At 34.6% G+C, this 72,089-nt stretch overlaps 1 protein-coding gene, 1 long non-coding RNA gene and 1 pseudogene across 2 annotated transcripts in view; all 3 read left to right on the top strand.

The window, feature by feature from the left end:
- Positions 1-3,054, top strand: part of LOC145806443 (uncharacterized) — a 6,884-nt gene extending 3,830 nt beyond the window's left edge. The window contains exon 2 of the long non-coding RNA XR_014349585.1: positions 523-3,054. This is a non-coding gene — a long non-coding RNA (uncharacterized LOC145806443). The remainder of the gene's footprint in view (positions 1-522) is intronic.
- A 24,154-nt stretch (positions 3,055-27,208) lies between these two features.
- LOC114282980 (putative glycosyltransferase At3g42180) lies at positions 27,209-34,925 on the top strand. The gene is made up of 4 exons (XM_028225771.2): positions 27,209-27,485; positions 27,608-27,756; positions 32,991-33,345; positions 34,118-34,925. Exons 1-4 carry the CDS (start codon positions 27,321-27,323, stop codon positions 34,778-34,780), a joined length of 1,332 nt encoding a protein of 443 aa, XP_028081572.2. The 5' UTR covers positions 27,209-27,320; the 3' UTR covers positions 34,781-34,925.
- Positions 34,926-41,128: 6,203 nt separating this feature from the next.
- Positions 41,129-42,547, top strand: LOC114283034 (putative glycosyltransferase At3g42180; annotated as a pseudogene).
- The last annotated feature ends 29,542 nt before the right edge of the window (positions 42,548-72,089 follow it).

The raw sequence follows: 72,089 nt of genomic DNA, 5'->3' as shown, positions 1-72,089 counted from the left end.
TCTGAACATAGCAGTGATGACAAAACCTCTACAGACACTAAATCAATCTTAGCACAAATTGTAGTTTTAAAGGCATAATACTCAGTAGGTAGGCCATTAAGAGTAAAGAGAGCAAGATCCTCATCATCGATTAAAGATCCAACCAGAGCAAGTTGATCTATAATTTCCTTGATTTGCAATAAATACTCCCCCATTGAAGATGAAGCTTTAACAATACTGTGAAGTTTGTTTTTGAGCTGATGAATATGCGATCTAGAGAGTGATGTAAATCTCTTCTCAAGTGTATACCATACTTCATGACTAGTTTTGCAGTGAAATTCAAAAGTAAAGATAGCAGAAGAAAGAGTTGTAGTAAGACAACTCAACAGATGTGCATCAATAACCTGCCGTTGAGTAAATTCTAAATTAAGAATGCTAGCATTAGAAGAATCTTTCATGAACTCTAATGGAGTAACAATTGATCCATCAACATATGCAATAAAGCTTGTTGCTCATAATATATTGGACCACTGATTTTTCCAGATGATGAAGTTGTTAGCCTCAAGTTTGACAGTGACAAGTGAGGCTTAGATTCGAGATCAATAGTGAAAGGTTTGAGGAAGTTGAAACGAAGAAGAAGAAGAAAATGAAGAAGAAGGACCTTCAAGCTCGTTGGAGCAAGGTAGTTCTGATACCATAAGAAAATATCTATTTATTCAACTTGAATTACAAAGATATAATACATCACTATATAAGATTCTAATCTAACTGTTAACTAAATATGGTTAACACTAACTATAGAAGTTACAATCCTAACTCTAACCAACTTCAGTTGATGACTTAGTCATTACATTGCAGTTGTAACTACTTGCAATTATGATTGAGTTATGAGCTAGAGCTGCAGCTGTAGCCTGAGTCACATCATTATCTATCTTTGCTTGTGTTGCAACCTTGTCTGAGCTCGTTTTGTCTTGAGCCATAACTGAATTATCTTGAGTTGAAGTTATATCTCCATTAAAATTCTATAGCTAACTAAACCAACCAACTAACTTTTCTGCATTTCCATTCATATCAACTAACCACCACCAGCTAACCATTTCATGTTGAAACTCCATTCACCTTTCTATTTTTCCTCTTCTCTGTCAGCAAAAATTGACAATTACAAGTCAATCACAAACTCGCCACTGTCGAAATCACCACCCCATGAAACATCACCCAATTTTTTTTTATTTTTTTTTCCAAAATACCAATCAATTCCAACAATCAAGATGAATATTGAGCCATATTTGCAGAGGGGCTTACAGTTGTAGATTACTGCAACCTATTATAGTCAATTACAGATTCATCAACACTTCTACTCCCCTCTTTCTCTCTCCCTTTCTAAATGTATTATTTATACATATATATTGTTGGAAAAATTTGAATTTAAATTTACTCCAATGGTTGTGTCTCATGAGATGGAAGGGTGTGTCCTTTTGAAAGATCACAAGCTTTCTGAAGAGTCACGTAGAAGTCTATATATTCCATCTCCCTCCCTTCAATTTGGTTAGTGAATTGTCATTTCTTTTTCACTTTGCATTATTCTTCATATTTTATGAGTCTAATTTTCCTATTAAGAGAGTACATGCACAACGAAGTTCGCTAGGCTTGCAATAGTAGTGCTGCTAGTGCAAGACATTGATCGTTGTATCCTGGGAGATAGATGTCCATTGAATCCTAAGCACCGGTGGGAGGACGAATCTGTCTTAAGAAAAGAGTGTCACACACTTAACTCGATCAGGTTTTATCCTTTTATGTACTGTAAGTTTTATCACGTAATTATGTTGATATATTTCCGTTTTTGGTTTTGCTCAAAAAGCATTTATATATTTTTAAATTATATTTTCCTTATAGTTTGGTACTATTTTTTCTAACAATCTTAAGACAGAATCTTCCATGTTTATGGTTTTTGGGAAAATATAGTTTTGTGTATCAGGAACTGTTGTTAAATAGATCTAAGTTCTTTGAATGCTGGTAAAAAAAAAAAAAAAAAAAAAAATTAGACTGGAATTTTTGTTTAACAACCAATCACAATTTTCAAATTATAATAACTGTTTTATGGTTTCAAGAGTTGTGACTTTTGTGGAGTACTTTTGTTTTCTTATAACCAGATCTATTTTGATAGATTTGTTTGATTGGCTTTTGGTTGTAAGTTTATACAGCTTTTTCCAATTCTATGTTATATCAAAATTTGATAGTGTAATTATTAATAGATTTTTAGGCTTCCATTTCTGTTAGCGTTTGATTTTAGTTTTTTGTTACATGTTTACGTGTTTCGAATTTAATAATTAGAACCACACGTGATATTCTAATTTGAATAAGTTAAGACAAATTTATTTTTGCTTTTTGTTTTTTCTGGTTTTGGTTTAAATCAAATTGTTAGTATACGTTTGATAAACATTCTTGCTTTTCTGAAACTTTTGTTTGAAATAAAATTTTGTTTAAACAGAATCAGTTTTGTTATTTATTGATTTCATTCTAGAGTCAATAAAGAAATAGATTCAACCTTGTATATCTGTAAATATATGCAGTATATTCTTGTTATTAGAGTTCTTTTTTTTACAAAGAAATATAAGAAATTATGTTTAAGAAGTTTCTACAATTAACTGGTTTGTATTGTTCAGGCATAATAGTTGTGCAAACCTTTTATTTTTAAAATAAAAAAAAAAAAAAAATGGCATTGTTTGATTTGTGCACAGCAAATGGTGTAAATAAATTATATGGTTTATACATGCTGATTTGGATTTGATTTGTTTTTTCAGATTTATGGTACATAACATAAATATGTTTATGTTTTGTGAGGAAATTTTACTCCATATATGCGTAAAGTTGGTAGGTTTGGTTTGCAGTGTTTTGTCGGCCAAACGGTTCCCTTGTCGTCGGAGAAGACATTTGGAACGTTGTCTTTGTGTGGGTTTGTTCTATTTTCTATTTATGATACTTGGGTCTACTAATTTGGTCTATTAATGGGCTTTTAATATGTTTGACTTGAACTGATTTAAAAGGCCCAAATTTTTATTGGGGTCACTTGTTTCATTCATTGATTTATGTCTTTTGACAAGCCCAGTGATTTTAACCCAACATCTATTTTTACTTATTTGAGTTGGGCTTTTACATTTTATAATAATATGGTTTACGGATAATGGCCAAGTTTTTGTTCTTTAATAAAGGGCTAAATCGTATTCGGAATCTAACAAATCCATTTAATGAATAAAGGATGAGACAATTGAAAAAAAAAAAAAATTGAAGTCAATTGCCCCCACAGTGATGATATACACCTCTTCTTTGTTTCATCATATGTTGCTGACATTTTTGGATCAATCATATAGCACAAATCAATGGAAAATTTAATCATGGTGCTGAGGTTTCAACAAGAGGAACAGTTTATTTACGGTGCATTCGAGTTTTGAAATATAGTTTTGACCATTTGGTTTTTGGTTTTTTAAATTTAAAACCAAGTGCGTGGTTTATTGATGTCATTTAGGTGAGGGTGTGTTAATTTGGAATGAACTTTATGACATCATGTTGCCATATTTTATTTTATTTTATTTTTAAATATTGTGTGATATGTGTTATTTTTTGATTGATTTAGTTTCAGCGCTATATATGGGATTTAATTAGAGTTTATTTAAAAGTTTGTGAACTTTTAGTTAAATTGTGGTGGTGCTACTACCAATGGATTTCTTTTGAAATATTATATAAGCAATCATTAGCATTGAAAAATTTAAACATACTATTTTAAATAATGGTTTTGTTTCATTTAAATTGAAAATAGATTGAGGAATCTTTTGTATTGATTATTATTTGTTAATAATCAATTGAAAGTTATTTTAATAGTAACTTTGAATTTTTGTGAGATAGGATGTCTTCAGTCTGTATTTCACTTGTGTGGAAGACTTGGTTTAACCATGAATCATATTCTTAATGTGGAAGTTTATCTTTTGAATTAGAAGAGATAATTCCATTTTTGTCCCAAATATTTTTGAATGAGTTATTATTTGTGACAGTAACACTTGTCTAGAATAAATCATGTTGTTTGTGCTAATTTATGTATTATCACAAATGGAGGGGAGAGAGATTAATTAGACAATTATGATTATGTTTGATTTGTTAATCTTGTCTACGTCTACATATGTTGTAGAGTCGACAATTTATGATGTCATTAATATCAATTTGGTATGTGGTGTATTATATATGGATGTCAATTATTTATCAAAGTATTGATAAAAATGTGAACTTATGTGTTTTGACATGAGAGGAATTCTAATTATTCTTTGGAATAATGACTAAAATTGGTATGGTGACTGATAACTCTATAATGAAATATTATATGAGTTGAAAATATATATATATATATATATATATTTCATGGGTGAAAGTCACTTTGGTAATTGTCGACATAGTTAACAATACTGGATAAGACAAATAAGATGTAAATGTATTTATACAGTGATATTTATATTCCATGTTGAGATTGGAATTAAGGGTTGTAGTAAACAAAAAGAAATTAATCATGGCTAAAGAAATATCATTTGACAAAGTGTTGTGGCCACAACTAGAATTAGTCATTTCTTCTTTGTACTGCAAAAGCAAGTTATAAAGTCTAATTGTATTTTAGACAAATTAGTATTGTGATTATATTTACAAAGCAATTTATATCTTGTTATTTAGTTCAAGTACATCAATTAATGATATATTCTAATTTATCTCAGAATTGTGGGGGTGTATTAATATTTGTGTGTAATTATACACCAACAAGAGAAATTAAGTTTCCTTGGAATGCTTAAAATGTGGGGGTGCTTGGACAATTTTACAAAAGTAACGGTTCCGATTGTAGGTTCATAAAGAATTTCAATTCTTTTTATAGGTCAAAGCTAGAGTAGAAGCAAATATGGTTTTATTTACTCCTAAGGAACACCTCCATATTTAATATTTAAATTTGAAAATAGGAATGACATAGAGTAACGGTAAGTCTTGATATAATCAAAGACTTGATACCGTAAGACATTTGCTTTCAGTTGTGCATATTGTCTAAGGATAATATAGTGGATCCACGAACTACTCAATGATATATAACTGAGAAGGTCAAATGGAAAAATAGCGACCGCTAAACAAAAGTTTGACTAGAAAGCAAATGAGGGAAAGTTCATCGAGAGGAATGTGATTAAAGCCTATTACATTAGAGTCATCATAATGGTAACCCTACTTAGATGACTGGAGATCCCAAGAACTAACTTCAAAGGAATAACTAAGTTATGTGTGGCTTGCCAGAAATCACTAAAGGAGTCTAACTTCTATCCATTTCTATGATGAGAGTGATATCTGCAACATGTGTTATATGTAGAGGACTTAGGGTAAGCTATGCTTTTAATGATCACTTATATCTTGAAAACCCTAGAGAGGTCTCTTTAAAGAGGAGTATTTAAGAGACTCGAAAAAAGGATCACTAATATGAGTGTGAAGGGGCCGCTTCTATGAAAATTGATAAGGCTAAATTTTCTAAAGCACTCATGAAACACCAGGACTTGTCCAAGGCCAAAACGGGCACAACTGTGAGAACTAAACTGTGTTTGGAGATATTCTGTGTGAATTCTATTGTCTTGGCTTACACAAACGGCTGAACAGTTCAAGGCATCACGTCCACTGATTAGCTAGTAAGTCCGATAGGCTTTCACTAGGGAATGTTCAAATCTGAAAACTACCTATCCCGATGCAGGGTATTTCCTTAATGTACTCTCTCTTTGTCTGCATGTTGTTGCATGTCCTTTCCATAAATTTCATTCATGTGGGGGATTGTTGAAAAAATTTGAATTTAAATTTACTCCAATGGTTGTGTCTCTTGAGATGGAAGGGTGTGTCCTTTTGAAGAATCACAACCTTTCTGAAGAGTCACATAAAAGTCTATATATTCCATCTCCCTTACTTCAATTTGGTTAGTGAATTGTCATTTTCTTCTTCACTTTGCATTATTCTTCATATTTTTTGAGTCTAATTTTCCTATTAAGAGAGTACATGCACAATGAAGTTCGCTAGGCCTGCAATAATAGTGCTGCTAGTGCAAGACATTGATCGTTGTATCTTAGGAGATAGATGTCCATTGAATCCTAAGCATCGGTGGGAGGGCGAATCTGTCTTAAGGAAAGAGTGTCACACACTCGACTCAATCAGGTTTTATCCTTTTATGTACTGTAAGTTTTATCACGTAATTATGTTGATATATTTCAGTTTTTGGTTTTGCTCAAAAAGCATTTATATATTTTTAAATTATATTTTTCTTATAGTTTGGTACTATTTTTTCTAATATATATATATATATATATATGGTTATTATTTCAGTGAGTTAACCCACTTAATTATCAAAAATGGGAAAATTAATGTGTTAACACACTCACTCATATGAATTTGTAGGTGAATTATAATCTTAACCTTACAAACATGGCACATGTTCTGAACGTGAGCTATTTCCGTCAACAATCGACCTTATTAATTGAAATGGAATGGAATGAAATAAAATTTAAAAATTAAAATTAAGCTATTTAAAAGTATAAAAACTAAAATAATACGGATAATAAAATATAAAGACTATTGACGTAATTTGTTCTAATTTTTTTAGACCGTGAGGAGATTAGTATCTTTTTCCGTATTTCCATTGCCATAAAGCATATTTATCTATATATTATATAAGTAAAATGAAGTTTTTAACCAATGAGGTCTATAAGATATCCAAGTTTCCAATCTAAATTTTTTAATTTTTTAATTTTTAAAATTTTAAGAAATCTTCTATTGACTACCTCTTATCAAGCGAATAATAATAATAATAATAATAATAATAATAATAATAATAATAATAATAATAATAATAATATCTCTTAATTTATGACTTTTAAATGTTAAGTATATCAAGTCTATAAATATATATATATATATATATATATATATATATATGTAAAGAGTATTAATTCATTTCAAAATTCAAATTAGAAAGCCACTAAATATAAAAAGTAATCTATTAATTTAAATTTAAAATTGGCACAATATAAATTTAAAATTATAATGATATATTCCATGATTTGTAAGTTTTAAATAAAATTTTAAAATTATCATAACTAGCTCATAATTTTTGTATTAAGGAACAACAAGAGTGACGTTGAGATTATTATATATTTTACGAAAGAATATTTTTAAAAACAAATATTATAGGAGTTTCAAAATCTCATACAAAATCTATATATTATTATAATTGCAAAACGTTGTCATCTTATAAAAGGTGAAAGTTGCAATTCTTTTTTTAATTTTATTTTTTTGATTTTGTTTAATTTTTGTTAATATGTGTCACAATATGATTGGTCTATAAATTAATTTTATATTCTTAAAATAAAATTTTAAATTTAGATTATTCCGTAAATTATGTAACCAGAATAAGATTAATATTCATTCCTTAATTTATGTATCTTTGATTAAAGGGTAAATTATACTGACAGTCCTTGAGGTTTATGTTTATTACAATTTCTCCCTCACGTTTTATAAATTACATCTCCTTCCTTAAGGTTTAAAGTTTCATTACAGATTCTCCCCTCAGCAATTTAATTTTTTTAAATACCAATTTTGCCATCACCAGGTAAATTGCATTAACACCCCTCACATTTTAGAAATTACAATCTCCTCCCTAAGGTTTAAAGTAGCATTGCCAATTGCCCCCTTGATTAGTATTAGCTGGAAAAAAAATTCATTGGAAAAAAAAATATTTGATAAAAAAAATTATTTGAAAAAAAATTAATTGAAAAAAAAAATTGTTAGTAAAATTTTTAAATTTTTGTTTAAAAACCAACGTAAACTCATTTTTTGAATTTACGTTTTTTGCTCAAATTTACAAACTGAGACCATCATTTATAAACCAAAAAAATTATCAATCAAGTTTTTATAACAGTTTTTAAAATTTTTGTAAATATAATTGAAAAATGAAAATGAAATGGTTACCAAACAGACTTTAGTTGGTAAAATGTCATAAAATTAACAAATAATTAAATAAGTTATCAACGTAAAAAAGACTAATCAAAAGATTCTTAGGATATATATGGTTTGATTTTTAGAAAAAAAATTTAAAAATTAAAAATTAATTTGTTTAAAAAATAAAAAATAATAATCGTTTTAACTTTTGGGCAAGTTATATGCATACGTATGGTTGTTTCAATTTAATTTGTAAAAAATTATTTCTAACCACTCGAAAGATAAAAATTATATAAAAATGATAATTATTTTTCATTTTTTATTTCTTAACCAAATTAATTTTTAATTTTTTTAAAAAAATTATAAAAATCAAACCATATGTAACCTAAGAATCTGTTGATAAATCATTTCTTACGTTAGTAACTTACTTAATTGTTTATTAATTTTACGATATTTTTACCATCTGAAACATGTTTGGTAACCATTTCATTTCTAGTTTTCAATTTATATTTACAAAAATTTTAAAAACCGTCATAAAAACTTGTTTGATAATTTTTTTGGTTTATAAATGGTTGTCTCCGTTTGTAAATTTGAGAAAAAAACTTAAATTTAAAAAATGAGTTTACGTTGGTTTTTAATCATAAATTTAAAAATTTTACTAACAAATTTTTTTTTCAAGTAATTTTTTTTCCAGTTAATTTTTTTTTCAATGAATTTTTTTTTGCAACTAATACTAACCAAGGGGGCAATTGGTAATGCTACTTTAAACCTTGGGGAGGGGATTGTAATTTCTAAAATGTGAGGGGTATCAATGTAATTTACCTAGTGAGGGCAAAATTGGTATTTAAAAAAATTAAATTGCTGAGGGAAAAATCTGTAATGAAACTTTAAATCTCAGAGAGGAAAATGTAATTTCTAAAATGTGAGGGGGAAACTGTAATAAACATAAACCTCAAGGGGTGTCAATGTAATTTATCCTTTATTAAATTATAAAATACAATTTTAAATTTAAAGTTTCTAAATTATGTTACTATGATTAGAATGAGATCAATATTCACATATGTCACGATAATGTTTCATAATATTATTGGTCTAAATATAATGTTATTAAATACACGTATTCAAATTACTAATCACTATTAAAAGTTTATATTTTTATTTTTTGTCATTTTTTGTTTTAAATTTTATATAAAAAAAATTATATCCTTCTAAACTATAAAGACTTGAACAATAATTTTTTTTAATACAAATATTTTTTTAACAAATGTTTTTTTAATATAAATTTTTTTTTAACAAAAGACAAAAATATTAAGAAAATGAATTATTTTTTTAGCAATTTCCAAACATAATGGATTCTATTTTTTTTTTCTTTTATCTCAATTGTCAATTAAACAAATTAAAATAAAAAATAATTTTTTTTGGATTAAATAGTTAAAAAGTGACTTTTGCAAAAATCAAATAGAAATAAAAATAATAATTAAAAGTGATAGTTGGTGAAACTTATTTTTTTATATAATAAAAAAATAAAATAAGAGTTACACGTGATAATTTATTATTACAGCAATATTACAGATCTAAACTTTCACCCACAATAATATAGTAAGTGAGTTGGACCCCAAGTCTTTGACTATATATCAAATCAAGAGTTGACATATATGATATAACATAATGTGAACACAATTATGGGTATTTTTGTGCGTCTCAAACAATTATGGGTATTTTTGTGGATCTTGTTATTATTATTATTTTTTAATCTCAACAGCCAATTAAACAAACTAAGATAAAAAATGAAAAAATTTTGGTTCAAATTGCTAAAAAGTGACTTTTTTAAAACAAATAGAAATAAATTTTATTTTTTTAATAAAAGTGATGGTTTGGGAAATATTTTTTTTATTTAAAAAAAATGAGGGTTATCATCTAGAATTATTTTCAGATCAAATGAAACATTCTAAATTTTCTTCTTACCTTTTTTTTATCCAGATACTTTTATTTTGTTAGAAATTTAATTTTATTATATTTAAATATTTTATTTTAATTTTTAAATTAAAAATAATTTTTCAAAAATCATATTTAAATTTTATGCTATTATAAAATGTAATTTTTTTTATACCAACTTATTCGATAATCCCTTTCTAAATTATGTATTTACTTTTGTTCATTAATATTAAATTTTTAATTAATCTTATTTATATTAAAAAAAATAAATTAGCAAATAATTTTATGTATATATATATTTGTTTTTATTGCTCAGGTTATTTGGTGTATCTACTCAAGTCTATTTAAATTTATTTGAATTTTTAAATTTTATATAAATTCTCACCAAATTAAAAATCATGTTGCCTAATTTTTTAAAATTTGCAACCTTGATTCGAGTTGCTTAGGTTAAACTCATCCAAATTTACAATTTTAGTATGAGGGTTAAAAGTTTCATGATTGAAATTGTGACAAATTAAAAATTGATACAGAAATTGTGATAAAAGTATGAAACTTAAATTGTAAATTTCAATAATTTTTTTTTTTATTTTCATAATTTACATATAAAAATTTAACTATTTATACCATTTTATATAAATATACTTTATTAATTTTTTCACATCTTTTTTCACTAGTATAGACATATATAGATATAGATATGTTTAGTGCTGGAATTTCCAATAGCAGGTAGTTTTGGGGCGACCGTTGAATAAAGCTACACTAGGTGTACCCTAATTAATAATAATATATTTTTTCATAAATTAAGAAAATCACAACCAGCGAAAGAGACGGCATTCTCAACACCTGGCTACCATTGGGGACATGCCTTGAATTAATTAAATACCATTATTTTTCTATCCATTGAAATTGCATGTATTTGTGTGTTTAGATGATTGGTCACATATTTATTTATAATCATATACATATATATATATATATATATAAATTATATGATAAGTAATACAAATATATATATATATATTGGTGGTCATAGATATATAAAAATATAGGGTGTGCATTATCTGTATTCTACTGTGTGAATCGAAAGGTGTTGTTGGATCGCGTGAAACTTATCACGGTACCTGTTTTAAGAGTAATATTGGGGATCATGAAAAAAATATCATGAAAATGATTATGAAAGTTTATCTACCTTTAGATTATACAGATAATAAAATATTACACACTAATCAAAGGATGAAAAGTCTTCACGATGCATTTCATGATATTTTTTTTATGATCTCTAATATTATTCATGTTTTAATTATCTAAAACGTTTACTTTGTCACATTTTATGTATAAATCATTCACAAAAAACTTAAATTGATTTGACAATCATAGATATAAAATAAAATTTTATTATATTTATTTTTTGAAAAAATAAATGATATATTTTTAGAATTATAATTATAATTCATTTTTTTAAGATAAATATAACAAAATTATATAATTATATTTATCATATCAATATGATTTTTGTGTGTGAATAATCTATCCATAAAGCTCAACTAAATAAACAACTCAAATCATCAAAATAAATTCCGTAAACCCGCTAAGACCCAGTAGCATCCTCTGATGTACACAGATTAACCAGACCCAAAAATCTGTATCTAATACCACAAAGTCAGGCCTTTTTAAGGGTTTAATACGTGAATCAACCGGTGAAGTTTAGTGAGTAGAAAGGGGCTCAAGGTCAAGATATTGATAATCAATGCAAGACAGATTCTCTCTCTTGGCTACTCTTTAGATATGCTTTAATGTACCGTTGATTTCTCCTATAAAACCGCTTTAAGGAACTCTATGCCAATGCCATACCTTGAAATAATAATAATAATGTTGGAAATATTAATCTATATCAAAAAAAATTATAAAATTATTATTATTGTTATTTTTATTATTATCGGAATTGCAAGCTTACTTAAGACACAAAACTTGAATCGGGCGTCACCTAATAATATGTATACTTGATATATTTGTGTTAACACGTTTGTTAGGGCTAAAGATATTTTGTCCCTAAGGCATCTATAATGAAATAGTTAAAAAAGTATATTAAAGTGTGTTATATGATAAAAAGTGATAAAAGTATGACTAAAAAATATGTGTTAAGGTATGTTAAGAGTTTGTTAATTGAGTAATGCTAGAGACCCCAAGTATTCTACCAAAAGTTTTACCAAATGTCTCACTGGTATGTGGGTCCCACACCCATGTGAGAAATTTGGTAAAACTTTTGGTAGAATTTTTGGGGCCTCTAACATTTTTGTTGTTAATTTTAGAGAGTGAGTGGTGGTGCAATGAATGTGTTAAAGGGTGTGTTAAGATGTGTGTTAAATATATATATATATATATATATGTGTGTGTGTACATAATAAATAAAATAAATAAATAATTTAGTTTAATCAAAAATTTCAAGCCCAAAATTAAATTTCAAGTTCAAAAAAAAATCCCAACAAGTTTAAAAAAAAAAATTGTCGTTGACCGATCAACCGTAAGAACACAAACACACTCCCCTCCGCTTGTAAGATTTAATAATACATGTAACCATAATAATAATGCGGAATTAAACTTTACAGGATCTTGAATTCAATACAACTCAAGATTAAAACGAATATACCTTTGTCAGTCATTGAATTAGAGAAGTTGAGAAAATACCCCTTAGAGTTGAACCTTTAATTTTGGCTCACCTTCTTCTCTCTGTCTCTCTTAATTAGGATGACTATAAAACTTAAAGTGATGGAAAAATACTCATAATATGAAAGGGGAGTCACCCATCCTATCACGACCCAAACCCGGCCCTATGGGTTTAGTACCGTAACCGGCCAGTAATCCGAGATTACCGAAGGCCTGCAGAACAGTAATACAGTAAAACAGAGTACAGGGCCTGGCGGAAGCTAATACAGTAATTAAACAATGTCCAATGAGATGTGACAGTCAGTATGCCAAAAAGATTTTTCATGCATTCATACATACACAAACAGTACAGTCTATACAGAATTCACAGTCACACAGTACAGGAACCTAATCCCTTGATAACAGTACAGTTAGTAACTGACAGTCTATACAGTAATCCAAACAGTATGGAGACAGACGGAGGAAACAAACAAAACACCCCAAAGCCATAGCATGGCAACTCGGAACCTCGCAGTGAGGCGCAAAGGCTGGCTTGACAAAACTGGAGTCTAACCCACGCTCCTAGCTCCAATCTGGTGGCTGAGCACCTACATATATATATAAACAGTGAGCTAAAGCCCAGTGAATAACATAAAGCGTAAAGAGGTTTAGAATGAATGTCCTTACAGTAATGAAAACAGTTCAATTCAATCAGTATTTCAGTTGTTCAGTACAGTAAACAGTCATATGTGGTACATCCATTAGCATAACAGTAACAGTAGGTCTTGAAAGACCGAACAGTAATGATGGCCATCAGTCAGTAAACAGTAGTGGTTCCACGAGGGAACCGACAGAGATCTCTGTAACAGTAACAGTAACAGTAAACAGTAGGTACTAAGGATGCCACAGTACAGTTCAGAAATAAAGGACATACATTCCTTCAGTAATACCAGTTCAGTAAACAGTTCAGTTCAGTATTCAAAAGATATCAGTTGAACATATCTTTACACAATTGTTACTCACAGAGTTCTGGGCTACAGTATGCTAGGGCGTGTCTCCCCAGTTGCCAACCCTACACAGTTCACAGGTTGAACACACACTAAGCTACACAGTTGGGAAATATCATAACTTAATCCCTAATTTGCCTTGGTGTGTTCTACAACGATATCCTCATCTAAATGTCTTAAACTAGGCCTAAAAATGCCTAGGATGGGATGAGGATGCAACGATACACTTAGAAAACATTTTGCAAAGTTTGCTGAAACTAGGAGCCTCGCTCGAGCGGGACTTTCTCCGCTCGAGCGTAAGTCCAAAATCAAAGGCTTCGCTCGAGCGAGGAATCCTTCGCTCGAGCGGTCTGCAAAACAGTAAAAATACTGGATGCTGTGATTTTACGTGCGATGGTCGCTCGATGGTCGCTCGAGCGGAGCCCTGGACAAAGGTTCTCGCTCGAGCGGGGAACCCTTCGCTCGAGCGAGGAAGCCAAATCTGGAATTTCCAGATCTGCCTCCCAAGCTCAAACCAAGCATTCTACCACTCCAAACTCGACCTCTTGGGCCCAAATTCTGGAAAACATAACTAAATTCAATGTATAACAAGTTTCAAAGCTCAATTTATGAATTCAAGCCCCAAAGGTGAGTCAATTAAAACCATATTCAAACCCATTTTCAAGAATATGAAGAACATACAAACATGCATGGATTCAAATCAATCCAAAGCTTCAATTTGATGCTCTAAGGAGCCAAATCTTTCAAAACATGATGAGTTCATGGTCTCTTGTAAAAATATGAGCATGCATGTACAATTTATGAAAGACAACTTCAAAACTTCAAAATAAAGGCATGCATGCATGAACTAGGCTCCAATTCAAGGCTCAAATCACTAGAGGCTCAAGAACTAAGCATGAACAAGTTCAAATACATTACTAGAAGGTTAAATCTCTTACCTAAGTCTAGAATTATAGGCAAGGAAGCTCAATTATGCAATCTATACTTCAATTCCTTCAATTTCCAAGCAAAACCAAGCCAAAAGAGGTGAAATCTAACTCTCTCTCCCTTAACTCTCTCCCTCTAGTCGGCAAAAGCAAGAAATGAGCTGAGCAAAATGTTTGATTCAAGCATACCAAGGCTCTAACATGTTATAATAAGGGCCCACTAACAATGGCAAAAGTGTAATTACGTCAAACTCTTTAATTAGCTTATTTTAATCTAATTTAATCATACCCAATCAATTTTCGGATAAATATACCATAAAATCACATTAATTCTGAGGATCATGGAACATCAATCGGTTTCTAATTCGGCCGCCGATATGGCCTTCAATTAGCAGTTTAAACATATAAGCATGAACAGATAATCATACAGTCAAACAGATAGAATGCAATTTAACTAACATATACTCAATCAATTCGGTTTCCAATTTCAGTCAGTCAGTTCAGTACTTTTAATCAGTTCAATTATCAGTCAGTTATCAGTCATTATCAGTTCCGTTTAACAGTAATCGGTGATTATCGGTAATCAATCGGTCATTAATCAGTAAACAGTAAGGGGGTTGTTACAGTCTCCCCTCCTTATAAAGAGTTTAGTCCTCTAAACTCGAGTTACCTTCATTCTAGAAGAAAACAGGATTCAGTGGAAACAGTTCAGGATATCGTTTGGCCATGTCATCTTCCCTTTCCCAAGTGGCATACACGCCACCGTGGTTTTGCCAGTCAACTTTCACTAACGGGATCTCTTTGTTCCTCAGTTTCTTGATTCGTCTGTTTACAATCTGTATAGGCCGTTCCTCGTAAGTGTAGTCATCACTCAACACTACACGAGTAGGCTCTATTATATGGAAAGGATCCCGAAGGTAGTCTCTTAACATAGAGATGTGGAAGACATTATGCATGTGCTCCATTTCAGGAGGAAGCGCAACTTGATACGCCACCGGATTGATTTTCTCAATAATCTCATACGGTCCGACATATCTCGGCGCTAACTTGCCTTTGACTCCAAAACGAGTCTGGCCCTTCATTGGTGTGACTTTCACGAAAACGTGATCACCCACTTCGTATTCTCTGTCTCGTCTTCTGATATCAGCATAACTCTTCTGTCTACTCTGTGCAGTTTTCAGTCTCTGTTGTATCAGTTTCACCTTCTCAGTTGTTTCATAAACAATCTCGGGCCCAAGCAAAGGCCCATCTCCAACTTCTGCCCAGCAAATCGGAGATCTACATCTTCTGCCATACAATGCCTCGAAGGGCGCCATACCAATACTCGAATGGTAGCTGTTATTGTAGGCGAATTCAACTAATGGCAGATGACTTTCCCAGTCTCCCTGAAAATCAAGGACACACATTCTCAGTAAATCCTCCAGAGTTTGGATGGTCCTTTCTGATTGGCCATCTGTCTGAGGATGATAGGCACTACTCAGCCTCAAATCAGTACCCAATGCAGTCTGTAGACTTTGCCAAAACCTCGATGTAAACTTCGAATCCCTGTCAGAAACAATAGACACAGGCACTCCATGCAGTCTCACAATCTCATCAATATAAATCACGGCCAATTTATCCGCATTATAAATTGTTTTGACAGGTAAGAAGTGAGCAGATTTAGTCAGTCTATCAACAATAACCCAAATTGAATCCATACCTTTTCTGGAGCGAGGTAACCCAACGATAAAATCCATCGTGATATGCTCCCATTTCCACTCTGGTATGGGTAAAGGTTGCAATAGTCCGGCAGGTCGTTGATGTTCAGCTTTGACCTGTTGGCAGTGAAGACATTTGGATACAAAATCAGCAATTTCTTTCTTCATTCCCGGCCACCAGAAACTTTGTTTCAGATCTTGGTACATTTTCGTATTTCCCGGGTGAATAGAAAATCTTGAGTTGTGGCCCTCTTGCAGAACTCTTCTTTTCAGTTCAGTATCATTCGGTACACACAGTCTTTCATGAAATTTCAGTACATTGTTCTCAAATTTGAATCCCGGTCTCGGTTTAGATTCTCTTTATTCGATGATCTTTTTCAAGAAGTCATCCAGTTACTGTTTCTCTTTAATCTCCTCAATCAGCGCCGGTTGAGCAGCAATAGCCGCTGGGATTCCACCTTGTTCTCGTAAAACAATTTCGATTTCAGATTTTTCAAGGTCACAAAACAACTCTTTCTGTCCTGTAAGCAAACAGGCTAAGTTTCCAATCGATTTCCGGCTCAATGCATCGGCAACGGTATTGGCTTTTCCCGGATGGTACAATATCTGTAGGTCATAGTCTTTGATCAGTTCCAGCCATCTCCGCTGTCTCATGTTCAGTTCTTTCTGTGTGAAGAAATACTTTAAGCTCTTGTGGTCGGTGTATACTTCACATGTCGCCCCATACAGATAGTGACGCCAGATTTTCAGTGCAAACACCACTGCAGCAAGTTCCAAGTCATGGGTCGGGTAGTTCTTTTCATGTGGTCTCAACTGTCGGGAAGCATAAGCAATAACTCTCCCATTCTGCATTAAAACACACCCCAAACCCTTATGAGAAGCATCACTAAATACAGTATAGCCATCCGTACCTGAAGGTAAGGTAAGAACTGGTGCAGTCACTAATCGAGTTTTCAGCTCCTGGAAAGCAGATTCTCTTTGGTCAGTCCAGTCAAATGATGTCCCCTTCTGAGTTAGTTGAGTCAATGGTAAAGCAATTTTGGAGAAATCTTTGACAAATCTTCTGTAATATCCAGCCAATCCCAAAAAGCTTCGGACTTCAGTCACATTTGTTGGTCTAGGCCAGTTCACTACAGCTTCAATTTTCTGCGGGTCAACAGAAATTCCATTTTTGCTAACAACATGCCCCAAAAACATAACATGGTCAAGCCAAAATTCACATTTAGACAGTTTAGCATACAGTTTCTGTTCTCTTAAGGTTTGTAGGGCAAGTCTCAGATGATGTTCATGCTGTTCTATACTTTTGGAGTAAATCAATATATCATCAATAAATACAACAATAAAGTCATCAAGGTATGGTTTGAAAATTCTGTTCATGAGGTCCATAAATGCAGCTGGGGCATTCGTGACTCCGAATGGCATAACTAAAAATTCATAATGTCCATACCTCGTTCTAAAAGCAGTTTTATCAATGTCTTCCGATTTAACCTTCAGTTGATGATACCCTGATCTGAGATCAATCTTAGAAAACACTTGTGCACCCTGTAACTGGTCAAATAAATCATCAATGCGCGGTAATGGGTATTTATTTTTCACGGTTACCTTGTTCAATTCACGGTAATCAATGCATAGTTTCAGCGAGCCATCTTTCTTCTTTACAAACAAAACAGGTGCACCCCATGGCGAAGTGCTAGGCCTGATAAACTTCTTATCCAGTAGTTCCTGTAGTTGCACTTTCAACTCCTTCAGTTCAGTTGGAGCCATTCTGTAAGGAGCTTTAGATATCGGCTGTGTACCCGGAATTACATCAATGGTAAATTCAATCTCTCTGTCAGTCAAATCCCCTGGAAGATCATCTGGAAAAACATCTGGAAATTCCCTGACTATAGGAACACAATTCACATCAATCTTAACACTATCATCAGTAGACACAGTCAATACAGAACACAGATACCCTTTACACCCCTTTCTAATCAGTTTAACAACTTTCACAGATGAAATCAGATACGGGGGAGGTACTACTCCAACCCCATTAAACACAAATTCAGGTAGACCAGGTGGGCGGAAAACTACTTGTTTCGTTACACAGTCTATGGTGGCATGATATTTTTGTAACCAATCCATCCCCAATATTACGTCAAAATGATCAATGTTCAATGGCAGTAAATCAATAAACAGATGCATATCCCCAACAATAATTTCACATGCGGGGTACATATAAGCACATGTCATGGATCCCCCTACGGGTGATGATACGGCTAGCAGATAGTTCATGGGTTCTAAGGGTCTATTCAATTTCCGTGAGAAAGCATGCGATACATAAGAATGTGTAGACCCCGGATCAATCAATACATATGCATTTTGCGTACAGATAGAGAGGATACCTGACACTACGGTCTCAGTATTCTGCACGTCTCCCGGTACTAGGGCGAACACTCGGTCCTGCCTCACGGGCTCTTTCCCGGTAGCTCTGGGGTTAGGCTTCGGTGCTACAGTTGATGCTGCCACGCTTGGTGCAGCTTTACTACCAGTTTGTGGAGCAGAAGGGCAGTCTTTAACCATGTGGCCCACCTTGCCACACCGGTAACAGGCTCCAGATATTCTGTAGCAGACCCCCTTGTGCTTCTTGCCACACTCAGGACAGGGTGGTATGAACCCACTTCCTTGGCTGGGGCTAGTTGTCGACCCCGTATTCTGTTTCTTGTTGGCTGGGTTGTGCTTTCCTTTCTTGAATTTGAAACCCTGCCTTTTACCATGCCATTCAGTTGTTGGTGTTTCAGATTGTTTCACCGCTGCAATGTTCGACTCGGCCATCAATGCCCGGTCGAGAACACCCACAAAAGTCGGTAGTTTCAACACATTTATTCGGTCAAGAATTGCAACATTAAGGCCACCTTCAAATTTTCTGGCCTTCTTATATTCAGTATCCACCATATGCGGTGCATATCTAGCAAGCTCGGTGAATTTCGTCTCATATTCCGCAACAGTCATTGTGCCCTGCTTCAGCTGTTCAAATTCAGTCACTTTTCTATCCCTAACACACTGAGGGAAATACTTTTCAAAGAAGGACTCCTTGAACTGAGCCCAAGTCATAACAGTATTTGTATCACGGATCAACATCCACCACGTTCTAGCCTCTTCTTGTAGGGTGAAGGTAGCTAACAATACTTTGTTCGCTTCTGAGCACGGAAACACTTCGAATAATTTTTTTGTTTCTAGAACCCAAGCTTCAGCTTTTAACGGTTCAAGGCCTCCTTGAAAGGATGGCGGTTTCATTTTGCTGAACTTCTGGGTCAGAGTAATTATATCCCCATCATTCACATTCACATTAGGTTCCGGCTGAACCGGAGGAGGAGGAGGTGGGGGCTGTTGGTTCTGTTGCTCAAGTCTAGCAGTTATCAGTTCCATCATTCTTTCCATTCTTTCCATTCTTGCCCCAGTAGATGAGGACTCAGGTTCATTTGCATTGTCCATTTCACTATAAGCAGTTATAACAGTTTTATACATAAGCAGTCATTTGTTTCATAGTTTAACACATTAACAGATGTTCAGTCATAACATAGCCACACACTTTTCAAGTTCATGAAATGTCCTAATCACTTTTCTAGGACACCCTATAGCTCATTTGGACACGTGTGTGCGGTATAACTCGTGGTTAGTATCGCTCTGATACCACTCTGTCACGACCCAAACCCGGCCCTATGGGTTTAGTACCGTAACCGGCCAGTAATCCGAGATTACCGAAGGCCTGCAGAACAGTAATACAGTAAAACAGAGTACAGGGCCTGGCGGAAGCCAATACAGTAATTAAACAATGTCCAATGAGCTGTGACAGTCTGTATGCCAAAAATATTTTTCATGCATTCATACATACACAAACAGTACAGTCTATACAGAATTCACAGTCACACAGTACAGGGACCTAATCCTTTGATAACAGTACAGTTAGTAACTGACAGTCTATACAGTAATCCAAACAGTATGGAGACAGACGGGGGAAACAAACAAAACACCCCAAAGCCATAGCATGGCAACTCGGAACCTTGCAGTGAGGCGCAAAGGCTGGCTTGACAAAACTGGAGTCTAACCCACGCTCCTAGCTCCAATCTGGTGGCTGAGCACCTACATATATATATAAACAGTGAGCTAAAGCCCAGTGAATAACATAAAGCGTAAAGAGGTTTAGAATGAATGTCCTTACAGTAATGAAAACAGTTCAATTCAATCAGTATTTCAGTTGTTCAGTACAGTAAACAGTCATATGTGGTACATCCATTAGCATAACAGTAACAGTAGGTCTTGAAAGACCGAACAGTAATGATGGCCATCAGTCAGTAAACAGTAGTGGTTCCACGAGGGAACCGACAGAGATCTCTGTAACAGTAACAGTAACAGTAAACAGTAGGTACTAAGGATGCCACAGTACAGTTCAGAAATAAAGGACATACATTCCTTCAGTAATACCAGTTCAGTAAACAGTTCAGTTCAGTATTCAAAAGATATCAGTTGAACATATCTTTACACAATTGTTACTCACAGAGTTCTGGGCTACAGTATGCTAGGGCGTGTCTCCCCAGTTGCCAACCCTACACAGTTCACAGGTTGAACACACACTAAGCTACACAGTTGGGAAATATCATAACTTAATCCCTAATTTGCCTTGGTGTGTTCTACAACGATATCCTCATCTAAATGTCTTAAACTAGGCCTAAAAATGCCTAGGATGGGATGAGGATGCAACGATACACTTAGAAAACATTTTGCAAAGTTTGCTGAAACTAGGAGCCTCGCTCGAGCGGGACTTTCTCCGCTCGAGCGTAAGTCCAAAATCAAAGGCTTCGCTCGAGCGAGGAATCCTTCGCTCGAGCGGTCTGCAAAACAGTAAAAATACTGGATGCTGTGATTTTACGCGCGATGGTCGCTCGATGGTCGCTCGAGCGGAGCCCTGGACAAAGGTTCTCGCTCGAGCGGGGAACCCTTCGCTCGAGCGAGGAAGCCAAATCTGGAATTTCCAGATCTGCCTCCCAAGCTCAAACCAAGCATTCTACCACTCCAAACTCGACCTCTTGGGCCCAAATTCTGGAAAACATAACTAAATTCAATGTATAACAAGTTTCAAAGCTCAATTTATGAATTCAAGCCCCAAAGGTGAGTCAATTAAAACCATATTCAAACCCATTTTCAAGAATATGAAGAACATACAAACATGCATGGATTCAAATCAATCCAAAGCTTCAATTTGATGCTCTAAGGAGCCAAATCTTTCAAAACATGATGAGTTCATGGTCTCTTGTAAAAATATGAGCATGCATGTACAATTTATGAAAGACAACTTCAAAACTTCAAAATAAAGGCATGCATGCATGAACTAGGCTCCAATTCAAGGCTCAAATCACTAGAGGCTCAAGAACTAAGCATGAACAAGTTCAAATACATTACTAGAAGGTTAAATCTCTTACCTAAGTCTAGAATTATAGGCAAGGAAGCTCAATTATGCAATCTATACTTCAATTCCTTCAATTTCCAAGCAAAACCAAGCCAAAAGAGGTGAAATCTAACTCTCTCTCCCTTAACTCTCTCCCTCTAGTCGGCAAAAGCAAGAAATGAGCTGAGCAAAATGTTTGATTCAAGCATACCAAGGCTCTAACATGTTATAATAAGGGCCCACTAACAATGGCAAAAGTGTAATTACGTCAAACTCTTTAATTAGCTTATTTTAATCTAATTTAATCGTACCCAATCAATTTTCGGATAAATATACCATAAAATCACATTAATTCTGAGGATCATAGAACATCAATCGGTTTCTAATTCGGCCGCCGATATGGCCTTCAATTAGCAGTTTAAACATATAAGCATGAACAGATAATCATACAGTCAAACAGATAGAATGCAATTTAACTAACATATACTCAATCAATTCGGTTTCCAATTTCAGTCAGTCAGTTCAGTACTTTTAATCAGTTCAATTATCAGTCAGTTATCAGTCATTATCAGTTCCGTTTAACAGTAATCGGTGATTATCGGTAATCAATCGGTCATTAATCAGTAAATAGTATGGGGGTTGTTACACATTCTTATATAGAGGAGAGAAGATGGTCAGATAAACTCTATCAGAAGAATTCCTAATCCATCAAGGTTTTCTTCTTATCTTAGAAGAGTGATTATATTAAAATTCTATTTACTGAACTTGATCTCAAATATTGATTTTATCTATTTGTGGAGTCCAAATAAATTAAAACATGTGGAAAATATGTAGGCTATTGGGCCACACTAGAAAAATAAATCCAACACCGCTAGCTAAAACTATCGCTGCAGATAACAAACGTTTTAACACACACCACTAACACACCTACTAATAACTCCATTGTGAGACTAAAACAAAAAATGACTTGCTAAAAATTAACAATTGACACTAACACAGTGTTTAGTTACTCCATTGCTGATGCTAATCTCACCTTTTGTTTGAAAATATTTACAATCATTAGATGGTATAATGTGTGAATCTCAAAATTTCATTCAATAATTGTAAATATTTTAAAATAGTGTCTTATGACATTTAAAGAGAAAAAATTTGTATTTATAATTTATTCAACATTTAAAAAAAAAAAAAAAAATGGAAGCCAGCCAATATGCTTCCCTTTGAAAGTCTTGCAAAACTTTGAATTGGTTACACTTGGTGCATCCATCATGATGTGCCATTCTTTTCACACTAGGGATGGCAATGGATAACCTATTCTGTGAGTATTTATAGAGATCCAACCCAAATATATGAATTTTTCTCTTTTTTTCTTATCTATTGGGTAGGGTAAGTGATATTTTTTAAATATTCACAGGGGATGGGTTAGGGATGGGTACTCACTAATTTCCCCATATTTTTAAATTTTTTTTTTTAAGATTTACCACCAAAACTAAATATACATTCAATCTTTTTTATTTTTTTTATTTATTTATTTTTTCAGGTTCACAACCAATATTTTTTTTTTAAGATCCCCAACCAAAGCTAAATATACCTCCAATCATTTTTATTTTTATTTTTAAGGTTCACAACCATTTTTTTTTTTTAATTTTTAAGATTCACAACCAAAGCTAAATAAACATTCAATCTTTTTTCTTTTGTTTTTTGTTTTTTGTTTTTTTTTTTAAGATTCACAACCAAAGCTAAATATACATTCAATCTTATTTTATTTTATTTGGCTCAACAATAAAATCAAATACACATTAATTAATATTGTCACATTATTCTTGTCAAATTTTATGCATATCTAGAATTTTTTAAATTTATTTAAAAAAAATTAAGATCATTGTCTAGTGTAGGTTTCGGTTTGCTTTTCTATGTTATTTTATTTTGTTATGTATTGTAATTTTCAGAATGGTTTGCTTGTTCTGAAATTTCAATTAACGAGTATGAATCTATTTGTTTTATGTTATCACACAATTTATACAACATATATATATATATATATATATATATATATATATATGAATGTATTTGAAAATAAGAAAATTGTAGAGAATTAAAACAAGCATGAGTCGTGATTGGTTAGAAATGATGGGTACACAGATTTATTTGCTAGAAAAACAAAAAGGGGATACAAAGTCTTACTAAATAATTTTTTTTAAAATTAAAAGAATTTTTCTTAGTTATGAACAGATTTAACTGAAATCAGCTTGTTTCTCAATGTTATGCTTCATTAATTTAAATAGAAAATATTTTTTAATGAAAAATATTTTTTATAAAAAAAATTAAAAATATATTTTTTTATATTTGGTGGTGGTGGTGATGGAACAAAAGTGAAAGTAGAGATTGTTACATAGTGGTGGGGTGATGGCGGCAGTGATGATAGTAGTGGCTATGGTGATGGTAGTGTGACAATGAAAGTGAGAATAGTGGTGATGGTGTGTGAAATTAGCAAAATTTTAATTGAAAAAACATTTTTTGTTTTTTAAAAGTAACAAACAACAAAAATCGTGGGGGACTAAAGGAAGAAGATGGACGATAGATTGGGTGTGGTAATGCATAGATATCTTAAAATGAGTGGTTCAAATTTGTTAAAGGTATAATTAGATTTTTGATAAATTAAAATGAATGGTTCAAATTTGCTAAGAGAAAGATGATTTAATGTCTAAAATATTCGTGGCTAAAAGATCAACAAACAATTCCTTATTTATGCCCTGATGCAATTTAATATGGGTCTTATAACACTTTTTTAAAACAGGTTCTTTCACATTTTATTTCTTCAAACAGGCTCTTATAACATTGTAATCAAGTTCTTGTAACATGTAGGGGAGAGAGTGAGAGTGAGAGAGAGAGAGATGGTTGTAATTTTTTTTTAATCTTCTACGTTCTTCCACATTTTTTTTTAATTACTAAAACTTATTTGATTGTCTCAAAATTATATATTTGATTATTATAAAACAAACTTTTTAATTAATTAATTAATGTGTATTTGATTTTGTTGTTGAACCAAATAAAATAAAATAAGATTGAATGTATATTTAGCTTTTGTTGTGAACCTTAAAAAAAATAAAAAAATAAATAAATAAGTTGTTAACATTAAATATATTAAAAAAGAAAGAAAAAAGATTGAAGGTATATTTAGCTAAAACCTTTATAAAAAAAAAAAAAAAAAGAGAGAGAGAAGGTTGTTAACATTAAATATATTAAAAAAGAAAGAAAAAAGATTGAAGTTATATTTAACTTTTGTTGTGAACCTTGAAAAAAAAAAAAAAATTGTTAACATTAAATATATTAAAAAAGAAAGAAAAAAAAATTGAAGTTATATTTAACTTTTGTTGTGAACCTTAAATAAAAAAAAAAAAAAGTGTTTGTTAACATTAAATATAAAAAATAAAAATGGGGATTAAAGTGGGTGGGGGAAAATCCATAACCATTAAGAAATGGGAAGGGTGGTACCCATGGGAAATGGAGAATGGAGAATGAGAAAAATTTATTATAGAGAAATGAGAATGAAGAACTAATATCCACCCCATTGCCATCCCTATTTGATACGGGTTTGCTCTAGTTTATTGTTGAGCAATATTAGTATAAAAATTATAGTCTGACTTTAAAAATTATAGTCTGACTTTGATACACTGATCATAGTAAATTTGGACCGCATATTTTTAATTATTTTTTTTAGAAGTACTAAGTGTTGAAAGTTTACGAGATTTATTTTAGTTTTTTATTTTACTTTATATGCGTATTTATCCATCTTATATTAGGAAATATTATGGTGTGCACATTTTTAGAGGTGCGTATCACATGCACATTAATACAAAAATTTATAATTTTGGCAAAGAGGTTAAAAGAAACAATTTTTTTTAAAATTTTTTTTAATTTCTTTAGGTCATATTAACTCATTATTTTTTTTATACATTTTTTCAAAAAAAGTCAAAAAAAAAAAAACGCCAAAAAGTTAGTTTTAACTTACTATTCAAAATCATTACAAAATTTCGTAACATCAATTACAAAATATGTAATCTCGATATAAATTAGCATAACAAAAAAATTCGTAACCAACCCATAAACTTTTACAACATTTTGTTAAATCAAATTGTACTAAGATTACGTATTTTATTGTTAATACTACGAAATTTTGTAATAAATGTACACAATTTAATAATAGAATACATATCCAAAAAGGCACACCATAGAATTTCCTCCTTTATATTGTGCATGTGTGAGGGTGTGAGACCATTTGTCATTGTACCTGACAATATGCATCCTTCACAAGCATTTCTTTTCGCTGTTAATTTTAAGAATAAAGTCATACAAATCAAGTGATATATTAGGTAGTATATTAATAGATGATACGTTATATGTTTATTAATTTTAAGTTTTTATAATTTATATAATATATGAGGTTTATAATTTTAAAATTATAATATTATAATAGCTACTGATGCATTAATTAATATACGAATTAATACGTATAGCACCATTCTAATTTTAATGATATGGCATTAATTACCCTTTATAAGCGGACCAAATAAGTGCATGCATTATGCTCAAAACGAAAAAAAAAAAATAAATAAATAAAAAAAAATAGGTGCATGCATTTTTAATTATTGTAGAGGTGGTAAAATTTGAACACAAGATCTGTTATCAGCTCTAATATCATATTGAATTATGAACTATTAACTCATTAAAAATTTTCAACTATTAGAGAGATATGTATTATTTATATTACATTCTCAACAAAAAGTAATATACAAATAAAAAAAGTTAAATTTATTTTACTCTCTCGTGATTAGGACCACAGCATTTTACCCTCTTATGGTTCAAACATAGTCAGAAATACTCCATATGATTTTGGACTACCGTTAATTTTTTCATCCAAAACACCATCTTTTAGAGTGGGATTTGATTTTTTGAAAAAAAAAAGAAGGGAAATTAATGTAACAAAAAGATAATTTTACCCTCATTTTCTCCAAACCTAAAATTAGATTAATATACTAATTAAAATAAAATAAATTAAAATATAATTAAAGATTGATGTAAAATATAAAATATAGTTAAATAAAAGTATAAAATAAATAATAATTAAGAATTGATCTAAAATATAATTAAATTAATATGATAAAATTGCAATGAGTAATTAAGAATTTAGAATTAATTTAATTAGAATAAAAAGCTAAAAATTACAATAAATAATTTATAATTAATTTTGATTTAATTGAATTAATGCTAGACATTGTAAATTATGTGTACAAGAGAGGAGACAAAAACAAAATAACAAAAACGATATAGAGTTTGAGAGTATTAAAATCATTTTACATTTATAGTTAGTAGTGTTAATGATTGTATTTTGATCCAAAATCACTTAAAGACTTTCTGATTATATTTAAATCATAAAAGGGCACAGTACTTATAATGAATTTTGCCCACTAAAAAATCTTCCTTAAAAAAATAATATAAAATGATAGGACAAGTTTTGATTTTATTACTTTATAACAAAAAAAAAAAAAATACGAAAATAATTTATATTTTTAAAAATGTATTTATCATTTTGCTTGGGCGATATATAAGAGCACTCTGGATCAGTATTTGCTTTGAAAGCGAAGGCCATATGTATAGGCGTCTCCACTTTTCTCTGTGTCCAAAAAGCAACCCAAAACAAAGAACAAAGTGAAGAAAACTGGGCATGGCAGCTGTTATCAGTTGCACCATACAAGTCTTGATATTCCCAACTCTTCTTCTTTTTCTTTTACTCTACTTGTCTCCAACTCTACATCAGAACCATTTCATCACTCTCTTCTCTTTCAACAACGCACAAGGCCTGTTTCTCTCAGACTCCACATCAACCACTGTCAGTGTGCCTACTAATACAGATTACTGTCATTATACTATGTTGTGCTTTTGAAAGCATGGTTTTGTTTTTGGAATCATTTTTTTAATGATTCATTTTGTTTCCACTTTGTACATGTGCAGAAGAAGAAACGTGGTGTTGAAGGAGTTGAAGAAGATTTAGCTCAAGCACGGGCTGCGATCAACGAAGCGATTCGTATGCGGAGACATGGGAGAGAAGATAGATTCATACCTAGGGGATCCATTTACAGAAACTCCTATGCGTTTCATCAGTGAGTTTTTCCACTTGCATTTTCTTGTAATTTTTAGATTTCTTTCTAGCAGTTAATTTGAAAAAAAATACAACAAATCTCATAAATTTAACATAATTATATTTGACTCCCTTAAGATTTTTTACATTATTTGTCTCTTTTATGTTAAAATATATATATTTTACCTTATTTATGTTTATGTCTTCTCATCATGTAGGTTAGTTTTGATTCCTTTAATATTAATAGGTCAATGTAATTATGCTAAAATTGTTAGACTTATTATATTTTTTTTCAAACCTCAGGAGAGTTTAGTATAATTTACCATTTTGTTTTTGTTTGAAGAACTAATTATACCAATTAGTCATTGAGTATGTGTTTTGTTACACTTTAATCTTTAATATTTTAATTTTATCAATTGAATTTTCAACCTATAAAATATGAGTTTAAATGTTTCTCGGTGCTCGCACTACCCAAATTTATTAATAGGCGTATGATATTTTTAGTATTGTTTTTTACAAAATGTCAACAATGGAGCAAATAGACAAATGATATCTAAATTATGTATTTTGTTGCATTTTGATCTCCAAAGCATGTGTTTTGATTTTATTATATTATTATTATTATTTTAATCTTTTAAAGCTCCTGTAAATCAATATCAATTTAGATGGTGCGAGTGCTTGGACTTAAACTCACATTTTGTAATTTGATAATCAAATTGGCAAAATCAAAAGATTGGAATATTGAAGTGCAATAAAATGTAAACTTTGAGAATTATTGATGTAATTAGGCCCTCTTTGGGAAGTGAGTTGGAGTGTTTTTTTAGTTAAAGTAGTCAATAAAGACAAAATAAGTTAAAATAGTCAATAAGTCAAAATGTCAAAGCCAAACTATAATTATTTCACTTTTTCTTTCGCAACCATCAAATCAACTACAAAAAATGTCAACTATCATCATAAATACAACTTTTTTAATCAGGCTAAAATAGTCAACAAATCAACTAAAATAATTAAGTTTCCAAATGAGCCCTTAGTCGTTTGATTTTTGCTAATGATGTTCCGTGGCATTTAATTGCCCTGAAAAAATGTAGGATTCAAGATCAAGTTGACACCATACGGTTCACCTTAAAGTTTTCTATTTTAACAGTTAGGTAGAGCACCAGTTGGATTTATTGATTAGTGTTTTCCTTCTTTTATGGTTTTGTAACATTTAAAAGTCTGGCAAACTTTTTGCAAAATTTGGGCTCTAATTGAGGCACAAATTTGACTGGAATCAAGGTTGATTACAGTAATAAGTACTTCAAAATTATATTCTAAACCACATAATAAGGCTCTGGTGTTGAAATCTTAATTCTGAGGGAACATCCAATCACATGATCACACCGCGTACCTTACGCATCACTTGATTTGTTAGTGAGGGACAGGATTGGTTTAAATTATCTTGGAATTAAATAATTAACAATGATAGAGACCATTAATTTTAGAGCTTTAAAAAGACCACTAATGACATGACACTCAATAAAAAAAAAATACAACATCAAGACCAAAACATCAAATCATTCACGGTGAGACCTACTGTCACATCATTAGTGCTCCCACTCATTTTCCTTAAATAATACCAAAATGACTCTTTAATGGACAAATTATTAAAACAGCCGTGCTGGGACCCAGTGGGGGTGAACCACAGCACTCCATTTCCACGTGGGAGGCTGTGGATCAAGAAAAAAAAAATTAAATAAAAAATATTTCAACCAATCACACTCTATTGGAGGCCTTGAGGGTCAACCCCAGTGGAGGTCTGAGGCTTTTCTCTTATTAAAATACCCTCACATATTCGAGAAGTATGTATCCATTTCCACTTAATCTAATACTAGTATATCACTCGTGCTATGCACGGATTGTATTTACAATTATCTATATGTATGTGAATTGTGATTTTTAAATGTTTTCTTTCTTTGTTTTTAAATGTCTTCTTTTTTTCATTTTTTTATATTATATTAAAGTTTAATATTTTGATAATAATCATATGTGTTGGACTTTTTAAGGAATTAAATGTCTTTTTTATTATATTATATTAAAGTTTAATATTTTGATAATAATCATATGTGCTGGACTTTTCAAAATTTTTTTTTATGCTTGTTCTTAATGCATTAAAGTTTTATTATGAGGGATAATAATCATATGTATTTGGAATTTTCAAGGAATTCATATGTGTTGGATTTCAAAGAATTTTTTTTATGCTTGTTCTTAATGCACTAAAGTGTTATTTTGAGGGTAAGACTTGAGAGTTGGGAGAAGTTAATAAATGCTAAGATTTTTTTTAAAAAAATCAAAAAATCAGAAAATTTAGATTGGGAGATTGGAGCTCCCACAAGGCTTGGGGTTAAAAACCCCATTTTGCTTAATATATAGTATAGATATGAATTAAATATGACCTACACTATGAGTTCCCCTAGTTCTAGATCAATTTGCCTAAAAAATTATTTTTGATATATTGAGAGGAGAAGGGAGAATAAAACTTGTGAACTCATGATCATCTCAAATAATATTTGTTAAAACAATTATTTAAATGATATTTTTATTCATTTATAGTTATTTTTCATATGCATTCTCTAACAATGCTATTAATTTTAGCTAGTTAGTCTTTTAAATATTCTTTCATTCATTTTTCTTTTTTATTTTTTCTTTTAATTAAATTTTTAAAGAGAAAGAAGAGGGAAAAAAAATTATATAAAAATTAGTTGACTAACAGTGACTATTTACATTTAACGAAAAATTATTAGATTTCTGAAATAGCATGTAACAATGTTAAGATGATATTATTGACCTATGAAAAATTGAAACATCCATTTTAGTATATCATTTTTTGTTTCCAAACTATCTATGAAGGTGAATTAGCAAATTTCACTTATAATTTTTTTTGCTACCTGATTGGTTTAGAGTACTATGTAAGAAATGTCGTATGATGCTTCAGAAATACTAAATAGTTTCCCGCACTCAATCAAAATTGTTAATAGTAATCAAGCCTATGGAGTTGTGATTTTGTTAATATTATCCAAAATAACAAACATAAATAAATTATAGACACTCTCCCTGATGTTTAGAAAAATAGCAAGAAGTCTCACAGTTTAGTATACCTACACAAATCTCTCTTTTAATAAGATTAAATAAATTGAACTTAGCACAAATGATGTAAAACACAAACATAAAAAAATCAATGGGGAATTACACTAAAGGTCCCTATAGTTTAGGATTTATATCACTTTGGTTCTTGATTTTTCAATTGTGACACATTTGACCCTAAATTTTGAATCTGGTTTCAAATAAGGACAATTGAATATACCTTTACTCAATTTCAAGGACAAAATCATCAATTTGATAAAATATAAATTAATTTGACAAAAATAAATGTCAAGAAATATTTTTAGATTTTTAAAAATTATTTCTACCCACCAATGATAAAATTATGTAAAATTGATAAATATTTTACACATCTATTTATTTATTTTTTACCAAATTAATTTGTATTATATGTTTGGATGATGATCATATAATGGTGGTTGTTTTTATTTTCATTAAATTAGTTTCTCTTTTTTCAAACGTTAAATATGGCAACAAATTTGATATCATTATTAAACCAATCCATTAAATCAAAAAATTCAAAACTAAAAAAATTTCATATATTAAATATATCGATTACACATTAAAAGGCTAGCAACCACCTATTACATGATCATCATCCAAACACATAATAAAAATTAATTTGATAAAAAAAATAAAAAAATGTGTAAAAGATTTATCAATTTTACATAATTTTATCTTTGATAGGTAGAAATAATTTTAAAAATTCAAAAATATTTTTTTGATATTTATTTTGGTAAATTAGTTTATATTTTATCAAATTGACTACTTTACCCTTGAAATTGAACAATTGTATTTTCAATTGTCCTTAGTTGGAATAAGATTCAAAAGTCAGGGTCAAATGTGTCATAATTGAAAAATTAAGAATCAAAATGACACAAGCCCCAAACTACAGGGACTATTAATGTAGTTCGCCCAAAAATAAAATATAAAATTCAGTATAAAAGATATGATAATATCATTTTTTTCATCGATATGACTAATGAATTACTGATAAAAATAAAATTAAGTTTTATATAAATTATAAAATATAAAAATAAAAATCCAATATATTTATACTAAAATTGTGAGGGGCACAGTGTAATTTACCTAAGTTTATATAGGCAGGGCACGCGATGGTAGTTAAGTGTGGCGCAAAAGCTGGTGCTGGTCCGTGCTAATTAAGTACAAACCAAGTACTTTATTTAAAAAAACAATTAAGTACATCCTAACTTTGCGTCATTTTGAGCTTTTAATTAATTAATTGTATCACTCTATAATTTATTCCTCATTCATGTGCTTAGCTGCTGATGGTATCTTGTGACTTGGTTCACGCTTCTCCGTTTGATTAGGTTTCAAGTTCTCTCTCTATTTCCCATGTAAATAATGTTTGAAGTTCTCAAAATATTTAAAAAAAAATAAAAATAGAGCAATCACATTTTTTATTATATTTTAAGAACAACAATTCATAATGCAAGAGGTCTTACAATAACAGTAATTGTGTTATATTAGATTATAAAGAAGATTAAATTACAATTTACCTTACACCGTGTTTCGTTGAGAGATTTGACGAGGAATTTGGAAAGAGAAAATGAAAAGTTAAGTGAAATATGAATAAAATATACTTACATTTTACCTGGTTCCACATACCTTTTTCCTTTCCCTTTCCAAATTACTCCCCAAATCTCCCAACCAAACACAATATTAAAGTTTAAATTTTAGAAAATGTTTCAAATAAATGAACTTTTACAACTAGATATATCGACATGGTTTTACGTGTATTTATTTATATTTTAGTGATGAAAAATTTTTATCACAAAATTAATCTTAAAATTTTGTTCTCCAACTATATAATTTTTCCCTATTTAATCTGATTGTTAATTTCTGTTCTTTTCTTGATTTAAAATCTGACGTGATGGCTACCATTGTTGCCAAAATTCTCTTAACTCTTGACACTTCAGTTTGGTCTATTTTTGACAATTTATTTATTTATTTTCTTCAGCACTCATCATAGTACTCTCAACTCTAATAGCTTTCAATCCTTCAACACTTTTTTTTTTTTTGATCAAAGAAAGTAAAACTTCAATTATTTAGTTTGTGGCCATAAAATAACAACCATTTTAATTTAATTTTTTTTAGGAGCCACATAGAGATGGTGAAGAGATTCAAGGTGTGGACATACAGGGAAGGAGAGCAGCCCTTGGTACATGCAGGACCATCCAAAGACATCTATGCCATAGAAGGACAGTTCATAGCAGAGATGGAGAGCGAAACAAACCCTTTCATGGCCTCCCACCCTGATGAAGCCCATGCATTCTTCATCCCCATCAGTGTCGCCAACATTGTTGACTTCGTTTACATGCCCATCACCAACTATTCTCGTGATCAGCTCCAAAATGTGGTCAGTGACTACATAAGCGTTGTGGCTAACAAGTATCCGTACTGGAACCGGAGCAACGGAGCTGACCATTTCATGGTTTCATGTCATGATTGGGTACGTACATTTTATGATTTTAAATAACAGTATGGTTACAACATATATAAGCATCCGCCTCTAGTTATATAGGTAGGTGGGAGTGAAGTGTAAACCACTTATAATGGTTCACAAAATAAAAACAAATACGAGAGAGAATGTATAATCAGAAAAGCAGATTATTCAACTCAAATATTTAGGACTCTCTAACTCTATTCTTTTTCACCCACACTGAATTCTCAAAACACATAACTATGTATAGATAAAATTAATAATGTGAACGTATTAAATGCAACTACGGCTGAGGCAACAAATTTCAAACGACAAACTTGATTTGCAGCCGCTATTTTTGACAATCTTGATTTATAGCCTCTATTCTACTCTTAGGCCAGTGGAAATTATTTTATAGTGAAACAAGATTACTTCGCAACAATATATTGGGTGAAATACTCATAAATTAGTAAATGAGTAAGTGTTGCAGAATTGTAAGTTTCGAAATGTTAAAATAATAATTATGATTATGATCGGGTTATTTCTCCATTTTGAAACGCACGAATAATAAAATAAAAAATAAAACAATTATTTGACTTAAGTAAAAGATATAATTTAATTAGCTCTCCAATAATTTAAATACTCATTTTCTCCTCTTCCAATTAATAATCACGTTAATTACCTTAGCCAAAAATAAAAAAATAAATAAAAGTAAACTCTACCCTGTTCATAGTTTATACCCGAAAATTGTCAATATTATAATTTTTACTTATTAATTGACTAATTGTTTGAAACTCTTTAGGGGCCAGATGTTTCAAGTGGCAACCCTCAATTCTTCAAGAACTTCATAAGAGTACTTTGCAATGCCAACACCTCTGAAAGCTTCCAGCCTGGCAGAGATGTACCAATGCCTCAGTTCTATGGACCTGCCCATAGGCTTGCCTCACCAAATTATGGCCAGCCCCCAAACAACCGTCCGATCCTCGCCTTCTTCGCTGGTGGGGCCCACGGCGAGATACGAGAAATGTTATTGGATCATTGGAAAGGCAAGGACAATGAAGTCATTGTACATGAGTACCTTCCCAAGGGACAAAACTACACCAAGTTAATGGGTCAAAGCAAGTTTTGCTTGTGCCCTAGTGGTTTTGAAGTGGCAAGTCCTAGGGTTGTTGAGGCAATTTATGCCGGTTGCATACCGGTAATTATTGCAAATAATTATGTGTTACCATTCAGTGATGTTTTTGATTGGAGTCGATTTTCAGTAAGTGTTTCGGTGGATAAGATACCCGAAATTAAGACCATTTTGCAAGCAATTCCTGATTGGAAGTACTTAAAAATGCAAAAGAGAGTGAGGGGATTGCTACGACATTTTCTACTGGACCGACCGTCGCGGCCTTTCGATGTAATTCACATGATACTTCACTCAGTGTGGCTGAGGAGGCTTAATTTCAAGTTGCCAACTTAGAAACTTTTTTTTTCTCAGTCCTTTTGTGCAATTTTTTTGATTCTAAGATACAAGGTGAAGTTCAGAATTGTATTCAACAATTTGCAAGTTTAATCAATAATATATATATATATATATATATATATATATTTTTGATAATTGGATATCCAAATCAACTTACATGGAGACACACTCCGATTAATCTCGGAACATGAAATTAATAACTGGACAAATCTTCAATAGCCTGAAAGTTTGGAATGTTTAGCCTTCGTGAGATTCGAATTTGCGACCCCGTGGGCAATAAGTCTTAGTGGTTTTCTTTTGCTAATTAAAAAATAAAGTCTTAGTTGTTTTTTCCTCTCAGTAAGTCAAATCCCTTGGGTTAGTTTTATCAATAATATAAGTCAGACAAAATTTAACATGAACGTTTGAGATTGAAGAGAAAATTGTAGAATGTAATGTCTACAGAGACGCAAAAACTAATCACAAAAAAGAAAAAAAAAATCATAAAATAAATAAAATGGTATGCTGATTCACTACATGACATGGATCTACTGTGATTATTTTTTTTTTCTTCTACATCCTTAAGCTTTCGTTTTTACTTTTAAGTGAATTTAGTCAAAGCTAAAGAAAATATGATAAGCTACTTTTGTGCTCATTATGATATGATCTTATGCATTCCAAGCCTATTATTATTATTATTATTATTATTATTATTATTATTATTATTATTATTATTATTACCATGAATCACCAAAAACAAGTCTTGAATGTCTTCTTATCGCCTCAAAGTGTGTTCTTATCAAATTATTTTATTTTATTTTATTTTGACAAGCTGATAAATTCTTCAATATCTCTAACTACAAATTTCAAGGCATATACTCCCAAGATAACATTCATTTGTTAGATCCCATATCTGGGAGAAACTCCAGAAATCATTTCATTTGCATTTCAATAAAAAGAGGCTCACGAACGAATTTAGTGATCCACACAGGATCGTACTTTTACTCCTTTAGATGGTGAGGAGCAACGATCCACTGCTACAATTATGTATAAAGATCATTTTTATTATTACTGTGATTAAAAAAAAATGAAATAATATTTTAATTACAATTAACTTAATTGAATGTGATATAGTATTTGTTTTTAATCTTACTTTTATTAGAAGCATGATATTATATATATATATATACTAGTGAATGCTCGTACCTGAAGGTATGGTGAAAATAAATTTGAGATTAAAATATAATTAAATGTAAAATTATTGGGTTAAAATGTAATTTAACTAACCTGTTGCCAAAAAAAAAAAAAAAAAATTTGAGGTCAAAAAATATTAATAGATGGTCCATTTGGTTTGAATTTTCAAATGGATTTTATAATTATGTTTTTGAAAAGAATTTGTCAAACTTGAAATTTTGATTTCGTTTGAGAAGTGAATTGAGTTTTTAGCTATTTTAACTTGGATTAAAAAGTATCGTTTGAAACAAACTTTTAATTTTTTTTTACTTTTGTGGGAGAAAAATTAAAAATAATTATAATTAGAATATGACATTTTGTCTTATTAATTTTTATTCTATTTTGTCATTTTGTAATTTTTTAGTCCCAACTTGTGATGTCAAACGAAGCCAATTTAATTGTATATTTGGAAAATAATTTTCACAAATTTAAAATTCAAAACATATTTTGGTGTGCGCCACACCCCAAGTGGTCTACGTGGACCAAACCACTTTTGTGTGTGGGGGATGAATAGATATATGTGTATTGGTAGATGCATATATATAAAATAAAAGTTGATTTTTTGATTTTTTTTTAAAAAAATATAAAAAAATATGAGATGAGTTGACCAAAAATTAGTTTAAAGTTAGAAAATGACTTTTAACCCATTTTCCAAAATAAGTTTAAATGGGTTAAAAAATTTGTAAGCTAAAAAAAATTTTCGAACGCCATAATCACAGGTATCAAAAAATTTCCACCAACATTCGACACGGGTATCAAAAAAATTTTCACAAACATTTTTTTAAACCCAGTACCAACCAGCACGCAAAGGGTTATTTTGAAAAAATAATTAAATCTATCTTTCAATCTCTTACATTTTTTATACATTTTTCAAAAAAAAACAAAAAAAAAAAATCAAAAAGTTAATTTTTAAACAACCGAAAGCAAATGCCTTGCCCTTTGCCTCCAAAATATATTCTTTGATTTAAACGGAAAGCAAATGCCTTGCCCTTTGCCTCCAAAATATATTCTTTGATTTAGAAATGTGCTAATGTTAAGGCTTTTGACAGATAGCACTCAAATTAAAATTATTGAGTAAGACTTATTAAGATCAAATTCATAATCATTTTCATTCAAATTAATTATCTTTTCAAATATAATTATTTTAATCTATTAAAATAATTAAAAATTAAAATAATTCCGTTTGACTTTATTATTATTTTTTTGGAGAGAAAATAATTAGAAAAATGTCAAAAAAGCCAAAAGTCCTTCCCAAACTAGGCTTTTTAGCTTCAAGCTAAAATAGTCAAAAAGGCCAAAAAACCAACCCACTTCCCAAACGAAGCCATACTTTCCAAAATATTACTAGGTCAATATAATTATGCTAAAATTGTTGGACTTATTGTATTTTTTTCCAACCTCAGGAGAGGTTAGTGTAATTTACCATTTTGTTTTTGTTTGAAGAACTTATTATACCAATTAGTCGTTGAGTATGTGTTTTGTGACACTTTAATCTTTAATATTTTAATTTTATCAATTTAATTTTAATGTATAAAATATGAGTTTAAATGGTTCTCGGTGCTCGCACCATCCAAATTGATTAATAGGAGCTATGATATTTTTAGTATTTTTTACAAAATGTCAACAAAGGAGCAAATACACCAACGACATCTAAATTATGCATTTTGTTGCATTTTGATCTTCAAAGCATGTGTTTTAATTTTACTTTCATTTTTTATCTTTAAAGCTCCTGTTAATCAATTTAGATGGTGCGAGTGCTTGGCATTAAACTCACATTTTGTAATTTGATAATCAAATTGACAAAATCAAAAGATTGAATATTGAAGTGCAATAAAATGTAAACTTTGAGGATTATTGATGTAATTAGGCCCTCTTTGGGAGGTAAGTTGAAGAGTTTTTTAAGTTAAAATTGTCAATAAAGACAAAAAAAACTAAAATAGTCAATGAGATAAAATATCACAGCCAAATTATAATTATTTTACTCTTTCTCTCACAACTATCAAGTCAACTACAAAAAAGCCCAATTATCATCCCAAACATAACTTTTTTAATCAGGCTAAAATAGTCAACAAATCAACTAAAATAATTCAATTTCCAAATGAGTCTTTAGTCCTCTGATTTCTGCGAATGATATTCCGTGGCATTTAATTGCCCTGAAAAAATGTAGGATTCAAGATCAAGGTGACACCATATGGTTCACCTTAAAGTTTTCTATTTTAACAGTTAGGTAGAGCACCAGTTGGATTTATTGATTAGTGTTTTACTTCTTTTATGGTTTTGTAACATTTATAAGTCTTGCAAACTTTTTGCAAAATTTGTGCTCCAAGAGACAAATTTGACTGGAATCAAGGTTGATTAGAGTAATAAGTACTTCAAAATTTTATTCTAAACCACGTAGTAAGGCTCTGGTGTTGAAATATTAATTCTGAGGGAACATCCAATCACATGATCACACTGCGTACCTTACGCATCACTTGATTTGTTAATGAGGGACAGGATTGGTTTAAATTATCTTGGAATTAGATAATACCAAAATGACTCTTTAATGGACAAATTATTAAAATGTCCTAACATATTTGAGAAGTACATATCCATTTCCGCTTAATCTAATATGTGAATCAAATATGACCTACAATATGACCTAATACTTGTTGAATTTCCCTAATTCTAGATCAATTTCTCTAAAAATTTATTTTTGATACATTGAGAAGAAAGGGGAGAATAAAACTTGTGACCTCATGAGCATCTCAAATAATATTTGTTAAAACAATTATTTAAAAGGTATTTTTATTTATTTATTGTTATTTTTCATATACATTCTCTAACAATGCTATTTATTTTAGCTGGTTAGTCTTTTAAATATTCAGTCATTCAATTTTTTTTAATTGTTGGATATGGAAGAGAAAGAGAAAGTAGAGGAAAAAAAATTATTTAAAAATTAGTTGACTAACAGTGAATATTTACATTTAACGAAAAATTATTAGATTCTTGAAATAGCATGTAACAATGTTAAGATGATATTATTGACCAATGAAAAATTGAAACATCCATTTAATATATCATTTTTTGTTTCCTAACTATCTAATGAAGGTGAGTTAGCAAATTTCACTTATAAATTTTTTTGCTACCTGATTGGCTTAGAGTACCATGTAAGAAATGTCATAATGCTTTAGAAATACTAAATAGTCAATAGTAATCAAGCCTATGGAGAGGTGATTTTGTTAATATTCTCCAAAATAACAAACATAAATATATTAGAGACACTCTCCCAGATGTTTAGAAAAATAGCAAGAAGTCTCACAGTTTAGTATAACTTCACAAATCTCTCTTTTAATAAGATTAAGGGAAAATTATGTAAATAGTCTATATACTTTACACGATGTGTTAATTTGGTCTCTGTAGTTTTAATTTGCTCAATTTTGCAGCTTAATTTAACGGATTGTGTCATTTTAGTCCAATAAATAACGGTTGTTAAGTTAATTTAACAGAAAGTCAAAACAATATGTCAATTTGGTCTCTGAATTTTTCACAATGTGTCAATTTAGTCCATGTCAAAATCGAGAAAATTGAAACTATAGGGATCAAATTGACACATCGTGTAAAGTACAATGACCAAATTGACACACTATTTGACCTTCCGTTAAATTAATTTAACAACCGTTATTTATTGAACTAAAATGACATAATTCGTTAAATTAAGGAGCAAAATCGAGCAAATTGAAATTACAGGGACCAAATTGACACATCGTGTAAAGTATATGGACTATTTGCGTAATTTACCCTAAGATGAAATAAATTAAACTTAGCACAAATGATGTAAAACACAAAAATAAAAAAATAAAATATAAATTTTAGTATAAAAAATATGACAATATCATTTTTTCATCGATATGACCAATGAATTACTGATAAAAATAAAATTAAGTTTTATATAAATTAAAAAATATTAAAAAAATCTGATATAATTATACTAAATTTGTGAGGGGCACAGTGTAATTTACCTAAGTTTGTATAGGCAGGGCACGCGATGGTAGTTAAGTATGGCGCAAAAGCTGGTGCTGGTCCGTGCTGATTAAAGTACAATCCAAGTACTTTATTTAAAAAAACAATTAAGTGCACACTCACTTTGCGTTATTTTTGAAAGCTTTTAATTAATTAATTGTATCACTCTGTAATTTATTCCTCATTCATGAGCTTAGCTGCTGATGGTATCTTGTGACTTGGTTCACGCTTCTCTGTTTGATTAGGGTTCAAGTTCCCTCTCTGTTCTCCATGTAAATAATGTTTGAAGCTCTCATAATATTTAAAATACACACACACATATATATATATATCTATTAGAGCAATCACATTTTTTATACTCCCTCCGTCTCAAAATATTAGTCCCTTATTCTATTTTTCATTGTCCCAAAATATTAGTCTCTCTTTCAAAATCAAGTACAAAAATAATATAAATTTCCTATTTTACCCTTCTTTTAAATTAATAAACAATATAAAAAGTGTAATTATGACATTGATATTTTCAAAAATATACTATCAAAAGGATAATTTTGGAAAATCAACTTTTTTTAAATGTAATAATTATACTACCAAAAAAAGTTAGATTTTCCAAAATGGACCATTATTTTGGGACGGAGGAAGTATTATATTTTAATAACAACAATTCATAATGCAAGAGGTCTTACAATAACTGCAATTGTGTTACATTAGATTATAAAGAAGATTAAATTACAATTTGCCCCTTGAAGTATTTTCAATTCTTCCTTTAGTCTTTTTAAAGTTTAAATTTTAGAAAATATTGCAAATAAGTGTACTTTTACCGCTAGACATATGGACATGGTTTTACATGTATGGACTCTACTATCTTTATATTTTAGTGATGAAAAATTTTTATTACAAAATTTTGTTCTTCAACTATTGAATTTTTCCCTATTTAATCTGATTGCTAAATTCTGTTCTTTTCTTGATGAAAAATATAACGTGACTGCTACCATTGTTGCCAAATTTTTAACTCTTGACACTTCAGTTTGTTCAAGTCTAATGCTCTCAATCCTTCCATTATGTAGTTTGTGGCCATAAAATAACGACCATTTTAATTTTAATTTTGATTTTAATTTTAATTTTTTTAGGAGCCATATAGAGATGGTGAAGAGATTCAAGGTGTGGACATACAGGGAAGGAGAGCAACCCTTGGTACATGCAGGACCATTCAAAGACATCTATGCCATAGAAGGACAGTTCATAGCAGAGATGGAGAGCGAAACAAACCCTTTCATGGCCTCCCACCCTGATGAAGCCCATGCGTTCTTCATCCCCATCACCAACTATTCTCGTGATCAGCTCCAAAACGTGGTCAGTGACTACATAAGCGTTGTGGCTAACAAGTATCCGTACTGGAACAGGAGCAATGGAGCTGACCATTTCATGGATTCATGTCATGATTGGGTAAGTACATTTTATGATTTTCAAAAAGAGTATCGGTACAACATATATAAGCATCGGTCTATAGTTATATATTTGATGAAATACCCATAAATTAGTAAATGAGTAAGTGTTGGAGAATCGTAAGTTTCGAAATGTTAAAAGAACAAATAAGATTATGACCGGGTTATTTCTCCATTTTGAAATGCAAAAAAAAAAATAAAATAAAAAATAAAACAATTATTTGACTTAAGTAAAAGAAAAAGGCCTATAATTTAACTAGCTCTCTAATAATTTAAATATTCATTTTCCCGTCTTCCAATTAATAATCACGTTAATTATCTTAGCCAAAAATAAAAAAAAAAAGAAAAATTAAACACTATACCCTGTTCATAGTTTATACCTGAAAATTGTTAATATTATAATTTTTACTTATTAATTTACTAATTGTTTGAAACTCTTTAGGGGCCAGATGTTTTTCAAGTGGCAACCCTCAATTCTTCAAGAACTTCATAAGAGTCCTTTGCAATGCCAACACCTCTGAAAGCTTCCAGCTTGGAAGAGATGTACCAATGCCTGAGGTCTATGGACCTGCTCAGAGGCTTGCCTCACCAAATTATGGCCAGCCCCCAAACAACCGTCCGATCCTCGCCTTCTTCACTGGTGGGGCCCACGGCGGGATACGAGAAATGTTATTGGATCATTGGAAAGGCAAGGACAATGAAGTCATTGTACATGAGTACCTTCCCAAGGGACAAAACTACACCAAGTTAATGGGTCAAAGCGAGTTTTGCTTGTGCCCTAGTGGTTTTGAAGTGGCAAGTGCTAGGGTTGTTGAGGCAATTTATGCCGGTTGCATACCGGTAATTATTTCAAATAATTATGTGTTACCATTAAGTGATGTCTTTGATTGGAGTCAATTTTCAGTAAATGTTTCGGTGGATAAGATACCCGAAATTACGAGCATTTTGCAAACAATTCCTGATTGGAAGTACTTAAAAATGCAAAAGAGAGTGAGGGGATTGCCACGGCATTTTCTACTGAACCAACCGTTGCGGCCTTTCGATGTAATTCACATGATACTTCACTTCAGTGTGGTTGAGGAGGCTTAATTTCAAGTTGCCAACTTAGAAACTTTTTTTTCGTAAGTCCTTTTGTACAATTTTTTTGATTCTAAGACACGAGGTGAAATTCAGAATTGTATTCAACAATTTGCAAGTATAATCAATAATATATATATATATATATATATATATTTTTTTTTTTTGATAATTGAGTATCCAGATCAGCTTACATGAAGACACATTTTGATTAATCTCGGAATCCTGAAATTAATAACTGGGCAAATCTTCAATAGCTTGAAAGTTTGAAATGTTTAGCCTTCGTAAGATTCGAATTTGCGACCTCGTGGGCAATAAGTCTTAGTGGTTTTTTTTTTGCTGATCAAAAAAAAAAAAAAAAGTCTTAGTTGTTTTTTTCTCTCACTAAGTCAAATCCCTTGGGTTAGTTTTATTAATAATATAAGTCAGACAAAATTTAACATGAACGTTTGTGACTGAAGAGAAAATTGTAGAATGTATGTGAGTAGAGGCGCAAAAACTAATCACAAAAAAGAAAAAAAAAATCATAAAATAAATAAAATGGTATGCTGATTCACTACATGACATGGATCTACTGTGATTTTTTTTTTTTTTTTTTTTCTTCTACATCCTTAAGCTTTCGTTTTTACTTTTAAGTGAATTTAGTCAAAGCTAAAGAAAATATGATAAGCTACTTTTGTGCTCATTATGATGTGATCTTATGCATTCCAAGCCTTTTATTATTATTATTATTATTATTATGAATCACCAAATAACAAGTCTTGAATGTCTTCTTATCGCCTCAAAGTGTGTTCTTATCAAATTATTTTATTTTGTTTTATTTTGACAAGTTGATAAAGCTTCTTCAATATCTCTAACTACAAATTTCGAGGCATATACTCCCAAGATAACATTCATTTGTTAGATCCCATATCTGGGAGAAACTCCAGAAATCATTTCATTTGCATTTCAATAAAAAGAGGCTCACGAACGAATTTAGTGATCCACACAGGATCGTACTTTTACTCCTTTAGATGGTGCGGAGCAAGGATGCACTGCTACAATTATGTATAAAGATCATTTTTATTATAACTGTGATTAAAAAAAATGAAATAATATTTTAATTACAATTAACTTAATTGAATGTGATATAGTATTTGTTTTTTTTAATCTTACTTTTATTAGAAGCGTGATATTATATATATATATATATATATATATATATATATTAGTGTATGCTCGTACCTGAAGGTACGGTGAAAATAAATTTGAGATTAAAATACAATTAAATGTAAAATTGGTGGGTTAAATGTAATTTAACTAACTTGTTGCCAAAAAAGAAAAAAAAAAATTGAGGTAAAAATATTAATAGACGGTCCATTTGGTTTGAATTTTCAAATGAATTTTATAATTATATTTTTGAAAAGAGTTTGTCAAACTTGAAATTTTGATTTCGTTTGAGAAGTGAATTGAGTTTTTAACTATTTTAACCTGAATTAAAAAGTATAGTTTGAAACAAACTTTTGATTTTTTTGACTTTCGTGGGAGAAACATTGAAAATAATTATAATTTGAATGTGACATTTTGTCTTATTAATTTTTGCTCTATTTTATCATTTTGTGATTTTTTTAGACCCAACTTATGATGTCAAACGAAGCCAATTTGATTTTATATTTGGAAAATAATTTTTACAAATTTAAAATTCAAAACATATTTAGTTTTGGTGTGTGCCACAGCCTGAGTGGTCTACGTGGGACGAAACCACTTTTGTGTGTGCACGGTGAATAAATATATGTGTATTGGTAGATGTATATATATAAAATAAAAGTTGACTTTCTGGTTTTTTTTTTATTTTTTTTAAAAAACATATAAAAAAAATATGAGATGATTTCACCCAAAATTAGTTAAAAGTTAGGAAATGACTTTTAATCCATTTTTCAAAATGAGTTAAAATGGCTTAAAAAAATTCCAAACGCCATAATCACGGGTATCAAAAAATTTCCACCAACATTCGACATGGGTATCAAAAAAATTTCCACAAATATTTTTTAAACCCAATACCAGCCAACACACAAAGGGTTATTTTGAAAAAATAATTAAAAATCATCTTTCAGCTTTTAATCTATTTTAGGTCATATCATTTCTCATATATTTTATACATTTTTCAAAAAAAGACAAAAAAAAAAATTAAAAAGTTAATTTTTAAACAACCCAAAGCAAATGGAATGCCCTTTGCCTCAAAAATATACTCTTTGATTTAGAAATGTGCTAATGTTAAGGCTCTTGACAGATAACACTCAAATTAAAATTATTGAGTAAGACTTATTAAGACCAAATTCATAATCATTTTCATTCAAATTAATTACCTTTTCAAATATAATTATTTTGATCTATTAAAATAATTAAAAATTAAAATAATTCCGTTTGACATTATTATTATTTTTTTGAGAGAAAATAATTTAAAAAATGTTCCGGATTACATAAGTTCCCTATTATTTATCAAGAAGATAAATAAATGAATCACAATTCTATAGGACTCTTTACATCTACCCACTCACTCTTTCTTTTTGACTCTCTCTATCTACCGTCTCCCACTCATTCTCTCTCTACTTATTATCTCTATTCTCTCCTCTCTTCCCTCTACCTATTATCTCTCTCTTTAACGTCTCTAATTAGTCTCTCACTCCAAACCATTTATTTCCTTTGTTTCTTCTTTCATTAAATAGAATTTTTTTTTCTTCACTCTATTTTTCTCAAATTTGTGATTTGATTTTGTTAAATCGGAGAAGGGGGGTACTGCTGCAACCTTATGGGAGGTCTTCCCGAGTGTTTTTCGATAATCTGAACCATTCATATTGTAGGGTTCATCAACAATATTATTAATGTAAAAAATCAAATTAATCGGATATTCATAACCCCATGATTAGGCCCTAATTGTTTTTAAAAATTTACGAAAGTTATATTAACCTTTAATTTTTATCGAAACAAATGTGCTTTAGTTATAGAGCTACATATATCCAATCAACTAGATTTTTTGTATGGATGATCTATTCAACGAATCCTACAATATGAACAGTTTAGATCATTGAAAAACTCTCAGGACAATCTTCTACAAGGGGCACAATAGTTGTGCCTTAAGGCACAGCAATACCCCTTCTTTGTGTTAAAATCATAAGAAATCAATGCTCATTTTAAAAATCAGCATCCATTTCCTATTAAAGAATCAAACTTATTTCATAAATCAAAACCATATCAGAAATCAAATTAAAAATAAAAATTCATTTCTAAAATCAAAATCCAGTTAAAAAATAAAACCCATTTTATGAGGATCCCGACCCAAAAAATAAAACCCAAAACCTATTAAAAAATTAAATCCATTTTAGTTTCTTAATGTTAAGATTAAATTAGATAAATTACATTTTAATCCAAAATGATAAGAACATATATACTCATTTAAAAACAGAATGCAGTGTTCTTGTGGTGTTTATAGAGAAGCTTGACTTGCTCTCTGATCACTTCTTCAACTTGAGGACATGTATCTTTGTAGAAGTTCATAACCAGACCAACTTGTTCTTCAGTTTCCTTATTTTTTGCAAAAGCTAGGTTGAGATTGAGAGAAAACAACACTGAAAAGGATAAGATTGAAAAGAAGAAGAGAGCTTTGGAACCCATTTCTCTATCTCTCAACTCATAAAAGCTCAATGGCCTTGCTTTAAAAAAAAAAAATCGTAAACTAAAAATAGATTGAACATCAACTGATAAAAAAAAAAAAAAATCAAATAGCTCCAACTATAGCTCATGGGATATTGTGGGCTCACCTTTTTCCACGCCTCCCGGCTTTCTTGTTTGAAAAGAAAAGCCCTCACAGTTCAGACTCTACCTGTGGTTCTGAATCTAATCTCACAAAGTGTAATGTGAAATTGATAAACACCAAAGAGTCCAATTCGGTAAATCATTTTGAAAAATTGATTTTAGATCAAATAATGCCAAAACTAGACTGCTTTGTCAGATTACAGAGTCGTCACCTAAATATTTTATTTTTGGAAAATGTAGAAAATCCTGACTCGTGCCAAAGGCCACGTGTCCGTCATCACCAAAGTTGTCTCGGCTCAGGAACTTGGCTACGAGAGGGGAAAGTCCTGAAGGAAGCACCCCTGCTCGCCCGATCAAAGATTGGCCTTTACTAATGGTTTACTATGTAATGCATACAAGCAAGTATAGACTAAGTCGCGAGATTTGGAATGAATTCAACTCATGTTTGTTTTCGAAAATGGTTTGAATTTGCTACCCTTAAGTGGGCTAAAATGCGGATTTTCCATCAAACATGCTGGGCTTAAAACATGATTTTGCCACTTCGCAAAGTGGGCTCAAAACACACATTTGATGAATTGCTCAAATTCAAACAACAAAGCCTTCATCCATAGGCATTCATGCAGTTTTAGCAAGTAAGCACATAGCCTCATAGCAAGCATGTGAAATATGGCAATATGGTAATCACACTCATGCAAGCATGCTAAAGCATAAAAGCTTACCGAGTACTCCAAACCAAAACAAAAACTAGTTAGAAACAATGCATGATCCTAACTATACAAGATGTCTAATGCAACATATGCAATATGAAATTAATAGGCTCGACTACTAATATGGCATTTGCAACACTTTGATAGCATGCGTTTAAACACGTATTCAAAGAAGTGTATTGAAATAACGATGCAGTTTGAATGATGCGCCGAGACTCGGTGCATGCAAGACAAATGAATGGGTGCAAACATGCGAGCATAAGGTATGCTAATTGAAACATGCCCCTAATTTAACCATCGAAAGCGATTAAATAAAAGGGAGAAAGACGTAGGGTTGGAAGACATACACACACGCACGCACACTTATGACAACATTGTGCCCTCGCGAAGGAGGGTCCGAATGAATAAGCTAAGCTAATCTAAGCTAAGATAAGCTAATTAATCTGATTAAACTAATTAGACTAATCATTACAAATCAAATGAATAACTAGCAACCTACTAATTATTACAACACTTAACTAATTAGCAAACTAATCAATTAAATTACAACATAAATGTACATAAACTAATCATGCGAAATATCTAAACTACACTGCCACAGCTCCGCCTTGGGAAGTGGTGGATGCATGCACTCGGTTTTCGCCCTGAAAAGCCTTTCGTTTTGCTCTCGAGAGGCTCTATTTGCAGGGTTGAGTACACTTCAAATTCTTTCTGCTCCGCCTTACCAAAAACGTGCTGAGGATTGCACCAGTGGCCTGCCAGCCACAGGAGGTTGTTGCCGGCCATCTGCCAACCAAAACTGTGCCTTGCCGGCCAAGAATGAGGCACTGCCGGCCATCAATGAGCCACTGCCGGCCACTGGTGCTCTAAGTCACCACACTGCAACAGAACACAAACAAAGGAAAATGAAGGTTTTCCAGGGGTATATTTGTACTGTACCTCTCCTTATCATCTCAAAATCTTAAAGGAGTGGCACTCTTGGATCCAAAACCACCAATCAAGCAATTTCATTGCATGATGACCAAAGATTCAAGTTGTACAATTTCATTGTATGCAAAAACAAGACTCAAGACCACCACCTTATCATGTGTGATCAAAAGCAATGGAGACCAAGGAGATTGACTCATTTCATCACTTTGAGTATGAAATGCTCTGATCCTCCTTGTGTTCAATATAATGTCCGATTGAACACCTGCAATGTAACACAACATGCTTATCTTGCTCAAGTTTTACTTGTCACTTTTGTTTACTCATTTTAAGTTACCAACTCATTCTTTAATTGACTTAGTCCATTGGTGAGAGTCCTCTAGAGAGAAAGAGGTTTCAACCAAGGGATGATATAAGACAAGAGAGATTTCATGCCGTTGGTTAGTAGAAACCCTCAAAAGAGGATTAAAACCATTACGCACTGTAGACGTCCCCGAACGCCCCGGGAGGAACGAGCTCCCGTTCCGTTCATATTGGGGTCACTACAGCTTAGGACTCTCAAATTTGTCACGGTTCTAAGTCTGAACCAAAGAGTCCAAATCCGGCAAATTGTTTTGAGAAAAACAGATTTTTGAAAGAAGTGCCAAACATGGACTGCTTTGCCAGATACAGAGTCGCCACCTAAATGTTTTTTAATGGGAAATTTAGGAAACCCTGACTCGGTGCCAAAGGCCACGTGTCCGTCATCACCAAAGTTGCCTCGGCTCGGGAACTTGGGTACGATTGGGGAAGGTCACTTCGTGAGCACCCCCGCTCGCCCGATCAAAGATCGGCCTCTACTAACCGTGATATCTATTTTTGAAAACTTTGTGTGTTCTTATTCCGGTTATTAGCCTAGGTTACTATGTGATGCACACAGCATATAGGTATAGACTGGGTCGCCCGAATTGGAACAAAACATTTCATGCTTGTTTATTTGAAAATGGTTTGATGGTGCTACCCGCAGGTAGGCTTAAAATGAAGATTTTGCCACCCTCAGGTGGGCTTAGAAAAGATGGTTTTGCCACTATCTAGTGGGCTTAAAACTCATAGTCAATGATTTGTTCCAATCCAAATAACCCAACCTTCACCCACAGGCATTCAGGCAGATATATCACATAAGCAAATAGCCTCATGGTAAGTATGCTATTCATGGCAGTCACTCACACGCATGTAAGGATGCTAAAGCATAAAACTCACCGAGTACTCCAAGCCAAAACAAAAACTCATTAGAAATCATGCATGAATCCTAAGTATACAGAGATGCCTAATGCAACACATGCAAGAATGCAAACTATAGCAGGCTCGGCTATTCTAAACATGGCATATGGAATGCTACAACTAACATGTATTCAATTTGGAATTGAAAGTACAATGCAGTTAGTATGGTGCGCCGAGCCCGGTGCATGCAAAATAGATGAATGATGCAAACATGCTGTCATACTGTATGCTAATTTAAATATGCCCTAATCTAACCATCATAAGCGGATAAATAAAAGGGAAGAAAGACGTGGGGTTGGAAGACATACACCACACTCACGCACACTTATTACAATATTGCCCTCGCACAGAGGGTCCAAATAAATAATACAGTCCCGAATAAAAGAATATTACAGTCCAAATAATACAGTCCAAATAATATACAAATTCCTAATTAATCAATCAAATTAACTAAGAAAGCTGTAAAACTGGCGTGCAAGCCAGGGACTGCCTTGCTTCTGATGAATGATGCATGTCTGGGCTGCCTTGCGCGGAAATCCACTGGGATGCCCCAATTAGCCTCTGTTTTGTGATTTTTCTTGGGAAGCGCGCCAAACTCCGGAAGTTTGCTGATTCTTCATTTGCTGCAACAGAGAGCAGGAAAGGGGCATAGTAATGTATTTTCACAGATATATGCATGCCTCGATCCTCGTGCCACCAATCACGCACACCGATGCATGATGGCCGAGGAGTCGAAATGTGCAACTCAATATAGAATGAATGCACGTGTAAACACAACAAAAACCTAGCTCCATCATGGATGATCCGGAGTGTCGGTGACTTGGAATTAAGACACGTTCCGTCACTCGGAGTACGGAACGCACCTCGTTTCCCGTGCCCGGGCTAACTCCTACCCCGAACACGATGCAATATGCATGACATGCATGAAATGCAACTAAGATACAATCCAGTATGCACAATGCTATGAAAATGAGATGCCTCGAAGTGCGTGTGCACGGGCATGCAAATTGAGGAAATGCATGAATGCGATCTAAGATACAACCTAGTATGCACTATGCTGTGAAAATGAGATGCCTCGAAATGCGTGCACACGGGCACGCAAATCGAGAAAATGACATACGCAATGCAAATGACATGAAAATATGATATGGGCTTACACTAACATGAGAGAGCCTCAGCCACACTCACATAAGAGGCCGATGGATGAAAATGAAGTGTCTCGAAATGCGTGCATACGGGCACGCAAACCGAGGCAATGGTATACGCAATGCAATATGGCTAAAATGGCATATAGAATGCAACATGGACTTACACTAACATGAGAGAGCCTCAGCTACACTCACATAAGAGGCCGATGGATGAAAATGAAGTGCCTTGAAATGCGTGCACACGGGCACGCAAACCGAGGCAATGGCATACGCAATGCAATATGGCTAAAATGGCATATAGAATGCAACATGGACTTACACTAACATGAGAGAGCCTCAGCTACACTCACATAAGAGGCCGATGGATGAAAATGACGTGCCTCGAAATGCGTGCACACGGGCACGCAAACCGAGGCAATGGCATACGCAATGCAATAGCATGGAAAATGATATGCAAACATGCTAATGGAATTTCAGCACTGAAATGTTGGGGAAAACAGCCCCGAAATGAGGCGAAAACACACCCGATGCATGGAATAGTCCCGAAACACGAATTTTGGCACCCGAAATGGCCTATAGCTATACCAAATATGCAGAATATGGACATGCAATGAATAGACAGTAGCAAGGCAGCCCCAAAATAAGAATTTTTCCAGTTCAAAGCATGGCCAAACAGCAAACATAAATAGGGCAAAACTAGTATGCAAAAGTGGCCCTAAATATGAGATTATGAAGCAACTCACAGTTGCTAACTCCAAATAGGTTAGGGCCCTTCAACAACATTGAATAGGGGCCCAAAATAAGCCACTTTACAGAACTGTAAAAACCCCAAAAACAAACATAGATATGGCTAAGCTCTTATGCAAGAAAATGGGCCAAAAGGTGGCCAAAGAAGCAAGTATACAAAACATTCATCAAACAGCCAGAGACCCTTAATGAAACATGACAAGGGGGTCAAAATATGGCTGTTTTTAGTTCGGACTAAAGTCCAAAAACAGCAACATCAGGGGCTTCCAAGGCATACAAAAATGGGACCAAAAAGAGGACATAAAGGAAAGTACAACATGGAAGTCCCAAACAGTGTTGAGCCCTTCTTCAATGTTGAAGAGGGGCTCAAAATAAGCCCATTTGCAGTTTACATCAGGCTCCAAAACACATCACACATAGGCTAGGAAAAGCATGCAAAATAATGGCATTCAAGGAGGATATTGAAGCAAGTGCAATATGGGGGTCTCAAACAGTGTTGAGCCCTTAAGCAAAAGTGAAAAAGAGCTCAAAAGAAGGCCACTTTCAGTTAGGACCAGAGCTCAAAACAGTAGGCATATATGGCTAAGAAATGGTGCAAAAATGAGCTAGAAAAGAGGGAAAGTCTACTTACCTTTGAAGACCAACACTTTTGTTGCTTCTTGGACCAGATTTGATGACTCTAAGCTGCTGGAATCCCTTCCTTTGCTGCTGGAATGGAGTGGTGATGATAGAGCTTGAAGATGATGAAGAAAATGGAGCCAAAACTTGAAGGAAATGGAGTGATATGTATGTATATCCTCAAGCCAATTCTTCTAACCCTTTTTCTTGAGTTGGGAGGCCAACTATATAGGCAAGAGAGGGAGAGAAGAGTCTAGGCAAAAGTGGAGGGAAATGAGGCTCCTTTTCCCTCCAAAAGGGTCCCCCGGATGTAGATATTTTTGGGGGAAAACCAAGGCACAGTTGGAATGCACTCAACCTGAAGAAGCAGGCCGGCCAACTTTTTGAGCTGCAGGTGGCCGGCCGGCCACTTCCCCTAGCCGGCCGGCTAGGTCAAAGGGAAAAAAGTGGCCAGCCGCCTCCTAGGATGAAGCCCCAGAAGTCATCTTTCCAATGGCGCAAACCTTGCATTAAAATTCCTCCTGTAGAAAAAGTTATGCCCTTTTCTGTGAAGCCGCGCAGATTCGGTCCAACCAGACTTCAACCAACCACATCTCCCCCCCCGGACTTGGACTTGGGAGATTCTTGAGTGAAAAATGAAGCCCCGGAAGTAAGTTTTCCAATGGTGGTGGCCTCATATCTTAATTCCTCTTGTGAAAAGAGTTACGCCCGTTTCGGTGAAGCCGCGCAAATTTTTCTCCTTCCCGGATTCATGCTGAACCACTTTTGACCAAAAAGAAGTTGGTTTTCAGAAAAATTGCTGGCCTCCCACCCTCCTACAAGATTTCTAACAGTGAAAATAAGGTCTCCACCAAAAATGAGCCCAAATCGATGCAAAATGAAGGTTCAGGGGCCAAAACGCGCAGCCCGAGGCCCCGAAAACTGGCTGTTAGGCACCGGGAGTGGTGTTCGACCACGAAGTGGGTCTCTCAGACCTCAGTGTCCCTCAAAAGGGAGTAAATAAGATGCATGCCAAAAACCGGAGCAATAGGAGATGGTTAAGCGGTCCCGAACCGAGGCACACGGCCTAACGGCTCCGAAAACCGGGAACCGGGCTCCGAAATGGGAAAAATGGCCTACAGCCACAAAATGTAGCCCACGGCCACTGAGAGATGGTCTACGGGACCTCTCCCTCCCCTCAGGAAAAGAAACAGAGAAAACCGAGCCTGGTTCGCAAACCGAGGCATAGCACAAAAGAGTCCGGAAGTCCGGAGGCAAGGCTCGCAGCCGAGACTCTAAAACTTTTGGACGAGCACGATATGCAGTATCACCAAGCGCTCAACTGGTGATGTCTGAGTCTCAAGGTCGGTCAAAAATGGGGTGTCTACAGTTGCCCCTCTTTGACAGAACTCGAAAGTCATAAGTGACGGGAGTGAATGTCAAAGCCCAGAGACGACCCATTTTTGACAAGGCCGAAGACTTAGACAAACGTACAAGATAAACAGAGATGTGCCCGCAGGCATGTCCGTAGGCAAAGGGGGCAAAATGCAAAGCGATATGCACAGAGCCGGAGGTGACTTATGATCGTGTCAAGAAAGCTGTAATGAAGCATACCATGCCATAGTTTTAAGCAAGTGAATACGAATCTAACTACATTTCATGCAGAAAGGATGTAAGAAAATTACGCAATTCTCATTGTGTCTCACGCGGAGAAGGCTAAAAGCGACTATTGAGAATACCCGGAGTCTCATAAACAACATCTCTCTGCGTATCACACATAGGAGAGGAAGAAGGTAAACCTCTCAGCGTATCACACGCAAAAGAGGAAAGGCAAATTTCTCAGCATATCACATGCAAGAGAAAACCTCTCAGCATATCACATGCAAGGGAGGAAAGATAAATTTCTCAACGTATCACACGCAAGAGAAAACCTCTCAGCATATCACATGCAAGAGAGAAAAGATAAATTTCTCAACGTATCACACGCAAGAGAAAACCTCTCAGCATATCACATGCAAGAGAGAAAAGGGAAATTTCTCAGCGTATCACACGCAAGAGAGAAAAGGGAAATTTCTCAGCGTATCACACGCAAGAGAGAGAAGGGAAATTTCTCAGCGTATCACACGTAAGAGAAAACCTCTCAGCATATCACATGCAAGAGAGAGAAGGGAAATTTCTCAGCGTATCACACGCAAGAGAGAAAAGGGAAATTTCTCAGCGTATCACACGCAAGAGAAAACCTCTCAGCATATCACATGCAAGAGAGAAAAGATAAATTTCTCAGCGTATCACACGCAAGAGAGAAAAGGGAAATTTCTCAGCGTATCACACGCAAGAGAAAACCTCTCAGCATATCACATGCAAGAGAGAAAAGATAAATTTCTCAGCGTATCACACGCAAGAGAGAAAAGGGAAATTTCTCAGCGTATCACACGCAAGAGAAAACCTCTCAGCATATCACATGCAAGAGAGAAAAGATAAATTTCTCAGCGTATCACATGAAAGAGAAAACCTCTCAGCATATCACATGCAAGAGAGAAAAGATAAATTTCTCAGCGTATCACATGCAAGAGAGAAAAGGGATGAATGAACACCGGAACTCATCCGAATGTTCGAAACCAAAGATGCCCTAACGCATCGCATGCGAGAGGAGAAAAGACGACAATTGTAAGTGAAAAGGTACATAACGACGCAGGTGAAGTGTACATAACAATGCAAGTAATGAGCATAATAATGCCAGATACAATGCTAGATAAATGTGCATAACAATGCAACGAATGATCATAACAATGCTAGATAGATGCGCATAACAATGCAAGGAATGAGCATAACAATGCTAGATAGATGTGCATAACAATGCAAAGAATGAGCATAACAATGCCAGTGGAACGCGCGTGACAACACCCGTTTGAAATAAAAAAACCGAATAAGGGAATACAAGCCTTAAGTAGACTAAATTCCAAACGCAACCTCCGATTTACCTCTCGGAGGGGTCACGATATATTCCAAAAAGGATACACCTCGTGCATGCCGACTGACGATGAGCTACACGTCGAAGACATGAGTTGAAAATTCCGCAGAAACATTTTGAGCTAAAAAGAGTGGGTTCTCCTTGCACTTTCTTGATTGGTACTTCCAAACCGTAGTTACTACCTTTCCTTCCTGGCTATGTTCATAACTTTCCCTATTCTCCAACGGGGTGACAGACTAGGTTGATTCAGTATCCAGAATCGAGGCACATTCACATGCTATCTCAATCTATGGGGCTGCCATACAGATTTCAAGCCGAGGATAGACCCCTGGGTATTTAAACCAGACTTTAGTCTCGGAAATTCTGAACCTTTGCGTTCTAGGCAATAGCCGTCCGAACTCTAGTTTCCACCGTCGCAGTTGGTCTCCTAGGAACTCATTGCAAACACAACCAAGATGCATCTGGCAGGGGCTGGTTTACTGAGGGAGCACTTCGATTACCATTCTGGCATTGAAGTAGGCTGGAGTTTGGGAGTAGAGGCACACTCATACTTCAGAGCATTGACAAGGCCTGAAGAGGTACACACGGAATGTAGTCCTGGAACTTACTGAAGTTGAAACAAACTCAGATACCCGACATTTTCCTCTTTTGCTTTTGCTTTGCAGTCCGGAATCATATATAGCTTCAGATAGGTCCTGGTTCTACTGTTCTCACATGACCTGGGTTGAATCCTGCGATTTTATGAAAGAACAAACTCTGTTTTGTATAAATGTGGAGAATGGCACGGCACTCGGAGCACAAAACGATTTTATTTTTTGAAATTCAGAGATGAGCTTTCGACCAAGTATTGAGCCTATGACTGAACACAGCAAAACGACTCAACAAGGAAATAAAAGGCACACTACCTAGACACATCGAGTAACACTCGAAACGACTCAAAACAAGAATCGAGATAAAACAAAAAGACACGACACTCAGACGTGCACAGGGAGCCTGTTTCACCGGGTAGTGTTTCCCACCCTCTTTCATTTGTGGTTCTCACGTTACTCGGCCCTCAAGCTCTGTTTTTCTAAAAAAGCCCTCTTCTCACTTTTCCTCTCATCGCACATCTCTCTATTCTTCAATCTCTCATTTTTCATCCCTCCCCTGGGTGATTGATGGATAAACAGCAAATTGTGGGCTCGTGTCCCTAGCATTCTGCTAGATTCTCTTTCTTTCGCTCACAGTTAGTGAATTCTTCCCACGGAAAGGTTGCGCTACTACTGGGTGTGTAGCAAGTCTGCAGCTAACATCAGTTGATGATGCTTTGTTGGGGAGTTTGGACGTGATAAGATCTGTCCAGATGACGGAGTGGAATATCTTGCCCCATTCTAGTTCGTGCTTCGCACTTTGCTTGATACCTCGTTGCTTGGAGGATGTGAGAGCTTTCTGCCCTTTGTTGTGCCCTTTTCTGGCGAATACGGTGTCCTTTCCGACAAATAGAGTGCCCTTTCTGGCAAGTATTTTGACAAAGGGGAAAAGACAGAACACTTGACTCAACTGTGCCCCTAGTTCATCATTTTGACTATTTTTGTTTTTGCTTTCTACTAAAACAGTTTTGACCAGCATGAGAGTTAGATTAACGCGCTTGTTCGATTTTCTGATTTAAAATCATGCAAGTTAGGCTATGAGCACTGAGAGTTTTCCCTTTTTGGGTCCGAGAAATGGTCTAGTTTTGAAAAATGGAGTACTTTTCGAGAAGATTAGTCAACCTCAGTAAAAATTCTCAAAAACTATTTTTGCAAACGACCACTGCTCAACGAGCACGAAACCTACTCTTGAGATGCACAACCTCGGATCCATAGCAATGGAAAATTGCCCCTTGTCTGAAGGACACTGCATGGCAACGGAAAGTTGCCCCTTGTTTGAAATGACACTGCGGCGTTTTGAATGGCAACGGAAAGTTGCCCCTTGTTTGGATAGCACCGCAGCGTATTGAATGGCAACGGAAAGTTGCCCCTTGTCTGAATGGCACCGTAGCGCATTATAATCAGTCCTCGAAGTGATGATTGCAACCAAACTCTCGGATACAGAGAAGGCAAAGATTATCAGAACCATTACATGGACATGATCGAATTTGAAGTGTTTTAGGGCTGGACTTCAGAATGAAGTTGCCTACGTATCCCAATGATGGGAATCAAGCCTTACGTAGTTCGGGGTTAAGGTACGCTCGGGTATTAACCTCTCCTTTTTAGGCTCTAATTTTTGCCAAGGCGCCCGTCGTGGGTTTTCGACCTTGCGAGCTATGTTTTTCTTCTTTTCAATTTTTGTGTTCTTTTCTTTTCTTTTCTTCTTTTTTTTGATTTTCTTTTTTTTTGTTCTTTTCTTTGCATCTTTCTTTTCTGTTCTTTTGTTTTTTTCTCTTTTTTGTTCTTTTTCTTCTTTTCTTGCTCTAACTTTTGCCTAGGCCACCCTTCCGGGTTTTCGGCCCAGCGAGCCTCTCAAGGGTAAAAGCGTAACAAGTCCATACCAAATGGTTTTAGGATCTCGAAGCCATCCGTATCCAAGAGAGTGGCTGTTGTATCGATTTGCAGAAGGATCCATCTTCGGCTCTTCGAGCACATCGGACATTTTCGCCCCTAGTTCGAGGGGTGTTTCTGTTCTAGCTTCGCAAGCTTCTCCTGATGAGGTCTGATCTTCTTGATTTGACTTTGGTGCCTCTTGTTCGAGGGCTGTTTCGAATCTGGCCACACAGGCCTCATATCGCGGTTGACCGTTGAACACTCTGAATCCAAGGTCAAGGTTTGAAAGTAAGGGCTCGAGTCTCGAGGCTAAGAGCGATCCTAAGCTGCACAATCTCAAGAGCGATTCCACACAGGTCTTCGCAGGACCGTGCAAAACATTTTGTTTTTGAAAATTTTTAAGAAAGCGACAAATCGCTCGCGCTGAAGATAGTGTGAAACCAGTCTGGATCAAGCCAGGGTCCTTCTCAGTACTCACGCTAACAAGCATGATTCCATTCATTAAGGGCTTAGCACGCCTTTCTTTCTCTCAATTGATCAAATTTTTACAAAACCCGAGGAATTCCTTCCTCTTCGTTTTCACCGCAGTGTTCAAAAGGTTTTGAAAAACTTAGGTCGATGCAATGAATTCAAGGCACAGAAAAGACACAGCTTCTAATCAAATACTGCCATCTCATTTGGAATTTCTGGCATAACTGGCACAAGGCAGAAGCAAATGCGAGAGCGTGAAGATCACTGCTGTTTCATTCAAAATCTGTTGGCACAACTGGCTCCCTGACAGAAACAGACTTAAAACAAAACGAAAAGACAAACATAAAACAAAATGGTGATGCCCGGGGCAACACCCCCTGGAATCACCCGACTCCTATACAACAAGACTGACTCGATACAACAAGACAGACTCAACAGGACTGACTCGACACAATGAGACAGACTCAGCAGGACTAGCTCGATACAACGAGACAAACTTGACAGGACTGACCCGATATAACAAGACAGACTCAACAGGACTGACTCGATACAACAAGACAGACTCAACAGGACTGACTCGATACAACAAAACAGACTCAATACCCAAGTCAGAAAGCAGAATAAACAGCATTCACAAATGCTCAAAATAGTGCGTGCCATCCATCACATCTGGAGTAAACTGAGCACTGCCAGCAAGTGGTTCATCCCCCGATCACATAACAACACAGGTCCAGAGTACCCGGGGGATATCAGACCCTTCTGATGCTATGGTTCCAAGACTACTTAGCAAAAGGGAAAACAGACAGCATCTCAGCCCGATTTCACCTGAACAGATATGAGCCTTAGTTGAATGAGTGTGTTCTCTACTGAATTCCGCCCAAAATTCTGCCGGTGAACTGATACCCTCAGGTGAACTGAATCCCAAAGTACTGAATTGGTGCCCGCAGGCCTGATGCCCAAACTACTACACTGGTGCCCGCAGGCCTGATGCCCAAACCCTGTAAACTGATACATGCATTCGTATGGAGACGCATCCAAAAGCACATAACAGATAAGTGAGAGCCAAAACACCCCTATGTTGGGGTAGGGTTTCCCTGTCCTATTTTGTCAGGAGCTAGGGTTTCACTACGCGTGCAGCGGTTTTCAAATAACCTATAAACGGGTAAGCAACCTGTCCTAGTTTGGAATGGTCACTATGGATCCGAATATGCACTAGGTCGAATGGTCAAAAAGGGTGCCCCGGTAAAACCGGGGTTTGTGTTCCCATACTGGCAGAGCCCACAACTGGTCAGCCTTATGGTCATGCCTTGACAAGACAAGCCTCCGGCAAACCGTTCAGGAATAGCAGATGGCAAACACGGTGTCCTAGGCGCACCAATGCAAATGCAATGCAAAGAAACACACAAGTGTAATCAAAAACAGATATCAAGAGTTCGAGTCAAGTTCTCTAAATCCCCAGTAGAGTCGCCAGAAACTGTAGACGTCCCCGAACGCCCTAGGAGGAACGAGCTCCCGTTCCGTTCATATTGGGGTCACTACAGCTTAGGACTCTCAAATTTGTCACGGTTCTAAGTCTGAACCAAAGAGTCCAAATCCGGAAAATTGTTTTGAGAAAAACAGATTTTTGAAAGAAGTGCCAAACATGGACTGCTTTGCCAGATACAGAGTCGCCACCTAAATATTTTTTAATGGGAAATTTAGGAAACCCTGACTCGGTGCCAAAGGCCACGTGTCCGTCATCACCAAAGTTGCCTCGGCTCGGGAACTTGGGTACGATTGGGGAAGGTCACTTCGTGAGCACCCCCGCTCGCCCGATCAAAGATCGGCCTCTACTAACCGTGATATCTATTTTTGAAAACTTTGTGTGTTCTTATTCCGGTTATTAGCCTAGGTTACTATGTGATGCATACAGCATATAAGTATAGACTGGGTCGCCCGAATTGGAACAAAACATTTCATGCTTGTTTATTTGAAAATGGTTTGATGGTGCTACCCGTAGGTAGGCTTAAAATGCAGATTTTGCCACCCTCAGGTGGGCTTAGAAAAGATGATTTTGCCACTATCTAGTGGGTTTAAAACTCACAGTCAATGATTTGTTCCAATCCAAATAACCCAACCTTCACCCACAGGCATTCAGGCAGATATATCACATAAGCAAATAGCCTCATGGTAAGTATGCTATTCATGGCAGTCACTCACACGCATGCAAGGATGCTAAAGCATAAAACTCACCGAGTACTCCAAGCCAAAACAAAAACTCATTAGAAATCATGCATGAATCCTAAGTATACAGAGATGCCTAATGCAACACATGCAAGAATGCAAACTATAGCAGGCTCGGCTATTCTAAACATGGCATATGGAATGCTACAACTAACATGTATTCAATTTGGAATTGAAAGTACAATGCAGTTAGTATGGTGCGCCGAGCCCGGTGCATGCAAAACAGATGAATGATGCAAACATGCTGTCATACTGTATGCTAATTTAAATATGCCCTAATCTAACCATCATAAGCGGATAAATAAAAGGGAAGAAAGACGTGGGGTTGGAAGACATACACCACACTCACGCACACTTATTACAATATTGCCCTCGCATAGAGGGTCCAAATAAATAATACAGTCCCGAATAAAAGAATATTACAGTCCAAATAATACAGTCCAAATAATATACAAATTCCTAATTAATCAATCAAATTAACTAAGAAAGCTGTAAAACTGGCGTGCAAGCCAGGGACTGCCTTGCTTCTGATGAATGATGCATGTCTGGGCTGCCTTGCGCGGAAATCCACTGGGATGCCCCAATTAGCCTCTGTTTTGTGATTTTTCTTGGGAAGCGCGCCAAACTCCGGAAGTTTGCTGATTCTTCATTTGCTGCAACAGAGAGCAGGAAAGGGGCATAGCAATGTATTTTCACAGATATATGCATGCCTCGATCCTCGTGCCACCAATCACGCACACCGATGCATGATGGCCGAGGAGTCGAAATGTGCAACTCAATATAGAATGAATGCACGTGTAAACACAACAAGAACCTAGCTCCATCATGGATGATCCGGAGTGTCGGTGACTTGGAATTAAGACACGTTCCGTCACTCGGAGTACGGAACGCACCTCGTTTCTCGTGCCCGGGCTAACTCCTACCCCGAACACGATGCAATATGCATGACATGCATGAAATGCAACTAAGATACAATCCAGTATGCACAATGCTATGAAAATGAGATGCCTCGAAGTGCATGTGCACGGGCACGCAAACCGAGGAAATGCATGAATGCGATCTAAGATACAACCTAGTATGCACTATGCTGTGAAAATGAGATGCCTCGAAATGCGTGCACACGGGCACGCAAATCGAGAAAATGACATACGCAATGCAAATGACATGGAAATATGATATGGGCTTACACTAACATGAGAGAGCCTCAGCCACACTCACATAAGAGGCCGATGGATGAAAACGAAGTGCCTCGAAATGCGTGCATACGGGCACGCAAATCGAGGCAATGGCATACGCAATGCAATATGGCTAAAATGGCATATAGAATGCAACATGGACTTACACTAACATGAGAGAGCCTCATCTACACTCACATAAGAGGCCGATGGATGAAAATGAAGTGCCTCGAAATGCGTGCACACGGGCACGCAAACCGAGGCAATAGCATACGCAATGCAATATGGCTAAAATGGCATATAGAATGCAACATGGACTTACACTAACATGAGAGAGCCTCAGCTACACTCACATAAAAGGCCGATGGATGAAAATGACGTGCCTCGAAATGCGTGCACACGGGCACGCAAACCGAGGCAATGGCATACGCAATGCAATAGCATGGAAAATGATATGCAAACATGCTAATGGAATTTCAGCACTGAAATGTGGGGGAAAACAGCCCCGAAATGAGGCGAAAACACACCCGATGCATGGAATAGTCCCGAAACACGAATTTCGGCACCCCGAAATGGCCTATAGCTATACCAAATATGCAGAATATGGACATGCAATGAATAGACAGTAGCAAGGCAGCCCCAAAATAAGCATTTTTCCAGTTCAAAGCATGGCCAAACAGCAAACATAAATAGGGCAAAACTAGTATGCAAAAGTGGCCCTAAATATGAGATTATGAAGCAACTCACAGCTGCTAACTCCAAATAGGTTAGGGCCCTTCAACAACATTGAATAGGGGCCCAAAATAAGCCACTTTACAGAACTGTAAAAACCCCAAAAACAAACATAGATATGGCTAAGCTCTTATGCAAGAAAATGGGCCAAAAGGTGGCCAAAGAAGCAAGTATACAAAACATTCATCAAACAGCCAGAGACCCTTAATGAAACATGACAAGGGGGTCAAAATATGGCTGTTTTTAGTTCGGACCAAAGTCCAAAAACAGCAACATCAGGGGCTGCCAAGGCATACAAAAATGGGACCAAAAAGAGGACATAAAGGAAAGTACAACATGGAAGTCCCAAACAGTGTTGAGCCCTTCTTCAATATTGAAGAGGGGCTCAAAATAAGCCCATTTACAGTTTACATCAGGCTCCAAAACAGATCACACATAGGCTAGGAAAAGCATGCAAAATAATGGCATTCAAGGAGGATATTGAAGCAAGTGCAATATGGGGGCCTCAAACAGTGTTGAGCCCTTAAGCAAAAGTGAAAAAGGGCTCAAAAGAAGGCCACTTTCAGTTAGGGCCGGAGCTCAAAACAGTAGGCATATATGGCTAAGAAATGGTGCAAAAATGAGCTAGAAAAGAGGGAAAGTCTACTTACCTTTGAAGACCAACACTTTTGTTGCTTCTTGGACCAGATTTGATGACTCTAAGCTGCTGGAATCCCTTCCTTTGCTGCTGGAATGGAGTGGTGATGATAGAGCTTGAAGATGATGAAGAAAATGGAGCCAAAACTTGAAGGAAATGGAGTGATATGTATGTATATCCTCAAGCCAATTCTTCTAACCCTTTTTCTTGAGTTGGGAGGCCAACTATATAGGCAAGAGAGGGAGAGAAGAGTCTAGGCAAAAGTGGAGGGAAATGAGGCTCCTTTTCCCTTCAAAAGGGTCCCCCGGATGTAGATATTTTTGGGGGAAAACCAAGGCACAGCTGGAATGCACTCAACCTGAAGAAGCAGGCCGGCCAACTTTTTGAGCTGCAGGTGGCCGGCCGGCCACTTCCCCTAGCCGGCCGGCTAGGTCAAAGGGAAAAAAGTGGCCGGCCACCCCCTATGATGAAGCCCCAGAAGTTATCTTTCCAATGGCGCAAACCTTGCATTAAAATTCCTCCTGTAGAAAAAGTTATGCCCTTTTTCGTGAAGCCGCGCAGATTCGGTCCAACCAGACTTCAACCAACCACATCTCCCCCCCTGGACTTGGACTTGGGAGATTCTTGAGTGAAAAATGAAGCCCCGGAAGTAAGATTTCCAATGGTGGTGGCCTCATATCTTAATTCCTCTTGTGCAAAGAGTTACGCCCGTTTCGGTGAAGCCGCGCAAATTTTTCTCCTTCCCGGATTCATGCTGAACCACTTTTGACCAAAAAGAAGTTGGCTTTTCAGCAAAATTGCTGGCCTCCCACCCTCCTACAAGCTTTCTAACAGTGAAAATAAGGTCTCCACCAAAAATGAGCCCAAACCGATGCAAAATGAAGGTTCGGGGGCCAAAACGCGCAGCCCGAGGCCCCGAAAACTGGCTGTTAGGCACCGGGAGTGGTGTTCGACCACGAAGTGGGTTTCTCAGACCTCAGTGTCCCTCAAAAGGGAGTAAATAAGATGCATGCCAAAAACCGGAGCAATAGGAGATGGTTAAGCGGTCCCGAACTGAGGCACACAGCCTGATGGCTCCGAAAACTGGGAACCAGGCTCCGAAATGGGAAAAATGGCCTACAGCCACAAAATGTAGCCCACGGCCACTGAGAGATGGTCTACGGGACCTCTCCCTCCCCTCAGGAAAAGAAACAGAGAAAACCGAGCCTGGTTCGCAAAACGAGGCAATGCACAAAAGAGTCCGGAAGTCCGGAGGCAAGGCTCGCAGCCGAGACTTTAAAACTTCTGGACGAGCACGATATGCAGTATCACCAAGCGCTCAACTGGTGATGTCTGAGTCTCAAGGTCGGTCAAAAATGGGGTGTCTACACGCACAAACTCTATCTCAAGCTTAAAAGATCCCAAACTTGAGACGGCTCTCAAAAGCAATTCAAGAGTGAAACAACTGAGAACATGACAGAGCTATATATGCTGAAATTACATGCAAAATGACACTATAACATGCAACCAACTCAAACAACTCATGTTTAAAGGCCTAAAACAATGAGCTAGTGAAGGAATTTCCACTACAACTATGCAATACAAAGTTCAAAAGCAACAACTAGCCCAAAAAAGATGCAAAACAGCCCAAAATACAGCTCAAAACATTCTGAAATTAAGCTAACACAAGCTAGAATAATAGGCTAAAACATGAGGCATGCTAGACTAGTAAGCAAGATACAAGGAGGGGAGGCTAACCCCTCCAATTTTGGACTTCAAAACATGTTTTTAGCCACCGAAATAGCTCTGAAAATAGTGTTTAAAAGCTCTAAAAAAGATGATGCAATGGTGGGAAACACAAGGGAAAAGGCCTCCAAAACAAGGTGTAAAGAAAGGCTATCAACCCCTCAATCTTTAATGGCCTTTGGACCCAAGCTTCAGCCCAAAAACACAGAGTTTTTATAGCCCAAAATCAGTTGAAAGACATGTAGAATGAAGACAAAACTAGCTAAGACAATAAGCTAAAACATGAGGTTACTCTACAACCATGCAAAAGACTACTCATACAACATGAACAGCTCAAAATAGAGCTAAAGCAACCCAAATCAGAGGCAAAAGCATGCTGAAAATAAGCTAAGTTAGGCTACAAAAAGATGCTAACATATGGAGCTAACTAGGCTTGAAAGCTAGACACAAGGAGGGGAGGCTAACCCCTCTAATTTTGGACCTCAAAACAAGGTTTTTACCATTAAAAAACCTCTGAATTTTAGTGGTTAAAATGCCAAAAGAGTTGGTTTGAAAGTGATGAAAAGATGGCACAAAAGCTTAACAAGCAAAGAGACAAGAAGGGTGGACCACCCCAAAACTCAAAATAGCCTCAAACCACCATTTTTAAGCCTAAAAAATAGAGATTTTTGTAGTTGAAAATGAGGCTAAAAACAGTTTGCAAATGTGGCAAAACAAGTGTGCAAAATAAGCTTAAATGGGATAAGTTCTATACTTTTGAAGCAAAGCACACAATAGGCACAAATCTGAGCTTAAACCACCTTCTAGAGCTCAAAGGAGGCTCCAAGAGAGCTTTAAGCAACCTCAGCCCAAAGATGAACCACTTTTGTTAAGGGTTGATAGGTTAAATTTTGAAGTATACAAGCTTCTAAGCACAAAAGCTCAAGAGAGAGAGAGAGAAAAATCTAGAGAGAGAGGATTGTAGAGGGAGAGAGATTTTAGAGAGAGAGGCTCCCAAACTTTTTTCCAACCTTTCAAACCATAGAGAATGGCCTTTATATATAGAAATACAAGAGCTCAGGTCAAAAATATCAAAGAGAGAACAGCTGCAGCAGTATGGAGACAACTGGAGGTAAAAATCTGCAAAAAAAATTGATTTTTGACACTAGTGGCCGACAGGGGATCATTGATGGTTGGCAAGGACCATCAATGGTCGGCACTGCATCATCCATGGCCGGCACACTTCACCAGTGGCCGGCAAAAAAATTTGCTCCCGAGGTCCAATTTCAAATGGGCATATCTCTTTCATCTAGACTCCTTTGCAGGTCATTCTTGAGCCTAAATTGAAGATCTAGAAGTCTTCTTTCCAATGGTGGCAGCCTCACATCAAAATTACAAGTGTGCAAGAAGATATGCCTCTTTTAGTGAAGACTGCTCAGTTTCGATCCTACCCGGATTCATGCCCAACTTCTTCCCCAACTTGGTTTCTTCTTCCACTCCAATTTTCTTCAAATCCAAACCTTTAAATAAGATGTTTTAAAGATTTTTTTTAAAGAGTTCACATCTCTTCCATTCATTTCCACTTTGTCCTTGCTCGGTTACCAAAAAGCACAACATTTAATGAAATGCGAGCCTCGAAACATCATAGGAGCTTTTTTCATGAATGTTTTGAAAGAGAGGGTTTTAAGGTCTAAAAACTCATTTTGGTAAAAATAGTTTTGGTCCAAAATGGGGTGTAAGGTTAGGATTTGAAGCTCCTCTTGCCGAAGAAATCGAACCTTTGCACAAGATAGCCTGCACCATCGAGTAAGCAATCAGTGGCGCCCAAGTCTTAAGGGCGGTAAAAAATGGGGTGTCTACAGATACCTTCAATTAAAAAAAAAAAGAAAAGAAGAAAAAAAATTGAAGCCATCAAATACAACTATTTATTTCAAATATATTCTTAGGGATTTTTACCTCATGTATTTCGAATAAGTTGAACCTTCTTAAAGAACAACTTCAGGGAAGGGTGTTAGAGAGGCGACTTGGCGAGGGTGGGGCCGAGAAACCATCGCTGAGTGCGTTGGTCTCTGATAGAATGAAAGAGTATAAGACTGAAAAAAAACACAGAGAGTGAGATGTAGAGAGAGAGAAAGAGAGAGAGATGGGGGATTGCATTTGTTGTAGTCGCGAAGGTGGGCTTTTGTGTTATGGAGGTAGGTCCTCACTGGAGGGGAGAAGAGGGAGAGATAAAGAAAGTCGTTATACTTTCTGGGGAGGGAGAGAGAGAGAGAAAGAGAGAGAGAAAGAGAGAGAGGAAGATGGAGATGGAGAGAGAGAGCAAAATGGAGATGGAGAGAGAGATGAGAGAGTAGTGGAATGATGAAAGAGGATAAACGTGGTGAGAGACAAGGGAGAACATTTGGGCAGGAAATGAATACATCTCAGCCATTGAATTTTGGATGGAACAATCTGAACCATTGATTCAAAATGTATCTCTTAGACATTTTGATACATTTTCAAAAACCATCTTGTTTTATTATTTATATATATATATATATTACAATTGCTAAATAAGTGTGATTGTTTTTTGGATAAATTATGCAAATGGTCCCTGTAGTTTAAACGGCGTGTCAATTTGGTTTTTATTGTTTCAATTTGTTTGATTTTACCCATTAATTTAACATATTGCCTCATTTTAGTCTAATAATTAACTGTTGTTAAGTATGGTGGACAGAAAGTCTACACAATGTGTCAATTTCGTCCCTATAGTTTACACAATGTGTCAATTTCGTCTCTATAGTTTACACAATGTGTCAATTTGGTCCTTGTTGTTTTAATTTACTCGATTTTGACAGGGACCAAATTGACACATTGTGTAAACAACATGGACCAAATTGACACATAGTTTGACTTTCCGTCCTCCAAACTTAACAACCGTTATTTGTTGGACTAAAATGATAGAATCAGTTAAATTAAGAGACAAAATCGAACAAATTAAAACAACAAGAACTAAATTGATACATCATATATACTACAGGGACTATTTGTATAATTACTCTTGTTTTTTTTCTGAATATTATCTTTATATAACAAAATATTAATATTCAAACACACGCCATTCTCAACTACTGATGGAGAGGCGTGCGTGCGCACGATAAACTCTCTCTTTTCCAAAAGATTGAATTTCCAAACATAGGTCTCTTCCTTTTCCAATTCGATTTGCCTTTTCTTTCTTAAAATGAATGCTAATTCATTTTATTAAAGTCACAGCTCTAAACCACCATTGAAGTTACTCACTCAAACCACCATTGAAGTGAAAGACAAGCTCTTGAAACTTATGGTGAGTTTTCTATTTTTATGTCCCTTTTGTGTGTATATGTTTATGAATTATGATTATTATTGGTGGAATTTTATACATATAGATTTTCATTGTGAATGAGGGTCTTGGGTATGGTGTTTGGAATCTAAAAAAAAAAAAGAAAAAAGTAGGGTGTTATTTGATTGCCGGACTTAATTTTTGTAAATTGTGCCCACCATTTGTTTGTTAATAATTCAAGAACAGAAAAAAGAAAAGAAACGAGAAAGAAAATATACACAACAGTGTTGTATAATCATTGTACACATTATTTCACCTTTGTATTCATATTGTAGTTTGGTTTGAAGTTCATGTCTTCAAAGTTTGCTTTGCTTGCTAGTCTGAGTTTTGTTTATAGTGCTTGTCTCTGTACACAATAACCAATAAGAGAGGAACAAAACGCAAAGGCTATTTTTTTGGCTTTTTGGGCTAAAATTCAAAAAAGATAAAACAGGCTAAAATAACCAATAAAACAAAATGTCAAATCAAACTCATAATCCTTTCAGTTTTTCTCTCACAAACATCACATCCAACTACAAAAAAAAAATCTAACTATCTTCCCAAACACAAAAATTTTAGCGTACTAAAATAACCAAAAACTAGAATAGCCTATTAAAATAGCAACTTTCCAAACACCCACAAAGAATCAAATTGTAACAACCCCGATTTCTGATTAACCATTAAACCATGATTAAGAATACTCAATAAGTAATTAAGATGAAATTCTAAATTAATTGTACGTGTGTTGTATTATTGGTGTCTCTATCTATCTATCATAGAAAGATCTGTTCATGTTTATGTTTCGTCCTGTGAATTGAAGGCCTTATTGGCATTTGATCATTAAATTAACTTGATTTACGTGTTATTTGGGCTTTTTAGAATTTTATGGTAGGTTTTATTGGAATTTGATTCGAAATGATTAAATTAGAATAATTGATGTCCATTTATTTAGCTTAAATTAAGTCACATTAATTCAAGCTTATATAAGGCCCATATGAACTCACTAGTTCACTTTACACTCTCATATCACCCTTACTTGAAAGAAAAACGTGAGAGAAAGACAGAATGAGAGGGTGAGAGTGGACTTCAAGAAGGAAAGAGAGGAATTGCTAGGCAACTAAGGGGCAATTAGAGAATTAAGCTAGGACTCACCAAGAATTCAAAGAATTGAGGACTTTAGGTAAGACTTTCATTCCTTAAGCCTTTATTTGACTCACTCTTACAAGAATTCAAGTGAATTTAGTTGAATTATGTAAGATTTGAGCTAGTGAGGTAGGAAGGAGAAACACATCATGCATGCATGTAGATTTTCATCCATTTTGGGCTTACTTGCTAAGATTTCTCCCATGCATGCACCAAGCCTACCATAGTTTTGAGAATTTAATATGTTTTCCATCAATTTTCCTACTTTGATCAAAATTTAGGAGTTTTGAACTCACTCTATTACATATATGATATGTTTTCAAAGTTTTGAGTTGATTTTCGAGCAATGGGCAAGCTTTTGGGCCTTGATTTCATGAAATGATCTTTAATTCTCCATATTTTCCAAGTCTAAACATGTTTTCTCAAGTTTTGGGGCCCAAATGTTGAGTTTGAAGGCATTGAATTCGAATTTTGTAGCTTGGAGGTGAATCTAGATATTTCATAATTCGACCTCTCCGCTCGAGCGACAAAACCTGCGCTCGAGCGACCACTCTATGATCTTGCACTTTCGCTCAAGCAAATAGAAGTCCGTTTGAGCGTGAAATGCAAACTCCCAGAAGTTTCATGTTTTTGCAAACTGCTCGAGTGACAAGAGTTGCGTTCGAGCGAGGACCTCAGTTTTGCAGACCGCTCGACAGTTTGAGACTGAGGTCCTCAAGCGGAGAATTCACATAACCAATACTTTTGCAGACCGCTCGAGCGACAGAAGTTGCGCTCGAGTGACTACTCATATTTTGCATGTCTACTCGAGCAAAGGAAGTTATGCTCGAGCGGAACCCCTGTTTTCAGCAATTTTTGTTGAGTGTTTCCAAGTGTATTTTAGCATCCTCATTGCATCCTAAGCATTCCTAGGTCGAGAGTAAGACATAATAATGAGGATAAGACTTAGAAACACACTAAGAACAAAATGCAATGACTGTAATGAATTCCGAGCGTGTGTTTCAATGTGTACATGTTATGTGTTGTTTGTAGGTTACACATCATAAGCTATCTGATCTGTCTGCCTCATCTATTCTGCAATTGGAGTCATCAGTGAGTAATAACTTTGTGAAGCTATGTTCAATTTATAAGTGTTTTTCTAAATGATATAAGATAATCTGTTTTCTGAAATATTATTTTTTGTATGAATGAATGGTTGTCTAATGTTTCTGAAATATACGCTTGGTATCATAAGTTTCAGATGACATCTGTTATCTGTTCTATTATGTCCCAATTATGGGCCAACTGTACATCTCATGAGCCAACTGTTATGGATCATTTTGTATATGTTCCATTTATGGGCCAACTGTACGTCTTATGAGCCAACTGTACCGTCTTCGTGCACGCGAGTCAACTGTATGCCTCTATGGCCATCCCTTTATGGGTCAACTGTTTCTGTTAGTGCTAATAGATGTATCACGTATAATTAACTGAAAATTTTGATTATGAATATGATTCTGATTCCATTTCTATTGTAAATAATGATTTCTGAACAAGAATATGAATATGAATCCGTTTTTGATACGAACTTTGATTTCTGACTTTGTGATGAACATCATTCATTAAAGCCCTTTACTCTGTTATTATTCATTGGGCTTTTGCTTACTATTTATATTATGAATGTAGATGAGAAGGCGCATGACTAGGCCTAAGCTGCTGCCTGGCGAGTTTTTGGGTATTACCATGCCTCCTGAGGAGGTTACTTTTTGAGAAGACAAGTTTTGTGATCCTGTTGAAGATATTCTTTTGTTTTTGTTTGCTTTTTCTACCTATACATTGAGCGAAGTCCCTTATGATACTATGTGTGTGGGAGTTTGACATCATATAAGTTTAAAATATTGTATGTTCCATGTATGTCTGCTCAACTCAATGGACTATGTATATTTTATATAATTGCTTTCGCAGCCCCTAAATATACGTTATTCTGTTTAGAGGCCTTTGGTAATCCAAGGGTTGCTGGCCAGTTACGACGCTAAACCTATAGGGGATTCCATGGTGAAGGAGTTCCTTAAATAGTTTTACAACGCACAAAGGTGAGTCGGAGTACTAGAACTGATTGAAACCAAGGAACGTGACGATGAGCCTATTACAGATTTCATTGTAAGGTGGCGACCTTTGACATTTGCTTGCCCTCAAAAGTTCATGTAATTAGAGTTAATTCAGATGTGCCTTAACAACTTTTGACATGAGCTTTCTATGACTCTTATGGCTCAAACTTTTGAAGGGTTCAATGATCGATCCACTCAAGCTTATGATATGGAGCTACATCTGGCTAAACGAAGGAGGTTTAGGGCTGTTGAAGGGGTTAAGTCCTCAATCGTAGCCATAGGTAAAACCAGAAAGAAGGGTCCTACTGTAGTAAGGGCTAAATGGCCCAACGAATTTAAAATGGTGACTATGAAAGAAAGGTTGGAGAAGAAATATTCTTTCACGGATGATCTGGTCGAGGACTTATTTGAATATTTGTTGGAGCAAAACTTGATTGCTTTCCCCGAGGTGAAAGGACCATATGAGGTGGTGTAGACGCGCCCTCAGGCCTCATGCTGCAGTTCGGACTCAATTTGTGTCACGGTCCTTAATCTGAACCGAAGAGTCCAAATCCGGCAAATCGTTTTGAGAAACAGATTTTTGAAAAGAATTGCCAAACATGGACTGCTTTGCCAGATACAGAGTCGCCACCTAAATATTTTTTAAGGGGGAATTTAGGAAACCCTGACTCGGTGCCAAAGGCCACGTGTCCGTCATCACCAAAGTTGCCTCGGCTCGGAAACTTGGGTACGATTGGGGAAGGTCAGCTATGAGCACCCCCTCTCGCCCGATCCGAAGATCGGCCTCTACTAACCATGATATCCAGTTTTGAAAACGTTATGTGTTCTTATTCCATTTATTAGCCTAGAATTACTATGTTATGCGCGCAGCAAACAAGTATAGACCAAATCGCCTAAATTGGAACAAAACATTGCATGTTCGTTTTGAAGATGGTTTGCTACTTGCAAGTAGGCTAAAATGCAGGTTTTGCCACCCTCGAGTGCGCTTTAGAAAAGATGGTTTTGCCACTATCTAGTGGGCTTGAAACTCACAATTTTAATGCATTATTTCAATTTAGGTAATTCAACCTCCATCCACAGGCATTCAAGCAGTTATATCACATAAGCAGCTAGCCTCATGGTAATCATGCTGTTATGGCAACACTCACACGCATGCGGTATGCTAAAGCATAAATGCTTACCAAGTACTCCAAGCCAAAACAAGAACATGTTAGAAATCATGCATGATCCAAGTCCATGTTTAAATGCCTAATGCAACGCATACGGGATGTTACTAGAGTAGGCTCGGCTAGTCTATAAATGACATGTGAAAATGCACAAGTAGCATGTATTCAAGTTAGATTTGAAATACTTATGCAGTTAGTATGATGCGCCGAGCCTGATGCGTGCAAGACTAATGAATGATGCACGCATG

The sequence above is a fragment of the Camellia sinensis genome, chromosome 13 (genome assembly GCF_055761805.1).
Source record: "Camellia sinensis isolate YWXY chromosome 13, ASM5576180v1, whole genome shotgun sequence".
Classification (NCBI taxonomy): Eukaryota; Viridiplantae; Streptophyta; class Magnoliopsida; order Ericales; family Theaceae; genus Camellia; species Camellia sinensis.
This window is presented reverse-complemented; position numbering and strand designations above follow the sequence as displayed.

What these genes read in the sequence shown, in the direction of transcription:
- LOC114282980 (XM_028225771.2), top strand. Translation starts at nt 27,321, where the DNA reads ATGGCAGCTGTTATCAGTTGCACCATACAAGTCTTGATATTCCCAACT. An exon ending in CAGACTCCACATCAACCACT is followed by an intron (nt 27,486 to 27,607) that starts GTCAGTGTGCCT and finishes GTACATGTGCAG; the next exon opens with AAGAAGAAACGTGGTGTTGA. An exon ending in AACTCCTATGCGTTTCATCA is followed by an intron (nt 27,757 to 32,990) that starts GTGAGTTTTTCC and finishes AATTTTTTTTAG; the next exon opens with GAGCCACATAGAGATGGTGA.